Below are 72,089 nucleotides of genomic sequence, written 5' to 3' on the forward strand. Positions count from 1 at the left end.
GTTTATAAACAACACCAATTTATTTCTCACAGTTCTAGAGGCTGAGCATCTGAGATTAGGGTGCCAGGTTAGGTTTATAAACAACGTAAATTTATTTCTCATATTCTAGAGGCTGAGCATCTGAGATTAGGGTGCCAGGTTAGGTTTATAAACAACACCAATTTATTTCTCATATTCTAGAGGCTGAGCATCTGAGATTAGGGTGCCAGGTTAGGTTTATAAACAACACCAATTTATTTCTCATATTCTAGAGGCTGAGCATCTGAGATTAGGGTGCCAGGTTAGGTTTATAAACAACACCAATTTATTTCTCATATTCTAGAGGCTGAGCATCTGAGATTAGGGTGCCAGGTTAGGTTTATAAACAACGTAAATTTATTTCTCATATTCTAGAGGCTGAGCATCTGAGATTAGGGTGCCAGGTTAGGTTTATAAACAACACCAATTTATTTCTCATATTCTAGAGGCTGAACATCTGAGATTAGGGTGCCAGGTTAGGTTTATAAACAACGTAAATTTATTTCTCATATTCTAGAGGCTGAGCATCTGAGATTAGGGTGCCAGGTTAGGTTTATAAACAATGTAAATTTATTTCTCATATTCTAGAGGCTGAGCATCTGAGATTAGGGTGCCAGGTTAGGTTTATAAACAACGTAAATTTATTTCTCATATTCTAGAGGCTGAGCATCTGAGATTAGGGTGCCAGGTTAGGTTTATAAACAACACCAATTTATTTCTCATATTCTAGAGGCTGAGCATCTGAGATTAGGGTGCCAGGTTAGGTTTATAAACAACGTAAATTTATTTCTCATATTCTAGAGGCTGAGCATCTGAGATTAGGGTGCCAGGTTAGGTTTATAAACAACACCAATTTATTTCTCACAGTTCTAGAGGCTGAACATCTGAGATTAGGGTGCCAGGTTAGGTTTATAAACAACACCAATTTATTTCTCATATTCTAGAGGCTGAGCATCTGAGATTAGGGTGCCAGGTTAGGTTTATAAACAACGTAAATTTATTTCTCATATTCTAGAGGCTGAGCATCTGAGATTAGGGTGCCAGGTTAGGTTTATAAACAACACCAATTTATTTCTCATATTCTAGAGGCTGAACATCTGAGATTAGGGTGCCAGGTTAGGTTTATAAACAACACCAATTTATTTCTCATATTCTAGAGGCTGAGCATCTGAGATTAGGGTGCCAGGTTAGGTTTATAAACAACACCAATTTATTTCTCATATTCTAGAGGCTGAACATCTGAGATTAGGGTGCCAGGTTAGGTTTATAAACAACACCAATTTATTTCTCATATTCTAGAGGCTGAGCATCTGAGATTAGGGTGCCAGGTTAGGTTTATAAACAACACCAATTTATTTCTCATATTCTAGAGGCTGAACATCTGAGATTAGGGTGCCAGGTTAGGTTTATAAACAACACCAATTTATTTCTCATATTCTAGAGGCTGAGCATCTGAGATTAGGGTGCCAGGTTAGGTTTATAAACAACACCAATTTATTTCTCATATTCTAGAGGCTGAACATCTGAGATTAGGGTGCCAGGTTAGGTTTATAAACAACACCAATTTATTTCTCATATTCTAGAGGCTGAGCATCTGAGATTAGGGTGCCAGGTTAGGTTTATAAACAACGTAAATTTATTTCTCACAGTTCTAGAGGCTGAACATCTGAGATTAGGGTGCCAGGTTAGGTTTATAAACAACACCAATTTATTTCTCATATTCTAGAGGCTGAGCATCTGAGATTAGGGTGCCAGGTTAGGTTTATAAACAACGTAAATTTATTTCTCATATTCTAGAGGCTGAGCATCTGAGATTAGGGTGCCAGGTTAGGTTTATAAACAACACCAATTTATTTCTCATATTCTAGAGGCTGAGCATCTGAGATTAGGGTGCCAGGTTAGGTTTATAAACAACACCAATTTATTTCTCATATTCTAGAGGCTGAACATCTGAGATTAGGGTGCCAGGTTAGGTTTATAAACAACACCAATTTATTTCTCATATTCTAGAGGCTGAGCATCTGAGATTAGGGTGTCAGGTGAGGGCTTTCTTCTAGTTGCAGATTGCTAACCTCTCATTGTATCCTCACACAGTGGAAAAAGAGCAAGAGAAGTTTCTGGGGCCTCTTTGTAGAGGCATTAATCCCATGCTGATGACCTAATTCCCTCCCAAAGGCTTTACTTCCTGATGCTAACACATTGGAGGTTAGGATTTCACATATGAATTGATAGGGGGAGCATAAATAATCAGTCCATACAGTTTTAACAACTTTATACACCTGGGTAGCCACTACAAGGATCAAGATATAAAACATTTCCATCACTCTGACAAAATTTCCTACCAGCTTTTCTAAATATTTTTTTCATTCCAGCCCAAAGCCAAGACAACTCTTGCTGTTTACTGTCACTATAGATTATATTTGTCTTTCTAGAGATTCATATAAATGGAATTCTATAATATGTAGTCTTTTGTAAGAGGCTTTAAATAAACTTGGTATATTGATATTTGTTTGTATTGTTGCATGTATTAATAGTTCATTTCTTTCTTTTTATTGCTGAGAGATATTCCATTTTATGAATATACCACCTTTTAGGCCATTTGTCTATGATAGATACCGGGTTGTTTCCTGTTTTTAACAGTTATCAATAAAGATAATTTATGTACAAGTATTTCTGTGGGCTGCTCTATTCTTTGCACAGATTTCTGAACAATAAACATTTGACTTATTGTATGTAATCTTAATAAACTATAAATAATCTTAAATGGCTAATGCCTGTGGGGCTTTATACTTAGGTGATAGGTAGATAGGTGCAGCAATCCACCATGGCACATGTCACCTATGTAATAAACCTGCACAAGTATCCCAGAATTTAAAATAACATAAGAATAAATAAACTTTGTTAATAATAAACAATGATTGTTTACTCATTGTTTACAATGATAAACAATTATTGCTACTAAAGATCATTTACATGCAGGTATTTGAGTGGTCACATGTTTTTATTTCTCTGATAAATACCTAAGGATGTAATTACCAGGTTATAAAGTAAGTCCATCAAATTATATAAGAAATTGCCAAACTTCTTCCCGGTGGGTTTGTACATTTCTTTCAACAAAAACACTTGGTATGGTAAGTGTGATGGTTGTTGGTTTTATATGTTGAATTGACTGGGTTGCCAACATATTTGACCAAACATTATTCTGAGTGTGTCTGTGAGGGTGTTTTAGATGAGGTTAACATTTGAATCAGTAGATGGAGTAAAGCAGATTGCCCTGCTTAAAGTGGATGGTCCTTAACCAATCAGTTGAAGGCCTGAACCGACCAGGAAGGCTGACCTCTGTGTAGGAGAGAACTTCTGCCTGATTGCCTGAGATAAAACACTTGTCTTTTTATGCCTTTGGGTTCAAACTAAAATATCAGCTCTTCTTGGATTTCAAACCTGCTGCCTTTTGGACAAAAACTTATACAATTAGCTTTCCTGGTTCTCATTCCTTCAAACTCAGAATGAAACCATACCACTGGCTCTCCACGGTCTCCAGCTTGCCAACAAGAGATCTTGGAACTTCTCAGCTACCCTAATTGTGTGGGCCAATTCCTTATGGCAAATCCCTTTATGCTCTGGAGAACCCAAATACAGTAAGTCTTTTTAACTTTTATTTTATTACTGTGAAGTAATAAAATTACTGTTAAGTAAATCTGTTAAGTTTTCTTTTAGTCATTCTAATGTGTGTGTTTTGGCATTACGTTATGGTTTCACTTTGCATTTTGATTAACGATGTTAAATATCTTTTCATGTGCTTTTTGGCCATTGGTACACCTATTTTTTGCAAGGACCCATTGAAATCATTTGTGAGGTTTTTTCCCTTGTTGATTTGTAAGAGTTGTTTATATGTTTAATTTTAATCCTTTGTCAGATACATGTTTAGCAAATATTATTTTCCTACATGCGGATGAAAACTTGTTTATTTTTTTGGTATTTTTTTTTAGCAACAGAAATTTTGTATTTTGATTCTAATGTATCATTTTTGTCCTTTTATTTGGGTTTTTGGGGTCTCATCTAAGAAATATTAGATTCTGAAAATTTTCTCTATGCTTTCTTATATACATTTTAAAGTTTTTGTCTTTATGTGAATGTCTATGATTAATTTCAAGTCAATTTTTGTACAAAATATGAGATAATAGTTGAGGTTCATTGTTTTCCTAAGTGGATGTCTAGCTGTTCTAGCCTCTGTTGCAGAAAAGTACTTCTCCATTGAAGTAACTCACATCTTTGTCAAAAATCAGTTGGCTACATATGCATGTCTCAGTCTGTTCGTTTAAGCTGCATTTCTATTCATACAAAAAACAAAACATTGACTATACTATTGTAGTTTTACAGTAAATGATAGTATATTAGAAGGCAATTTATTTTTCTATTATCTTTATATGCTATGAACTTGCTAAACTAATTTTTAAAAACTCTTTGTAGTGGCCTTTTATAGACTTCTTAGGATTTCTACCTATTGGATAGTGAGTTTTTCTTCTTTTTTTTTTCAATCCGTATGCTTTTTATTTTATTTTATTTTTTGGCCTCGTTGCAGTGGCTAGAATCTCCAATACAATGTTAAATGGAAGTGGCGAAAGTAGCGGTAGATGAGGAGGTGATCATGTTTAACTGGTGATTTTTGTCTTGCTTCCAGTCATAAAGGGAAAGCGTTCAGTCTTTTGCTGTTTAGTGTGTTACCTGTAAATTTTTCTTAAGTGTCCTCTATCATATCAAAGAATATGTGTCTATTTATAATTTTCTGGGATATTTAAAAATAATCAGTTATGTTGAATTCCATCATGTATTTTTTTGCATCTACAAGAATATCATATGATTTTTTACTTTGTTGTTTCAATGCACTAAACTGCATTTGTTTATTTTGAATGCTAAATCAATCTTGCATGTCTGGGTAGACCCTAACTAGCAACTATACATTAAGATTTTCATGTTGCTGTATACCATGGAATACTATGCAGCCATAAAAAAGGATGAGTCCATGTCCTTTGCAGGGACATGGATAAAGCTGGAAACCATCATTCTAAGTAAACTAACACAAGAACAGAAAACCAAACACTGCATGTTCTCAAGTGAGAGTTGAACAATAAGAACACACGGACACAGGAAGGGGAACATCACACACCAGGGAACTGTGGGGGCGGGAGCTAGAAGAGGGATAGCATTAGGAGAAATACCTAATGTAGATGACGGGTTGATGGGTGCAGCAGACCACCATGGCATGTGTGTACCTATGTAACAAACCTGCATGTTCTGCACATGTATTCAGAACTTAAAAGTATAATAATAATAAAAAGATTTTCCTGTTGCTGGATCCTATTTTTAACAGCTTATTAAAGATTTGTATGTTTACATTTATGAGGGTTATTCATCTGTAGCTTTTTATTTTGTAATATCATTTTTTCTTTTTTTTCCATTTATTTTTCTTTTCTTTTACTTTTTTAGACAGGGTCTCACTGTGTTGTCCAGGCTGGAGTGCATTGGCACAAACATAGCTCACTGTAGCCTCAAATTCCTGGACTCAAGCAATCCTCCCACCTCAGCCTTCTGAATAACTGGGACCACAGGTGTGTACCATGACTCCAGCTAATTTTTGTGTTTTTTATAGAGACAAGGTCATGTTATGTTGCCCAGTCTGGTCTCAAACTCATGGGCTCAAGCAACCCTCCCACTTCAGCCTCCCAAAGTGTTGGAATTACAAACAAGAGCCACTGCACCTGGCCATCTTATTTTTTTAATGGTGGTAATGTTGGCCTCATACAATGAGTTGGGAAGTGTTTACTTCTCTTGTAGTTGCTGAAATAATTTACGTAAAACTAGTGAATATGCACAGTGGCTCACGTTTGTAATGTCAACACTTTGAAAGACCAAGACGAGGATTGCTTGAGACCAGCCTGAGAAACACAGTGACACTCTGTTTCTACAGCAATTTTAAGACATTAGCAGGGCATGGTAGTGTGCTCATGTAGTCCCAGCTACTCAGGAGGCTGAGACAAGAGTATCACTCAAGCCTAGAAGTTTGAGGCTGTGGTGAGCTATGATCATGCCACTGCATTCCAGCCTGGGCAATACAGCAAGCACTTGTCTCAAAATAAATAAACAAATCAGTAAATAAAATAAAATTTAAAAATAAAGTTGGTACCATTTCTTCCTTAAGTATTTGGTATAATTCACTGATGTATAATTTATCAGGACCAGAAGTTTTCTTTGCAGGAAATGTTTTGTCAATTATACATTTAATTTCCTCAATAAACATATAACTAGCCAGACTTTTCTGTTTTTCTTGAGTAGCTTGCAATTTTTGTCTTTAAAGGCATGTGTCAACATCATCTAAATTATCATGTTTTGACATTAAGCTTTCAAAATAGTCTTTTATTATTGCCTTATTATATGCGGCACCTGCAATTATGATATTTGTTTCATCTTGGCTTTAGTAATATTTTTTTGTTCAAATAATTTCAACTTTTATTTTAGTTTCAGGGGCTACATGTGCAGGTTTGTTACATAGGTATATTGTGTGATACTGAGGTTTGGAGTATGAACAACAGACACTGGTAGTACTAGAGGGAGGAAGGAAGAAGGGAAAAAGGGCTATAAGATATTTGAGTAACTATTAGGCACTATGCTCACTACCTGGGGGTGATGGGATTTTCATATCTACATTCATGAGGGATATTGTTCTGCGGTTTTTTATGTTGTAATATCATTGCTTTGGCCTCCCGAAGTGTTGGGATTACAGGCATGGGTCGCTGTGCCCAGCCACTAATTTTATATAAATTCTTTCACCAAGTACAAGAGAAGCAAACACCTCCCAACTCATTGTATGAGGCCAAGAGTACTTTGATTGAAAAAATAAAAAAAGAAAATAGAAACAATGATATTATCAAATAGAAAGTTACACATCAATATTCTTTATGAATGTAAATATAAGAATCCTATCACCTGTGTGATGATCATAATACCCAAGAGCTAGTTTTTCAAATATTTTTCAACATTTTTTCTCCCTCTCACCCTCCCCCTCTTGTAGTCTCCAGTGTTTATTACTGCTGCCTTTATGGCCCAAAGTATCAAAAACATAGCTCTCACTTATAAGCGAGACATGCAGTATTTTGTTTTCTGTTACTGGATTAATTTGCTTAGAATAATGGCCTTTAGCTGCATCCATGTTGCTTCAAAGAACATAATTTTGTTCTTTTTTATCGCTGTGTAGTATTCCAGAGCATATATGTACCACATTTTCTTTATCCAATCCACCATCGTTGATGGGCACCTAGGTTTATTCCATGTCTTTGCTATTGTGAATAATGCTGCTATGACCATATAAATGCATGTGTCTTTTTAGTGGAATGATTTATTTTCCTTTGGCTATATGCCCAGTCATGGGACTGCTGGGTCAAATGGTAGCTCTGTTTTAAGTTCTTCGAGACATCACACAAACTGATTTCCATAGTGGAAGAACTAATTTACATCTCCCCCAACAGTGTATAAGCATTCCCTTTTTACTATAGCCTCACCTGCATCTCTCATTTTGACTGGTGTAATTTTGATTTTGACTCACTGTGGTTTTGATTTGTATTTCTCTGATAAGTGATGTTAAGCATATTTTCATAGGTTTATTGGCCACTTGTAATGTATTCTTTTGAGAAGTGTTTGTTCATGTCTTTTGCCCCACTTTTTTCCCCCTCTTTTTCTTTTGGTAAAGTTGGGGTTGGTGATGTCATCATGGCTGGTCTTGAACTTCTGGTTTCAGGTGATTCTTCAATCTTGGCCTCCCAAAATATTGCGATTACAGGCATGAGCCACCATTCCTGGCCTCTTTTGTCCTCTTTTTAATAGAGTTATTCATTTTTTGCTTGTTGAATTATATAAGGTCCTTATAGATTCTTGGCGGTTGTCACATGCATAGTTTGTGAATATTTTCTCCAATATTTTCGTTGTCTTTTTTTCAGTAATATTTATTATCTCCTTGTGTTCTTGTAGCTAAAGGTGTATTGATTTCATTGATATAATTTATAAACTTCTTTTTATTTCATTGATTTTTTTCTATTTTTTTCTTCATTTTGTATTTCATATATTATGTCCTTACTTTTGCCTAATGTGGGTTTAATTTTTTTTATTTCACACTACTTGGAAAGAAGGTTATATCCCTAACTTTAGCCCTGTGTTCTTATTTGTCTCTATTGCTGTCTTGACTGCATCTTAAATTTTGATGTTTTATTTTTCTTTTCAGGCATTTAAAATTGTAATATGAGTTTTCCTATGACTTCGTCTTTGATCCATAGGTTTTTGGAAATGTGTTGTGTCATTTGTCAACATTGAATATTTGCCAGATAACTATCTATTGCTGATTTCTAATTTATTGCATTGTGATCAGAAATTTTTTTGTATTATTTTAATCCTTTAACTTTTTAAAGACTTGTTTTATGGTCCTGAGATTTGTCTTGATGGATATTTGACATGCACTTGAAAAGAATTCTGTATATCATTCTTTGTTTTCTATGGTCGTTGAGTGTTCCATAAATATCAACTAGATAGAGTTGGTTGATGATGTTGTTTGGGTCTATATTCTGTATTCCTACTGATTTTCTGTCTTCTTATTCTATACATTTCTGATACAAGAATATTGAAATCTTCAACTATAATTATGGATTTCTCTATTTCCTTTTTAGTTTTATCAGTTTGTACTTTACGTATTTTGACTCTCTGATATTGAATGCATATACATTTAGTTTGTTGCATCTTTTTGATGAATTAGGCGCTTTATCATTATAAAATGTTCTGACTACTTTGTCTGAGTTTGGAAGGACACATTAATTTATGCTTAGTTTTGTTTGATTTCCATATCTTGGTTATTTTGAATAGGCTCCCAATATTATTAGAAAAGAAACCACAATTTCTTCTTTTTGGGAGGCTGAAAAGCTTAAAATAAAAGTAACAATATGTGTCTGAGGGGGTTTTGTGTGTGTGTGGTGTGTTTGTAGTTGTGGATTGTGATCAGGGTTTTGACTGGGTGACACTTTTCCAGGAAGAAAAAATATGTAGATGTTTTCATTACACAGAAGTTTTACTCTTCATTCACAAAAAGGAATTTAGGCAACTTTAAAGTGATATTTATATATAATTATTATATTAATATATTTCCCTTTAAAAATAAAATATTATACCCCTGTAAAATATTGTATATATTCAATTTTTTACAAATAGTTTTGGGATCCTAATATAGGCACTTTGGGAAAATCTCCCATTGCTACATTCCAAGCATTCTTTCGGATTAAAATTTCCTAAAGTAATGCTTTGATTTGTCACCCTTCTCTTGATCTTTCATGAAAACTCATTGCTCAGAAGAGAAAATTGCCTCCATGTATCATAAATATCTCTTTATGGTGTGATTAATCTTTGCCTTTTCAGTTTTATCTCCCATTGCATGCTTTGCTTATTCTGTTGTGATGAAATCTGTAGCTTACTTTCCTATATTTCTTGTGATTTTCTGTATACAATTTTATTTGCCTAGAATGTTCATGCCTCTTCCTCTATAAAATTACTGTTATAAACTGAACGTTTGTGTCTCTCCAAAATTCATATGTTGAAATCCTAAGCCTCAATATAATGGTTTGGAGATGGGGCCTTTGGGAGGTAAATAGGTTTAAATGAGGTCATGAGAGTAGAGCTCCCATTATGGAATTATTATTCTTGTAAGAAAAAGAGAGAGATCAGGTTCCGTTTCCTCCCCCAACTAGGAAAACAATTGGCTTGTTCTTTGATCTTGGATTTCCCAGCCTCCAGAACTGTGCAAATTAATCCCTTGTTTAAGCCACACAGTCTATGGTATTTTGTTGTAACAGGCCTATCTGACTGAAAAAATTACATGTTCCCTTTGCTTAAATTTATGCCACATTTGATACTAACATATTTTGTTGGCTGGGCATGGTTGCTCACACCTGTAATCCCAGCAGTGTGAAAGGCTGAGCTGTGTAGATCACTTGAGGTCAGGAGTTCAAGATCAGCCTGGCCAAGATGACAAGACCCTATCTCTATTAAAAATACAAAAATGTGCCAGATTCCTTGGCACATGCCTGTAATTGCAGTTACTCAGGAGGCTGAGGCAGGAGAATTGCCAGAACCCAGGGAGTGGAGGTTGCAGTGGGCCGAGATTGCTCCACTTCCCTCCAGCCTGGGTGACAGAGTAAGACTCTGTCTCGAAAAAACAAAAAAGAATTTTGTTTATTTATGTTAAATTGTACTTTGAAAATAATTCATTTCTAAAAAATATTATAAAAATTTAAATAATTTAAAATATAAAATAGTCTAATTTGTCTTTTCCAAGGAAGATTTAAAAACTTGCCTTAATAAAATATGTTTAAAACACAGTGGCATTGAGTTCACACTTTCATATAAATCTAAGAGATGGATTATTAGGCCTAATTAACTCTTCTGTTTACATCTATTCTTTATAAGTTTGTGTCTCTTTAGGCAGCAAACATCTGTCATGTGATTAATATGTCTGGGAAAATGTAAGTTATGGTTTATTAATTATGGCTTGGAGGGTACTAAGGAAAACTTGCCCGATCAAAGAAAAGTCAATATATTTAATGCTGGGCAAGCTGGAAATAATCACCTGTCTTAAATTAATTTCTAATTTAATCATTCAAGCAAATTATGGAGGAAATGAGGCAGTCTCCATATCAGACAGCAATAAAAAGACTGATAGAGAGGCTCTCTTTCAAGGAATCCTTTTGAATTTACATTTAAATTAGTGTGTTAGAATTAGAACCAACCTCAGTGACTATTTAAAATAGGCTATTGGTTTCTGATAACTTACCTATCCAACAAAGAGATTGACAAGCTCAAGCTCAAAGCACTATTGTGCCTACAGTTTAGAAATAATACATTTTTTCCCAGTTTAGTAACTGGGTAGTGATAAAAATGGGAATTTTAAAAATAATTTCTTCACACTGTTTATAAGTTTTTAAAAATGTCAGACTTTTCTGAATTCTATTAGGTATTAACTGCATATAAATATTCGTAAATGTAATGCATTCACATTACTCTGTTCATATTATGGACAGAGGCAAACATGGGTTAATAAAAGTTAATGATGAAAATGTATTTTTACATATTAATGAGACAACAAAGAATAGTTAAATTCTTAGAAAATATAAATTGGAATACACATGATTTACTGATTAATCTATAAACCTTTTTAAAATTAGGTCTCTTTTATATGTAGCTCTAAGGGATTGGAGTTTAGAACCAGCTGGCATTCTAAACCAGGTATTGATGATAAGTAAAACTGTAATTCCTTAAGGAAAATTTTAACTTGCTATCTTATTTTGTGTGTGGGGGGTGGGCATCAATTTTTATTATTAAAGTATAAATTGCATAAGATATATAGATCTAAGATTAATTGTTAGGTAAAAATACTAGCATAAACATCAGTCAGCAGAAGATATAGAAAATTATCAGCATCACAGAAATTTCTATCATGTCTCTACCTGACATTATGTACTCTTTACCAAATCATCAATATTTTGATTTCTATCATCTTGAATTATTTATGCTAGGTTTAGCATTCATTTAAATGGTTAGCATAAATAAAGCTGTTATGAGTATACATACACTTACTTGGATATTTACTAAGATTAAAATTTCCACGTCATATGTTAGAGCTAGTATAAACCAAAACTAGTTTCCCAATATATTTTATCATTTTGGATTCCCAACAGCAATGTACAAGGTATTTAGTTGCTCCAAATACTTGTTCCAAATCCTTGACACTTTTGCTAGTGTTATGTGTGTATGTTTCATATTAGTATTTTCACAAGTACATGGTAGTATTTCATTGTGGTTTTGATTTGCATTTCCTTAATGGTTAAAGATAATGGGCACATTTACCCATTTGAATATACTCTTCTGTGAAGCAGCTTTTCATCATGTCTTTTGTCCAATTGCGTATTAGATGGTCTTTATATATGTTCTTTATAATTTTGAGATACATATGTATTGACACATACAAGTACATATTTATAAATTTATGTATGTAGATTCCTCTGTACCTTTTCATTCTTATAATGATGTCTTTTGGTGAACGTAAAGAATCATAATTTTAACAAAGTTGAATAGATTTTCTTTTTATGGTTAATAGTTGTGTTCAGTTTAAGAAATCTTTACAAGTCCCAAAGTCACAAAGGTATTCTCTTGTATTTTCTTCTAAAACTTTAGTGGTTTGCCTTGCATATTTAAAATTAAATTCACCTGGAATTGTGTTTTGAGAATATGACTCAAAATAGGGGTCAAGGTTACTTCCTTTTTGCCATTTAATATCCAACTTCTCCGGCACCATTTATTGAAGAAAAAAAAAAGGCAACCGGCCCGGCGCGGTGGCTCAAGCCTGTAATCCCAGCACTTTGGGAGGCCGAGGCAGGTGGATCACGAGGTCAAGAGATCGAGACCATCCTGGTCAACATGGTGAAACCCCGTCTCTACTAAAAATACAAAAAATTAGCTGGGCATGGTGGCGCGTGCCTGTAATCCCAGCTACTCAGGAGGCTGAGGCAGGAGAATTGCTTGAACCCAGGAGGCGGAGGTTGCGGTGAGCCGAGATCGCGCCATTGCACTCCAGCCTGGGTAACAAGAATGAAACTCCGTCTCAAAAAAAAAGGCAACCTTTTCTCACTGGCCTGCCGCACTACCTAGATGACAAGGCCAGGGGCCATATATGTGTGGATTTGTTACTGAACTCTGTTATTTTCCAGTAACACATTTCTCTCAAACCTTGTCCTAATAGCACATTGTCTTATTACTGTAGGTTTATGTCTCGATATCAGATAGGGAACTTCTCCAGCTTTGCTCTTCATGACTCACTTAGTCATTCTTGGTTATTTGACTTTCCATATAAGCTTTAAAATCTGCTTATCGCAGAATACATGTAAGGATTTTGATTAGAAATACATTGAATCAAAAGAACATTAGAAGGGAACTGACATTTTTAAATATTGAATCTCCTTAATCATTAATTTGGTTTAGCTCTCCATTGATTTAAGGCTTATAAAATTTTACTCAGTAATTGTTATAGTTTTCTGTGTAGTGAGTGGTCTTCCATATATTTTATTGAATTGGCCATGGCTTGTTCTTTATTTATGGTTTGAATTATTTTAATAAATTTAGCACAAATAAATGGTATTGTTTGCTGCCAGTTTTGGTAAAAGTTTTTCAAGAAATTTGACTATTTTATCTATATTTTCATGATTTCTTCTCATTATATGCTGTTTTTAAAAAAAATTACTAGTTTTTTAAATTAAGTTCTGGGGTACATGTGCAGGATGTGGAAGTTTGTTGCATAGGTAAACGTGTGCCATTTTAGAGTTTAAAGTCCACTGCAAAATTGTGTGGAAAGTACAGGGAGTTTCCATAGAGCCCCCCCTTCTACATAAATGCAAAACTTCCCACATCTCACACTTTAGTGGTACAATTATTCAAATCAGTGAACCTATATTAACACATCATTATCATTCAAAGTCCAAGTTTACATTAGGGTTCAGTATTGGTTCTTTACAATGTATGGGCTTTTACATATGTATAATGATCTACATCCATCATTGTAGTATCATACAAAATAGTTCCACTGCCCTGAAAATATTTTGTGTTCTGCCTGTTCATCCCTTTCTCCTGCTAATCCCTGGAAACCACTGATCTCTACCATCTCCACAGCTTCGCCTTTTCTACAATGTCATGCAAGTGGAATCATAGACTGAACTTAGGAGTTTAGATCTGGCTTCTTTAACTTAGTAATGAGCATTCAAAGTTTCTCCAGGTATTCTTGTGGGTTAAATAGCCCCCCTGTTTAATGCTTCCATGGCCTAGATGCACCACATCCATTCACTTATCAAGGGACATCTTATTTTCAAGGTTTGGCAATTATGAATAAAGCTGCTATAAACATCCACATATAGGTTTTGGACCTCTTTGTATTTTTAGCATCTCTAAGACTTATAGTGATGTCCTTTCTTCATTCTTGATATTGATGATTTTATTTCCTTTTTTCTTTTTTTGAGACGGAGTTTCATTCTCGTTACTCAGGCTGGAGTCCAATGGCACAATCTCGGCTCACCTCAACCTCCGCCTCCTGGGTTCAGGCAATTCTCCTGCCTCAGCCTCCCAAGTAGCTGGGATTACAGGCACGCACCTCTGTGCCCAGCTAATTTTTTGTATTTTTAGTAGAGACGGGGTTTCACCATGTTGACCAGGATGATCCCGATCTCTTGACCTCGTGATCCACCCGCCTCGGCCTCCCAAAGTGCTGGGATTACAGGCGTGAGCCACTGCGCCCGGCCTTTTCTATCATTTTTCTAGAAATTTATAGATTTTACTAGTTTTTACGAAGGACCAACTGTTAACTTTATTATCATTATTTTTTAACTTTATTTTAGTTTGATGGGTACATGCACACATTTGTTATATAGGTAAATAGGATGTTGGTATACAGATTATTTCATCATGCAGGTAATAAGCAAAATTCCCAGGAGTTTTTTCTTCTCCCACCCTCACCCTTCTCCCACCCTCCACTCTTAAGTAGGCCCCAGTGTCTGTTCTTCCCACCTTTGTGTCCACGTATACTCAAGGTTTAGCTCCCACTTATAAGTGAGAACATGTGGTATTTTGTTTTCTGTTTGAGCATTAGTTCACTTCGGATAATGGCCTCCAGCTGGATCCATGTTGCTGCAAAGGAAATAATTTTAGACTTTTTGTGGCTGTGTAGTATTCCATGGGTGTACAACATTTTTAAAATCCAGTCTACTCCTGATGGATATTTAGGTTGATTCCATGTCTTTGGTATTGTGAATAGTGCTCTGATAAACATGCATGTCATTTTGGTAGAACAATTTATATTCCTTTGGGTATATTGCCAGTAATGGGATTAACAGGTTAAATGGTTGTTCTTTTTGTTTGTTGTTTGTTTTGAGACTGAGTCTCACTCTGTCACCAGGCTGGAGTGCAGTGGTGTGATCTCGGCTCATTGCAACCTCCATCTCCCAGATTCAAGCAATTCTCCTGCTTCAGTCTCCTGAGTAACTGGGACTACAGGTGAGCACCACCACGCCAAGCTAATTTACTTTTAGTAGAGAGAGGGTTTCACCATGTTGGCCATGATGGTCCCAATCTCTTGACCTTGTGATCCACCCACTTGGACTCCCAAAGTGCTGGGATGCGTTAGCCACCATGCCCTGCCTGTTCTATGTCTTTGAGAAATCACCAAACTGCTTCCCACAATGGTTGAACTAATTTATACTCCCACCAGCATTATGTATGTGTTCTCTTACCTTTGCAACTGTGCCAGCATCTGTTACTTTTTGACTTTTTTATAATAGTCACTGTGACTTTTTTATAGTAGTCATTGTGGTTTTGATTTGCATTTCTCTGATCATTAGTGATATGGAATATTTTTTTCATGTGATTTTTGGCTGTGTTTGCTGCTTTGTTGTCATCTTCTTTTTTTTCTTTTTTTTTTTTTTGAGTTGGAGTCTCACCCTGCCACCCAGGCTGGAGTACAATGGTGTGCTCTTGGCTCCCTGCAGTCTCCACCTCCCGGGTTCAAGTGATTCTCCTGCCTCAGCCTCCAGAGTAGCTGACATTACAAGCATGTGCCACTATGCTCAGCAAATTTTGTATTTTTATAGTAGAGATGGGGTTTCACCATGTTGGTGAGGCTGGTCTCAAACTCCTGACCTCAGGTGATCCACCCTCCTCGGCTGTCCAAAGTGCTGGGATTATGGGCATGAGCCACTGCACCCGGCCTTGTCTTCTTTTGAAAAGTATCTGTTCGCTTCCTTTGTCCACTTATTAATGGGACGTTTGGTTTTTGCCTGTTAATTTGTTTCTTATAGATTCTAGACATTAGACCTTTGTGAGATGCACAGCTTTCAAACTTTTTCTCCTAATCTGTAGGTGGTCTATTTACTCTATTGATAGTTTCTTTTAATGTTCAGAGGCTCCTTAGCTGAATTACATCCTATTTGTCAATTTTTATTACAAATACTTTTGGCATCTTCATCCTGAAATATTTGCCAGTTCCTATGACTAAAATGGTATTTCCTAGGTTTTATTCCAGGGTATTTACAGTTTTAGATCTTACATTTAAGCCTTTAATCCATCTTGAGATAATTTTTGTACATGGTGAAAGGAAGGGGTCCACTTTCAGTCTTCTGTATATTGGCTAGTCAATTATCCCAGTACCATTCTTCAGGTAGGGGATCCTTTTTCCATTGCTTGTTTTTGCCAACTTTGTTGAAGATCATATGATCATATGGAAGATCATATGGTGTGTGAATTTACTTCTAGGCACTCTATTCTGTTCCATTGGTTTGTATGTCTGTTTTGCCATCAATACCATGCTGTTTTGGTTACTGTAGCCTTGTAGTATAAAGTTTGAAGTTGGGTTATGTGATGCCTATAGCTTTATTCTTCTAGCTTTGGATATTTATACTCTTTTTTGGTTCCATACTAATTTTAGATTTTTTTTTTAAATTATGTGAAGAACATCATGGTAGTTTGATAGGAATAGCATTGAATCTGTAAGTTGCTTTGTGCAGTAGGACCATTTTAACAGTATTGATTCTTCCTATCCATGATTCTGGAATGTTTTTCCATTTGTTTATGTCATCTCTGATTTTTTTCAACAGTGTTTTGTAATTGTTGTTGTAGAAATCTTTTGCCTTCCTGGTTAGCTGTGTTCCTAGGTATTTTATTCTTTTTGTGGCTATTGAAAATGAGATTGGTTCTTGATTTGGCAATTAACCTGGATATTCTTAGTGTATAGAAATGCACTGATTTTATATCCTAAAACTTTGCTTAAGTTGTTTATCAGATCCAGTTTTGAGGTACAGACTATGGAGTTTTCTAGCCATAAAATTGTATCATCCACAAATAAGGATAATTTTACTTCCTCTCTTCCTATTTGGATGCCTTTTATGTTTTTCATTTGCCTGATTGCTCTGGTTATTATTTCCAGAACTATATTGAATAGGAATGGTGAGAATCGGAATCCTTGTGTTGTTCCAGTTCTCAAGGGGAATGCTTCCAGCTTTTGCCCATTCAGTATGATGTTGACCATGGGTTTGTCATAGATGGCTCTTAATATTTTAAGATATATAAACTCGATGCCTAATTTGAGAGTTTTTAACATAAAGGGATGTTGAATTTTACTGAAAACCTTCTTTGTCTATTGAGATGATCATGTGGTTTTAGTTTTTAGTTCTGTTTATGTGATGAATCACATTAATTGATTTGCATATGTTGAACCAATCTTATATCCCAGAGATAAAGCCTCTTTGATTGTGGTGAATTAGCTTTTGTGTGTATGTACGTGTGTGTGTGTGTGTGTCTGTCTCTGTGTGTGTGTAGCTGGATTTGGTTTGTTAGTATGTGGTTGAAGATTTTGCATACATTAAGTATATTGGCCTGACGTTTTCTTTTCTTGTTGTGTCTCTGCCAGATTTTGGTATCACAATGATGCTGGCCTCATAGGATGAGTTAGGGAGGAATTCCTCCTTCTCTGTTTTTTGGAATAGTTTCAGTAGAAACCAGAAATGGAATCGGCTGTTTATACATCTGATAAAATTCCACTGTGAATTTGCTTGGTCTAGGTCTTTTTTCAGTTGGTAGGCTCGTTATTACTGATTCAGTTATAGAACTCATTATTGGTGTGTCTTCAGGGATACAGTTTCCTCCTAGTGCAGTCTTGGGAAGTGGTATGTTTCCATTTCTTTTGGGTTTTCTCATTTGTATCAATAGGGGTCTTTGTGATAGTCTCTGAGGGTTTTTTTTTGTATTCTGTGAGGTCAGCGGTAATGCCTTCTTTGTGATTTCTGATTGTGTTTATTTGGATAATCTCTCTTTTCTTTATTAGTCTAGTTGGCAGTTTATCAATCTTATTATTCTTTCAAAGAAACAACTGGTTTTATTGGTCTTTTGCATGGTTTTTCATGTCTCAATTTCTTTTGGTTCAGCTCTGATTGTGGTTATTTCTTCTGCTATCTTTGGGGTTGGTTTCTTCTTGTTTTTCTAGTTCCTCCAAGTGTGATTCTTTAAGAATGCTCACATAGATCTCCAGTCTCTTCTGGCTTGCGGCATTTCTACTGAAAGGTCTGCTGATGGTGTTCCTTCTGTAGGTGACCTGCCCCTTTTCACTAGCTGCCTTTAATTTCTTTCTTTTTCATGTCAACCTTAGAGAATCTGATGTTTATGTGTCTTGGGGATTCTTGGGGATTGTCATCTTGTATATATCTCACAGTTGTTTTCTGAATTACCCAAATTCAAACGTTGGCTTTTATAGCAAGGTTGGGTAAATTTTCATGAATGATACTCTTAAATATGTTTCCATGTTGTATACTTTTTTTCCCTCTTTCGCAGGGATGTCAATCAGTCACAGATTTGATCTTTTAACCTAATTGCATATTTCTTAGAGGTTTGGTTCTTTATTTTTTCTATTTGTTTCTTTATTTTTGTCTGACTGAGTTAATTCAAAGAACCAATCTTTGAGGCGAAAGATACTTCTTTCATTTTGGCCTGTTCTGCTATTAACACTTGTCATTGTGTTACAGAATTCTTGTAGTGAGTTTTTTAGCTCTCAGATCAGTTTGGTTTTGTCTTAAAATGGCTATTTCATCTTTCCACTGCTCTATTATTTTATTTTATTCCTTAAATCTCTTTGATTGAGTTTTGGCTTTCTTCTGAATTTCAATAATCTTTGTTCCTGGAGGTTGATTCAATATGGCATGGTAAGAACAACCCAGGATTGCAGCTGTCAGTGAACGTGCAGAGGGTGAGTCAAAACTGCATTTCCAGATGGATCTTTGTTGCCCACAGAATGGGGAAATTCCCAGGTGTAGGAGAGACACGGGACGCCAATGCAGCTGTTTTGGCTGGTGCGGCCACTTCGGCTGGCATTGCAGCACAGCGGCATTCCACAACACTCTACACAAAATGCACTGGTTTGGGTGCCCTGTTAAACTGGCAATCTGAGACTTGGGAAGGCAGATTAGCATATCCATCTGATTAAACGGGACTTGGACAGTGAGCCAGACCAGGAGATTCCTGGGAAGCAGCATTTGAGCCAGCTCAGTGGGTCACTGCACGGGAAATCATGCAGATCATGGTGCCCTAACAGCAGGTGACTAAAACATCTAGGAGAGAGTCAACCATTCAACTTAAAAAAAAAAAAGGTGCTCTGAGGCAGGGAGCCAGGTGAGCAGGCTCGGTGGGTTTCACCCCCACAGGGACAAACAAAATGGCAATTCAAAACGCTCTGGGTGGAGAGTTTCGCTGTGGGCACAGCTGAAGCCAGGATGGTGCAGCTCGTTGGGGGAGGGGTGTCCGCCATTACCACAGCAATCCGCCTCTACTGAGGTACACTCCCATTGCTGATGCAGCCTGCTGTTGCCAAGGCAACCCACCATAACAGAGAGACTCCGCTGCAGGGAGAAGACTGTGGCAGCAGGGTGGAGACTGCAGCAGCAGGGCAGAGGCTGCAGCAACAAGGTGGACCCCACGCCAGCAGGGCAGAGCCGTGGCAGGCAAGTAGTGACTAGACTGCCCCCTAGCTGGGCAGGACAGTGCCATGGACACTCATAAAGAAAGCTTCAACTCCCCGAGACAGAGCATCTGAGGAAAAAAAGGGGTTTTATGAGTTCTGCTGCAGCAGACTTAAACGTAGCAGCCTAAGCCCTGAATGAAAAATGGAGCTCACAGCTCAGCACTTGAGCTCCTATAAAGTACAGACTGTCTCCTCAAGCAGCTCCCTGACCCCTGTATATCCAAAGAGTCACCACAAAAAGGACTGATCAGACTGACATTTGGCGGGCATCATTCTGGAACAAAGATAGCAGAAGAAGAAACTGGTAGCATCTCCCACTGTTCCGCAGCTGCTACAGGTGTACCCCAGACAAGCAGGGCCTGGAGTGGACCTCAGCAGTTGTACAGTGGAGGGGCTAGACTGGTAGAAGGAAAGCCAAGTAACAGAAATACTTCATCATCAACAATCTGGGCGTCCACTCAGAGACCCAGTCGAAAAGTCAGCAACTACTCAGACAACAGGTGGATAAATCCACAAAGATGGGAAGAAACCAGCACAAAAAGGAGGAAAACACCCAAAACCGGAACACCTCGCCTCCTAGAAAGGACCAAAAGTCCTCACCAGCAAAGGAACAAAGCTGGATGGAGAATGACTGTGATAAAATGACGGAATTAGACTTCAGAAGGTGGGTAATGAGAAACTTCTGTGAGCTAAAAGAACATGTTCTAACGCAATGCAAAGAAACTAAGAACCTTGAAAAAAGATTTGAAAAAAGATTCGAGGAAATGATAACAAGAATGGATAACTTAGAGAGGAATATGAATGAATTGAGGGAGCTGAAAAACACAACACGAGAACTTTGCTAAGCATGCACAAGTTTCAACAGCCGAATTGACCAAGCAGAAGAAAGAATATCAGAAGTCGAAGATCAACTCAATGAAATAAAATGAGAAACCAAGATTAGAGAAAAAATGCAAAAAGGAATGAACAAAGTCTCCAAGAAATGTGGGACTATGTGAAGAGACCTAACCTACGTTTGATAAGTGTACCAGAATGTGACGAAGAGAACGAATCCAAGCTGGAAAATACTCTTCAGGATATTATCCAGGAAAATTTCCCCCACCTAGCAGGGCAGGCCAACACTCAAATCCAGGAAATACCGAGAACACCACAAAGATATTCCGCAAGAAGAGCAACCCCAAGGCACATAATCATCAGATTCACCAAGGTTGAAATGAAGGAGAAAATACTAAGGGCAGCCAGAGAGACAAGTCGGGTCACCCACAAAGGGAAGCCCATCAGACTCACAGCAGATCTCTTGGCAGAAACTCTATAAGCCAGAAGAGAGTGGGGGCCAATATTCAACATCCTTAAGAAAAAAACTTTCAACCCAGAATTTCATATCCTGCCAAACTGAGCTACATAAGTGAAGGAAAAATAAAATCCTTTGTGAACAAGCAAGTACTCAGAGATTTGGTCACACCAGGCCTGCTTTACAAGAGCTCCTGAAAGAGGCACTGCACATAGACGGGAACGAGTACCAGCCATTCCAAAAACACACTAAATGCTAAAGAGCATCAACAAAATGAAGAATCTACATCAACTAATGGGCAAAACAGCCAGCTAGCATCAAAATGGCAGTAACAAATTCACACATAACAATATTAACCCTAAATGTAAATGGGCTAAATGCACCAATCAAAGGACACAGACTGGCAAATTGGATAAAAATCCAAAACCCATCAGTGTACTGTATCCAGGAAACCCATCTCACATGCAAGGATACACAAAGGCTCAAAATAAAGGGATGGAGGAAGATTTACCAAGCGAATGGAGAGCAAAAAAAAGCAGGAGTTGCAATTCTCATCTCTGATAAAATAGACTTTAAAGCAACAAAGATCAAAAGAGACAAAGAAGGCCATTACATAATGGTAAAAGGATCGATACAACAAGAATAGCTAATGATCCTAAATATATATGGACCTAATACAGGAGCACCCAGATACATAAGGCAAGTTCTTAATGACTTACAAAGAGACTTAGACTCCCACACAATAATAGTGGGAGACTTTAACTCTCCACTGTCAATATTAGACAGATCAACCAGACAGAAAATCAACAAGGATATCCAGGGCTTGAACTCAGACCTGGAACAAGCAAACCTGATAGACATTTACAGAACTCTCCACCCCAAATCCACAGAATATACATTCTTCTCAGAACCGCATCACACCTACTCTAAAATTGACCACATAATTGGAAGTAAAGCACTGCTCAACAAATGCAAAACAACTGAAATAATAACAAACAGTCTCTCAGACCATAGTGCAATCAAGTTAGAACTCAGAATTCAGAAACTAACCCAGAACCACACAGCTTCATGGAAACTGAACAACTGGCTCTTGAATGTTGACTGGATAAACAATGAAATGAAGGCAAAAATAAAGAAGTTCTTCGAAACCAATGAGAACAAAGACACAACATGCCAGAATTTCTGGGACACATTTAAAGCAGTCTCTAGAGGAAAATATATAGCAATAAGTGCCCATATGAGAAGAGTGGAGAGATCCAAAATTGACACCCTATTGTCAAAATTGAAAGAGCTAGAGGAGCAAGATCAAAAAAACTCAAAACCTAGCAGAAGACAAGAAATAACTAAGATCAGAGCTGAACTGAAGGAGATAGAGACACAAAAAACCCTTCAAAAAATCAATAAATCCAAGAGCTGGTTTTTTGAAAAGATCAACAAAATAGACAGACCACTAGCCAGACTGATAAAAAAGAAAACAGAGAACAACCAAATAGATGGAATAAAAAATGATAAGGGGGAAATCACCACAGATTCCACAGAAATTCAAATCATCATCAGAGAATATTACAAACAACTCTTTGCACATAAACTAGTAAACCTGGAAGAAATGGATAAATTCCTGGATTCCTGTGTCCTCCCAAGCCTAAACCAGGAGGAAGCAGGAACTATGAATAGACCAATAACAAGGTCTGAAGTCGAGGCAGCAATTAAGAGCTTACCACACAAAAAAAGCCCAGGTCCAGAAGGGTTCACAGCCGAATTCTACCAGACACACAAAGAGGAGCTGGTACCATTTCTTCTGAAACTATTCCAAATAATCCAAAGAGACGGAATCCCTCCCAAATCATTTTATGAGACCAACATCATCCTGTTACCAAAACCCGGCAGAGACCCAACAAGAAAAGAAAACTTCAGGCCAATATCCGTGATGAACATAGATGCAAAAATCTTCAATAAAATATTGGCAAGCCGATTGCAACAGCAAATCAAAAAACTTATCCATCATGATCAAATAGGATTCATCCAGGGGATGCAAGGCTGGTCCAACATACGCAAGTCTATAAACGTAATTCACCACATAAACAGAACCAAAAACAAAAAACACATGATTATCTCAATTGATGCAGAGAAGGCCTTTGACAAAATTCAACAGCCCTTTATGCTAAAAACCCTCAATAAACTCGGTATCGATGGAATGTATCTCAAAGTAATAAAAGCTATTTATGACAAACCAACAGCTGATATCATACTGAATGGGTAAAAACTGGAAGCATTCCCTTTGAAATCCAGCACTAGACAAGGATGCCCTCTTTCACCACTCCTATTCAATATAGTACTGGAAGTTCTAGCCAGAGCAATCAGGCAAGAAAAAGAAATAAAGGGTATTCAAATAGGAAAGGTGGAAGCCAAATTGTCTCTATTTGCAGACAACATGATAGTATACTTAGAAGACCCCATCGCCTCAGCCCAAAAACTCCTGAAACTGATAAGCAACTTCAGCAAAGTCTCAGGATATAAAATCAATGTGCAAAAATCACAAGCATTCCTATACACCAATAACAGGCTTAAAGAGAGCCAAATCAAGAACAAACTGCCATTCACAATTGCTACAAAAAGAATAAAATACCTAGGAATACAACTCACAAGGAATGTAAGGGACGTCTTCAAGGAAAACTACAAACCTGCTCAACGAAATAAGAGAGGACACAAACAGATGGAGAAACATTCCATGTTCATGATTAGGAAGAATTAATATCATGAAAATGGCTATACTGCCCAAAGTAATTTACAGAATCAATGCTATCCCCATGAAGCTACCATTGACTTTCTTCACAGAAATGGAAAAAACCACCATGAACTTCATATGGAACCAAAAGAGAGCCCGCATAGCCAAGTCAATTCTAAGCAAAAAGAACACAGCGGGGGCATCACACTACCGGATTTCAAACTATAGTACAAGGCTACAGTAATCAAAACAGCATAGTACTGGTACCAAAACAGAGATATAGACCAATGGAAAAAAACAGAGGCATCAGAGGCAACAAACATATCTACAACCATACAATCTTTGATAAACCTGACAAAAACAAGCAATGGGGAAAGGATTCCCTGTTTAATAAATGGTCTTGGGAAAACTGGCTAGCCATGTGCAGAAAGCAGAAACTGGACCCCTTCCTGACACCTTACACTAAAATTAACTCCAGATGGATTAAAGACTTAAACATAAGACCTGGCACCATAAAAACCCTAGAAGAAAATCTAGGCACAACCATTCAGGACATAGGAGTAGGCAAGGACTTCATGACCAAATCACCAAAAGCACTGGCAACGAAAGCCAAAATAGACAAATGGGACCTAATCAAACTCCACAGCTTCTGCAAAGCAAAAGAAACAGTCACTAGAGTGAAGCGGCAACCAACAGAATGGGAAACAATTTTTGCAGTTTACCCATCTGACAAAGGGCTGATATCCAGAATTTACAAAGAACTCAAACAGATTTACAGGAAAAAAACAAACAAGCCCATTCAAAAATATGAAGAGACACTTTACAAAAGAAGACATACATGAGGCCAACAAACATATAAAAAAATGCTCATCATCACTGGTCATTAGAGAGATACAGATCAAAACCACATTGAGATACCATCTCATGCCAGTTAGAATGGTGATCATTAAAAAATCTGGAGACAACAGATGCTGGAGAGGATGTGGAGAAATAGGAACATTTTTACACTGCTGGTGGGAGTGTAAATTAGTTCAATCATTGTGGAAGACTGTGTGGCAATTCCTCAAGGCCTTAGAAATAGAAATTCCATTTGACCCAGCAATCCCATTACTGGGTATATATCCAAAGGACTATAAATCGTTCTACTATAAGGACACATGCACACGAATGTTCATTGCAGCACTGTTTACAATAGCAAAGACCTGGAACCAACCCAAATGCCCATCAATGATAGAGTGGACTGGAAAAATGTGGCACATATACACCATGGAATATTATGCAGCAATAAAAAATGATGAGTTCATGTCATTTGTAGGGACATGGATGAATCTGGAGAACATCATTCTCAGCAAACTGACACAAGAACAGAAAATAAAATACCGCATATTCTCACTCATAGGCGGGTGATGAAAAATGAGAACACATGGACACAGGGAAGTGAGTCCTACACACTGGGGTCTATTTGGGGCAATAAGGGAGGGACAGCAGTGGGGGAGAGCTGGGGAGGGATAGCCTGGGGAGAAATGCCAAACGTGGGTGAAGGGGAGGAAGGCAGCAAAACACACTGCCATGTGTGTACCTATGCAACTGTCTTGCATGTTCTGCACATGTACCCCAAAACCTAAAATGCAATAAAAAATAAAAACAAAAAAAATTCTTTGTTCCTATCAATCATGTGAATTCTATGTCTCTCATTTTAGCCATTTCAGCACAGTTAGGAACCATTAATGGGAAACTAGCATGATTGTTCGGATGCAAGAAGACACACCGGGCTTTTAAATTGCCAGGGTTATTGTACTGGTTCTTTCTCATGATGTTCCTTTAATCTTTAAGGGACGTCCTTTAGATTTTTTTTTCTTTTATCTTCTTTGATGCCCTTGAAGATTTGATTGTGGCATAAGTTGTATTCTGTTGACTGGCTTGTATTTTGGAAGATTTCAAAAGGCCATTGCTCACCTCAACATTCCTGGGCTGCATGCTTCAACCCTGTGGGGCTAGTATCAGATGCCTGGCTTTGTTATCTGATGGGCCAGATAACATCTGTGCCTTCACACTCTCATGCTGATGACAGTGGCATGGCAGGGTGTCCTTGTGTCAGCAGAGGCAGGGTGGCAGGATGTGTTTGCACCTGTAAGATGGGGCATCAGGCTGTTGAGCACTCATATGCCATTGCGGTAGGGGAGGGAAAATCTGCCCATGCATACACATCAGCAAAGTGGTAGGATGAGGGTGCATGGGTGAGTTCATGCTGGCAAAGTGATGGGGGAGCTGTTTGTAGTGGGTAGCTGTGGGTGGGTGTGTGCATTTTGGTAGGGACTGGTCTGCTCAATCTCTTTGACACTTAGGCGTGGTCTTCTGGTAAAGAAGCTATGAAGAGGGTCCCTCAGGAGAACCCTGGTTGGGCACCTAAGGCTTTTCTGCAAGTGAGTATTCTCAGGCTCATCTCCCAGAAGAGGCTAGCAGAAAGGGGGCTCTCAGATCCCATGGGCAAGACTGCTCTACTCTGTCCTAGTCCAATAGTTACCCAAAGACTAAAGCCACCTAGTGGAGCATGGGGAGCCTTGGGGATGAGGTGTCCATGGTGATGCTTTACTTCTGCCATTCCCATGCCAAACCCTCTGGGCTCCACACTGGCTGGAGTCCCGTCTCTGCTACCTCTGTAAGCACCTGTTTCTGCCAGCTCAAGTGGCCACAGAGGTCTTGTGATCTACTGCATCTAGGATCCCAGAAACCCATGGCCAGAGTATTCCAATCTTCACCTGTTCAACTAATCTCTTCCCCAGGAGCCACTGGTATCTAGAAACGAGTCCCAGTGCTCAGCAGCTTCCTCCTCCTTTATCCCAGTGTCTGCATTCCCTTACCATTAACTCTCAATCTTCTAAAAATCTACTTAGAATATGCCAGTCTTCCCAATTTATTTTCTCTCTCATGTATATCTGCTTTGGTGGGAGGTGTTCCTCCTGGCTGCATTTATTCAACCGTCTTGACTCTTAGTCCTATATAATTTATTTTGTCTCTTATGTATATCTGCTTTTTATTACTTTTCTTTCTCTTTTTTTTTTTGGCAGAGTCTCATTTTGTTGGCCAGGCTGGAGTGCAGTGGTGCAATCTTAGCTCACTGCAACCTCCATCTCCTGGGCTCAAGCAATTCTTCTGCCTCAGCCTCCTGAGTAGCTGGAATTACAGATGTGTGCCACCATGCTCAGCTAATTTTTGTATTTTTAGTAGAGACTAGGTTTCACCATGTTAGCCAGGCTGGTATTGAACTCCTGACCTCAGGCAATCTTCCTGCCTCAGCCTCCCAAAGTGCTGGGATTACAGGCATAAGCCACAGTGCTTGGCCCTGTTTCTTTTATTATTTTTTATATCTCCTTTTGTAAATATTCTTTGAGCTTAACTTGCCATTGTTTTCAAACTTCTTTAGAAGTAAGCTTAAATCGTGAATTTTTTATTTTTCTTCTTTTCTTAAATTGTGGCAAAATGCACATAATATTTTAAATTTACCATCATAATCATTTTTAAGTGTACATGTCAGCAGTCTTAAGTATATTGATTTTGTTGGGCAACTGATCTCTAGAAATTTTTTATCTTCCAACACTGAAATTCTAAATCTACTAAACACTGTTTTTTCCTCCGCCTTCTCCCCAGCCCTTGCCAAATGGATTTCTTACATGCTGGTTCCATTATTTTGACTACTTTGTATACTATGTATGAGTGGAATCATATAGAATTGATTTTTTTTTGTGACTGGCTTATTTTACTTAGCGGAAAGTCCTCAATTATCTATGTTGTAGCATGTATAATATATTTCCCTCTTTAAGACTTAATAATATTCCATTGTGTGTATTTACCACATTTTCTTTATTCATTCATCTATCTGTTAATGGACATTTGGGTTTCCTTCACCTCTTGGCTATTGTAAATAATACAGCAATGAACACGGGAGTTCTATAAGTAAGATTTCTTATAGATTATGCTTTGAATTCTTTTTGATGTGTATCTAGAAGTAGAATTGCTGGATCATGTGGTAATTACCTTTTTAATTTTTTGAAGAACCTCTATACTGTTTTCCATAATGGCTATAGAAATTTGCATTCCTACCAACAGTGTGCAGGGGTTCTAATTTGTATGTAAAGTCACCAACAATTGTTTTTGGTTCTTTTGATATAGCCATTATAGTGGGTTTGAGGTGATATCTCATTGTCATTTTGATTTGCATTTCTTTTATGATGTGTTATATCAAACTTTTTTTTCATATGCTTTATTGATCATTTGTATATCTTATTTAGAGAATTATTTTTTCAAGTCCTTTGCCCATCTTTTAATTGGGCTATTTGTTTTATGTTGTTGCTGTCGAGTTCTAGCAGTTCCTTATATATTCTGGTTATTAACTCCTTATCAGATATAAAATATGGAAATATTTTCTCCCATTTCATTGTCTTTTCACTTTGCTGACTGTTTTCTTTGAAGTGCAGTTTTAAAGTTCAGTGTAGTTCCATTTGTCTATTTTTTCTTTTGTTGTCATGCTTTTGGTGACATATCTGAAAACTATGACCTAATCTGATGTCCTGAAGCATTCCCCTATGTTTTCTCCTGGAAGTTTTAAAGTTTTAGGTCTTGAATCCTAAATAGTCTTTAATCCATTTTGAGTTAATTTCCATATAAATTACAAGGTATGGGTCCATATAAACTCCTCTGCATGTGGATATCTAGTTTTCCCAGCACCATTTTTTAGGGGAACTGTTTTTTCCCTTATTGTGTAATCTTGGCACCATTGTCAAACATTTTCTGGCCAGGCCGGGCATGGTGGCTCAAGCCTGTAATCCCAGCACTTTGGGAGGCCAAGGTGGGTGGATCACGAGGTCAAGAAATTGAGACCATCCTGGTCAACATGGTGAAACCCCGTCTCTACTAAAAAAAAAAAAAAAAAAAAAAAAATATATATATATATATATAAAGTTAGCTGGGCATTGTGGCACATGCCTGTAATCCCAGCTACTCAGGAGGCTGAGGCAGGAGAATTGCCTGAACCCAGGAGGCAGAGGTTGCGGTGAGCCAAGATTGCGCCATTGCACTCCAGCCTGGGTAACAAGAGCAAAACTCCGTCTCAAAAAAAAAAAAAAAATGTATATAATCACCAAACAAAAAACGATTTTACTTATTTTTTAATTTGGAAGTCTTTTATTTGTTATTCTTCTCTGATTTCTCTAGTTAGGAGATCCAGTAGTATGTTGAATAGTAGTGGTAGGAATGGGTATCTGTCTTTTTCCTGATCTTGGAGGAGAAAAACTTTCAGTCTTTCACCATTAATTATAATGTTAGCTGTGGCCTTTTATATATGGCTTTTTATTATGTTGATTTTTTTCCTGGAATTATTTTTTTTAAATCTAAAAGGATATTAAATTATGTTATATTCTGTTTCTGCATCAATTCAAATGATCATGTGGTTTTTCATGCTCATTTTGTTAATGTGTTGATTGATTTACATATATTCAACCATCTTTACATTCCTGGCATAAATCCTGCTTGGTGATGATGTATGATCCTTTTAATGTGCTGCTGAATTTTGACTGTCAGTATTTTGTTGAGAATTTTTACATCGATATTAATCAAGTATATTGATCTGTAATTTTTTTTTCCTGTGTCTTTGTCTGGTTTTGGTATCAGAGTAATGCTAGCCTCACAAAATGAGTTTGAAATTTTTTCTGTTCTTCAATGCTTTGGAAAAATTTGGGAGAATTACTGTTAATTCTTTTTTAAATAGTTGGCAGGATTCTAATTTGTGATTTCTTTTTGAAGGTTTTTGATTACTGTTTCACTCTCCTTACTAGTTATAGGTATCTCCATATTTTTAAATTACTTACTTAGATTCAGTTTTAGTAGGTCCTATGCTATTAGAAATTTATCCGTTTTTATCTAATTTATTTGATTTGTTGGCTTATAATTCTCATAATCTTTTATTTTCATGACATAATAGTATTCTCATAATCATTTTTATTTCTATGACTTTAGTTGCAATGTCTCTTTTTTTATTATGGTTTTATTTATTTGACTCTTGTTATTTTCACTTATGTCTAGCTAAGGATTTTGTTTATTTTTTCAAAAAAGCAACAATTGGTTTTATCTTAAAATTGCTTTCCTATCTTCTATTTCATTTATACTTGGTCTAATCATTATTTTAAACTTCCTTCTGCTGACTTTGAGTTTACCTGATTCTTCTTTTCTAGTTGCTTGAGTTAGAAGTTAGGTTGTTGATTTTAGACATTCTTTTATTTTTTAATGGAAGTAAATATTTTTATTGCTGTATTTTATTCAGTTTTTATTGCTGTAAACTCCCTTCTTACTATTGCTTGTGCTGCATGCCATCTATTTTCATTTGTCTCCACATAGTTTCTAAATTCTCGATTTTTTTCTTTGATCTATTTTCGTGGGAGGGTATATTGCTAAATTTGTACATATTTGCGAATTTTTCTGTTTTTCTTCTGCCATTGATTTCTGCTTTTATTTCATTATTGTCAGAGAAGATATTTTGTATAATTTAAATCTTCTCAACGTTTTAAAGACTTGTTTTGTCTGTAACATTGGCGTGTTGTGAATAATGTTCCACGGGTTCTTGAATGTGTGTTCTGCTGTTGTTTGTGGAGCATTCTCTTTATGTCTGTTAGGTACAAGTGCTCTGTAGTATTGTTGATATTCTCTGTGTCCCTCATGATGTTCTGTCTCCTTGTTCTATCCACAACTGAAAATGTATTGAAGTCACTAATTATTATTATGTTGCCGTTTCTCCCTTCAGTTTTGCCAATGTTTGCTTCACATATTTGGAAGCTCTAATGTTAGGTGTATATATATTTATCATTATTAATTATATCTTACTGATGAATTTAGCTCTTTTCATTATATTAAAATAATGTTTTTCTTTGGCTCCTGTGATAGTTTTTGTCTTAAAGTTTATTTTCTCTATTGTAAATATGGCTACCTCTGCTCTTTTTAGATTCCTGTTTGCATGAACTATGCTTTTTTATTCTTTCACTGTTAACCAATGTATGCATTCCTAGGTGTATACTGAGTTCCTTCTAGACAGTATATAGCCGGATCTTGGTTGAAGGATTTTTTATCCATTCATCCAATTCATGATTTTTAACTTGGGGCCTTTAATCATCTGCCTTTAAAGTAAATACTGATAGGAAAGAACTTACCACTGGCATTGGGCTTTTGTCTTGTAACTCTTTGTTCTTCCTTTTCTTCCTTGCTGCCTTAACTTGTGTTTTGTTTAGTTTTTGTGTTAACACACTTAATTTATTTTCTCATTTTTCTTTGTGAACATTCAGTAGATATTTTCTTTGTGGTTATCATTGCAATTGCATAAAGAATCTTGAAGTTGTAATGATCTATTTTAAATGGCTAATAACTTTAATCACATATAAAAACTTGACTCTTTTTATATCTTTGCCCCATCCACTTTATTTTATTGATGACTCAAATGACATTTTTTTGTATTGCATGTCTATTAGCATAGACTTATTACTTTTTATAATTTTGTTTTTTAAAATTCTACACTTGATTCAAAAGTTTACACGCTTACGTTATAATACTACAGGATTCTATATTTGCCTATATATATGCTCTCACCGGAGAATTTTATATTTTCATATGGTTTTGTGTTGCTGTTTATTATTCTCTCACTTGAACTTAAATGATTCCCTTCAGCATTTCTAATGGTGATGAACTACATTAGCTTTTACATGGGAAAATCTTAATTTCATCTTTGTTTTTGATGGATGGTTTTGCTGGATATACGATTTTTTCTTCTTTTAGTGCTTCGAATAAATCATCTCATTCTCTTCTCACCTCTAAGGTTTCTGCAGTGAAATCTGCAGATAATATAATAAAACCCCCATGTACACAAGGAGTCTCTTTTTAACTTGTTTCTTTGACTGGGACATGTTTTTCTGTACCATTGTATGTCTTGTTATCTTTTGTTGGGACTTTATCATTTAAATAATCAGCCACTTTTTCCGGACTTTGTGATCTGGATTTGTACAGAGAGGATTTTTTTTTTTTTCTTTTTAAATCAGCACATCTGGAGATTCTGGAGACTTCTCAAATCTTTTTTAGTGATAACGTCCTCTTTGGGGTTGTGCTTGTAATATCCTAGTTGAGGATGTTTGCCTGTTTCTACTTAGGAGTTTTCCCTGGAGTTTGTGATACATGCAGTGTCTCTGGTGCCATAGTAAGCCATAGCACTGGAGCTTCAACTAGTGTCTGCATTTATTTTAAGTAGCTGCAATCTGGAACACCTGCTACTGCCTGCTTCAGACTCTGGGGCAGGTTGGTTGCATTTGTTCTAAGTAGCTACAATCTGGCACACCTGCTACTGCTAGTAGTTGGATTCAGGCAAAACAGAAAACAATTCTCAGGAAGCCTGCCAAATCACAATGTTGTATACACATTCTACTGTTTTCCTTTCCTGGAGAGAAAGTGGGAGTTGGAAGTTTTCTCTGAATCATGCCATAGACTCTGGTAAGAGAATGCTACAAAATTTCCTACTGGGTTTTGATGCAGGTTGCTTCCTCTTATCTCAGTTGCGAGAACCTCTTACTCGTTTTTGAATTTCTCAGAAAGGCAATTGGCTCAGTATATTGTTGTTAGTTATATGTCTCTGTGGGAGAAGGAGGATCTGGGGCTTTCTGTAACAAACAATTTTTGTAAAATAATTATAAAAAGTAATTATGAGTATGAGTCTATGCTAACAGATATGCAATATAAAAAGAATGTCATTTGAATCATAAAAATAAAGTAGATTGGGGAAAGATTTTTAAAAAGTAAAATTTTTTATATTTTAACATCTTGCTGATGTCATTCTCCCCTTTCTTTTTACTTTGCATATGCACTTAAACTACAAATTTCTGTTAAACTACATCCTTAGATTTCTCCCACAATCTTTTATACTGTCTTTCTGGTATAATTAATTTTAAAGCATTTTCTAATTTACATTGTGAGTTTTTCTTTGACCCATTGATTATTTCTGTTTCATAATTTCAAACAACTTGGAAAATTTTTAATAATTGTTCTAGTCTTGATTTTTAGTTTAATAATGCCTTAGTCAAAAAATTTGCTCTATAATTTTTTTTTTTTTTAAGTTTGATGAGACTTGAGTTAGGGGCCTGCATATTGTGTAATTTTGTAGTTGTTTTGTGTATATTTGTAAAGAATATGCAATCTGGATTAGGCATGCAGTGTTCTCCATATGCTGATTAGATCAGATTGTTTCATCATGAAGTTCAATTCTATATATCTTAATAATTGTATACTCTGCTTCATTTTTAAGTAAGATATATTAAAATCTCAGCTCTTATTTGTATTAGGCTTAACCTGAAAATTTTAATGTCTTTGAATAAACAAAACAATCCTATTGCTATTTGATATTTAGTATCCAAATCAGGTATAATTTAAACATTACATAAGTCCTTATGTATGTGACTATTCCTTATGAAAGAATGTAATAAAAATAGAAAAATTTATCGTTTTTAAATTAGAGGAATATTGATGTTAGAGCTTAAGGGGAAAATTCCCCCTACCAATATTAACAGCACTTAAATAAACTATTAAAATAAGTATTAAAATGAATGTAACAATTATCTTGCTTATATTAATCAAATTGAAATTAAACATGTTTTGAATTAACTTAATTCCAGTCCTCTGTCCCATTTTATTGGCAGATAGGATGTGAAATACTTATGCTATTCTGCCAGACTCAAGTGCAGCTTTGATAGCGATATAAAGCACAGTCACATAGTGACCTGTGTACTTCTACTTTAAGATTATAAGACTGAGACTAAAAGATCATTTTCAGCATGGGAAACTTTGAGTTTATAGGTTCTTGTGATACTCTGTGAACTCTGCTCTAAATATGATACTTCACAAAACACTGAATCTATTCATCTTTTATTCATACATCTCACTCAGTCCTAAATAAAGAGCAGATTTTCACGTTTCCTAATGAAACACTGGTTATCACCTGCAGGGTCTCTTGGTTTGCTCCCAGGAACTTGACAGTAGCAACTCTTAGGAAATATTTTTTAGCTATAAATATTTCATTTTGATTTATATAAACCCTGATAATAACCTTTAAAAATTAAAAAGCCCTATTCTCTAAGGGGGGTGCCAATTGAGGGGCAATTGTGTTCTTTATTAAATATGACTTTTCCTTAAGTTTGATTTCCCTTATCTTTATCTTTCACCATACATCAAAATAAATATGAGAAAAATAGACTTGTATCTCTAGTCAGAATGATATTAAGTATAATTTGATTACTTGATAATATATAAATAGAAATTATTTTAATATATATTTCATATTCTAATTGAAATTTTTTATAAATGCCAAATACTTTTTATGAAAAAAGTGTTAGTTTCTTCTACAAATAATTCATGTTTAATATAGTTTTCCACATGTTTATTGAGTGTCTTCTGTTAAAGTGATGCTAAAAAAATGTAATACTCGACATCTATGTACTTTACAGTTATCAGTTACTTTAATATACTATGTGTATCAGTCTGTTTTGTCTTGCTATCAAGAAGTATTTGAGATTGGGTAATTTATTAAGAAAAGAGGTTTATTTGGCTCATGACTTTGCTGGCTGTACAGACATAGCATGAGGATTTTCTTGGCCTCTGGTGAGGCCTCAGGAAGCTTTTGCTCATGGCAAAAAGGGAAGGGGGAAGAAAAGAGAGTGGAGCAGGTGCCAGGCTTCTTTTAACAACCAGTTCTCACATGACCTAGTGGAGTGAAAACTTACTCATTACCTTGGGGAGGATGCTAACGTATTCATGAGGTATCTGCCTCCATGACACAGACACCTCCTATCAGGCCCCACCTCCAACACTGGGGATTACTTTCAACATTGGGAATTACATTTCAACATCAGATTGAAAACAAACACCACAACTTTGCCACAAAGCTACAATTTATGAGTCCTGATGATCCTTGTAATCTAAGTATTATTATACACATTTTTGGTTATAAAATATTGGGAGATGGGATATAACAGTCCTTATTTGCAGATGTTATGATTGTTTATCTAGGAAATTAAATAGAATCAACTGAAAAACAATAGACTTTAAAAAGCTTTAGAAGATAACATAGAGATTCTATAATTGTGAAGTAAACTCTTTCTTTCTAATTCAAATTCCAGAATTTGTAAATAAAAACATTAACAAAGGTAATTGGGGCTGGGCACGGTGGCTCATGCCTGTAATCCCAGCACTTTGGGAGGCCGAGGCGGGTGGATCACGAGGTCACGAGACCGAGACCATCTTGGTCAACATGGTGAAACCCCGTCTCTACTAAAAATACAAAAAAGTAGCTGGGCATGGTGGTGCGTGCCTGTAATCCCAGCTACTCCGGAGGCTGAGGCAGGAGAATTGCCTGAACCCAGGAGGCGGAGGTTGCGGTGAGCCGAGATCGTGCAATGCATTGCACTCCAGCCTGGGTAACAAGAGCGAAACTCCGTCTCAAAAAAACAAAAAACAAACAAAAAACAAAGATAATTGGGACAAAATTAAAAATAGAAACACTATAAATTATTGGTTAAAGTGAGAGAAAATGTATGTTTCTATATTTTATTTCTGTTGGGACTATACATTTGTGAGGCAGGTTTTTGTCTGTGAAAGTAAAAATAAATGGTCTCGACTTATATTCCAGATATAACCCTTTTACAGAAATGATTACAAAATAATCAAGACTGTATGCTCAAGGGCAGTTATTAAAATATTTATTATGATAAAAAATACAAAATAACAGACTATGCTCTGGGGCATTATTAAAGTATTTATTATGATGGAAAAAGTGGAGATAAGAAAAATATTCAACAATTGGGCAATATTTAAATTATGGCTTGTTTATACCATGGGATACCATTCAACCTTTTAAAAAAGTAGCAATATCTATAATTAAATACATTTCCTCCCTCTTATTCCTACCTCCAAACTTCGTATCCCTTATAGTTATAAAAGATATTCCATATTCCATATTTATATTTATTTTTTCTTCTCACCTTTATTGGGGTATAATTTACAAATAGAAATTGTATATATTTAAGGAGTACAATTTGTTGCTTTGACATAGCTATACATTGTTAAACGATTACCAAAATCAGGCTATTTAACATATTCATTCTTTGACATAGTTACCTTTTTCTCTGTCTGTGGTTAAGAACTCACTTTTTAAAATTTTATTTATTTATTTTTTGAGACAAAGTTTCACTCTTTTCCAGGCTGGAGGGCAGTGGGCTATCTCTGCTCACTGCAACTGCTGCCTCCTGGGCTGAAATCATTTTTGTGCCTCAGCCTCCCTAGTAGCTGGGATTACAGGCGCACACCACCATGCTTGGCTAATTTTTGTGTTTTTTTTTAAGTAGAGACAGGGTTTTTTCATGTTGGCCAGGCTGGTCCCAGACTCCTGGCCTCAAGCGATCAGCCCACCGTGGACTTCCGAAGTACTAGGATTACAGGCCTGAGACAACATGCTGGCCAAGAACTCTTAAGATCCACTCTCTTAATAGATTTCAAGTATACAATACGATATGGTTGACCATAGTTGCTATGCTATACATTTGATTTTCAGACTTTATTCATCTTGCATAACTGATATTTTGTGTTCTTTGACACTTCCTTATTTTCCCTACCCCCTAATGCCTAGCAACCACCATTTGACTCTGTGCTTCTATGAGTTCTAATATTTTATATTCTGAATACATGTGAGTTCACGCACTATTTGTCTTTCTGTTTCTGGATTACTTCACTCAGCATAATGTTCTCAAGTTTCATCCATGTTGTTACATAGGATGTTCTTTTTTTAAATCGATGAATAATATTCCATTGTGTGTGTGTGTGTGTGTGTGTGTGTATACATGTGTGAATTGTGTCCACTCATCTGTCATTGAAAATGTAGGTTGTTTTTATATATTTTCTATTATGAATAATGCTTCAATGAACATGGTGATATAGATATTTCTGTACAGTACTGATTTAATATTTTTAAATCAAGACACTGATTTAATACTCAGAAGAAGAGTTGCTGAATCATACATTAATTCTGTTTATTTAGGAATTTTCATAGTGTTTTCCATAATGGCTATAAAAATTTACATTCTTACCAATAGTGTATAAAGATTCCCTGTTCATATCCTCTCCAAAATGTGACATCTTTTATTTTTCTGATAATAGCCTTTCTAATAGGTGTGAGGTGATATCTGTTAATGATTTTGATTTGAATTTCACTACTGATTAGTCATTTTGAGCATCTTTCCATATTCCTGTTGGCCATTGTTTTTCAAAAGAACTGCTTTTTCTATATTCCATAAGTTTTGGTATGCTGTGTTTTTATTTTCATTTGTCTCAAAATGTTTTTGGAATTCTGTTTTGGTTTTCTCTTTGGCCCAGTGATTGTTCAAGAGTGTGTTATTCAGATTCTATGTATTTGTGAAATTTTCTATTTTTTCATTGTTACTGATTTAGGCTTTATTTTTTGTGGTTGGAAAAGATACTTGGAGTAATATTAATATACTTAAATATGTTAAGACTTGTTTTATAACTAACATTTGATCTACACTGGGGAATGTGCCGTGTGTATATTAGAAGAATGTGTATCCTGCTGCAAGGTAGAAGTTTTGTATGTCTGTTAACTATATTTGGTCTATAGTGTTCCTTGTTCTGCAGTTTTCTTTCCTTTTTTTTTTTTTAACATTATAAAAGGATTTTTTAAAAAATTTTACCTTAAGTTATGGGGTATAAAAGCAGATCCTGCAGGATTGTTACATAGGTATACACATGCCCTTGTGGTTTGCTGCCTCCATCCCCCTATCACCTATATTAGGTATTTCTTCTACTTATCCATCCCCAGTCTCCCCACCCCCTGCTAACTCTCCCCTAGCCCACCCCCCAACAGACCCAAGTGTGTAATGTTCCCCTCCCTGTGTCAATGTAGTCTAATTTTTCAACACCACTTATGAATGAGAATATGTAGTATTTGGTTTTCTGTTCTTGTGTCATTTTGCTGAGAATGATGTTTTTCAGCTTTGTCCACATTCCTGCAAAGGACATGAACTCACCCTTTTGTATGGCTACATAATATTCCATGGTGTATATGCTACATTTTCTTTATCCAGTCTATCTTTGATGGGCATTTAGGTTGGTTCCAAGTCCTTGCTATTGTAAACAGTGCTGCAGAGAACATACATGGGCATGGGTCTTTATAATAGAGCAATTTATAATCCTTTGTGTATATACCCAGTAATGGGATTGCTGGGTCAAAGTGTATTTCTATTTCTAGATCCTTGGGGAATCATCACTCTGTCTTCCACAGTGGTTGAACTAATTTAATTTACACTCCCACCAACAGTGTAAAAGGGTTCCTGTTTTTCCACATCCTCTCCAGTATCTGTTGTCTCTAGATTTTTTTAATGATCACCATTTTAACTGGCGTGAGATGATATCTTAATGTGGTTTTGATTTGCATTTCTCTAATGACCAGTGATGATGAGTATTTTTTATGTTTGTTGGCCAAATAAATGTCTTCTTTTGAAAAGTGTTTGTTTATATCTTTTGCCCACTTTTGGATGGGGTCATTTGTTTTTTTTTCTTGTATATTTGTTTTAGTTCTTTGTAGATTCTGGATATTAGCCTTTTGTCAGATGGGTAGATTGCAAAAATTTTTACCCATCCTGTTGGTTGCTGGTTCACTCTAATGATAGTTTCTTTTGCTGTGCAGAAGCTCTTTAGTTTAATTAGATCCCACTTGTGTATTTTGGCTTTTGTTGCCATTGCTTTTGGTGTTTTAGTCATGAAGTCCTTTCCTATGCCTATGTTCTGAATGGTTTTGCCTAGGTTTTCTTCTAGGGTTTTTATGGTGTTAGGTCTTATGTTGAAATCTTTAATCCATCTGGAGTTAATTTTTGTATAAGGTGTAAGGAAGGGGTCCAGTTTCAGCTTTCTGCACATGGCTAGCCCATTTTCCCAATACCACTGATTAAACAGGGAATCCTTTCCCCATTGCTTGTTTTATCAGGTTTGTCAAAGATCAGATGGTTGTAGATGTGTGGCATTACTTCTGAGGCCTCTGTTCTTTTCCATTTGTCTATATTTCTGCTTTTATAATAAAGATAATAAAAATACATCTTTATTTCTGCTTTCATTTAATTATTTATCCAGTAGTCATTCAGGAGCAGGTTGTTCAGTTTCCATGTAGTTGTGTGGTTGTGAGTGAATTTCTTAATCCTGTATTCTAATTTGATTGCACTGTGGTCTAAGAGACTGGTTATTTTGATTTCTGTTCTTTTGAATTTGCTGAGGAGTGATTTATTTCCAATTATGTGATCAATTTTAGAGTAAGTGTGATGCGGTGCTGAGAAGAATGTGTATTCTGTGGATTTAGGGTGGAGAGTTCTGCAGATGTCTATTAGGACTGCTTGGTCCAGATCTGAGTTCAAGTCCTGGACATCCTTGTTAATTTTCTGTCTTGTTGATCTGTCTAATATCTACAGTGAAGTATTAAAGTCTCCCACTTGCTGTGTGGGTGTCTAAGTTTCTTTGTATGTCATTAAGAACTTGCTTTATGTATCTGGGTGCTCCTGTATTGGGTGCATATATATTAGGATCATTAAATCTTCTCGTTGCATTGATCCTTTTACCATTATTTAATTTTCTTTTTTGTCTCTTTTGATCTTTGTTGGTTTAAAGTCTGTTTTATCAGAGACTAGGATTGCAACCCCTGCTTTTTTTTGCTCTCCATTTGCTTGGTAAATCTTCCTTCATCCCTTTATTTTGAGTCTATGTGTGTCTTTGCACATGAGATGGTTCTCCTGAATACAGCACACTGATGGGTCTTGAGTTTTTATCCAGTTTGTCAGTCTGTGTCTTTTGATTTGGGCATTTAGCCCATTTCCATTTAAGGTTAATATTGTTATGTGTGAATTTAATCCTGTCATTTTGATACTAGCTGGTTGTTTTGCCTGATAGGTGACATTGTTTCTTCATTGCGTCATTGGTCTGTACCATTTGGTACGTTTTTGCAGTGGCTGGTACTGGTTGTTCCTTTCCATTTTTAGTGTTTCCTTCAGGAGCTCTTGCAAGGCAGGCCTGGTGGTGACTAAATCTCTCAGCAATTGCTTGTCCATAAAGGATTTTATTTCTTCTTCATTTATGAAACTTAGTTTTTCTGGATATGAAATTCTGGGGTTGAAAGATATTTTCTGTAAGGATGTTGAATGTTGGTCCCCACTGTCTTCTGGCTTGTAAGGTTTCTGCTGAGAGATCTGCCATGAGTCTGGTGGGCTTCCCTTTGTGGGTAACCTGACCTTTCTCTCTGGCTGCCCTTAGCATTTTTTCCTTCCTTTCAACCCTGGTGAATCTGACAATTATGTACCTTGGGGTTGCTCTTCTTAAGGAATATCTTTGTGGTGTTCTCTATATTTCCTGGATTTGAATATTGACCTGCCTTGCTAGAAGGTCTCCTGCATAATACCCTGAAGAGTGTTGTCCAGCTTGGATTTAAACTTCCTGTCATATTCAGGTACACCAATCAAACATAGATTAGGGCTTTTCACATAATCTCATATTTCTTGGAGGCTTTGTTCATTTCTTTTACTCTTTTTTTCTCTAATCTTGCCTTCTCGTTTTATATCATTGAGCTGGTTTTCAATCTCTGATATTCTTTCTTCGGCTTGATCAATTTGGCTATTGAAACTTGTGTATGCTTCACAAAGTTCTCATGCTGTGTTTTTCAGCTCCATCAAATCATTTATATTCTTCTCTAAGCTAGTTATTCTAGTTAGCATTTGGTCTAACCTTTTTTTTCAAGGTTCTTAGTTTCTTTGCATTGGGTTAGAACATGTTCCTTTACCTCAGAGAATTTTGGTACTACCTACCTTCTGAAGCCTGCTTCTGTCAATTTGTCAAACTCATTCTCCATCCAGTTTTGTTCCCTTGCTGGTGAGAAGTTGTGATCCCTTGGAGGAGGAGAAGCATTCTGGCTTTTGGTGATTTCTTCCTTTTTTCACTAGTTTCTTCCTATCTTTGTGTATTTATCTACCTTTCGTCTTTGAAGTTGGTGATTTCATATGGGGTCTCTGAGTGGACTTCCTTTTTGTTGATGTTGAAGCTATTTATTTCTGTTTTTTAGTTTTTCTACTATCAGTCAGTCCTCTGCTGCAGGACTGCTGGAGGTCCACTCTAGACCCTGCTTTCCTGGGAATCACCCATGGGGGCTGCAGAACAGTAAGGATTGCTACCTGTTCCTTCTTCTGGTATCTTCATTCCAGAAGGGTACCCGCCAGATGTCAGCCAGAGCTGTCCTTTATGAGGAGCCTTTTTGGATATATGGTGGTCAGGGAGCTGCTTGAGGAAGCAGTCTGTCCTGTATCAGAGTTCAAGTGCTGTGCTGTGAGCTCTGTTGTTCTGTTCAGAGCTGCTGGGCAGGGATGTTTAAGTCTGCTGCAGCAGAACTCACAACCACCTCTTTTCCCAGGTGCTGTTACCTGGGAAGTTGAGGCTTTATTTATAAGTTCCTGATGTGCTGCTGCCTTTTTTCAGAGATGACCTGCCCAGCAAAGAAGGAGTCTAGTCACAGTCTCCTTGCAGGTGTGTTGCTGAGCAGCTGTAGCTCTGTCTAGCTGCTGTGTAAACGTTCTTGGGGTTTTGTTTACACAGGTAAGTTTAGACTGCCTCAGCAATGGCAGACTGCCTTGGTAATGGCTGATTGCCTTGTTAATGGTAGACTACCTTGGTAATGGCAGACTGCCTCGGTAATGGTGGACTGCCTCGGAAATGGAGAACACCCTTCCCCCCAGGGAGCTTGACAGTCCTGGGTCAAGCTTAAACTGCTGCACTGGCTACAAAACTCTCAAGCCATTGTGTTTCAGGTTACTGTCTTTGTGTGGGTGGGACTGGCTGAGCCACATCACCTGGCTCCCTGCCTTCAGCCTCCTCTCTTTCAGGGGAATGTGTGGCTTTGTCTCGCAGTAGTTCCAGGCACAGGTTGAAATGGCTGCCCAAATTTGTGTGGGTTTTTGTGCTGGAAACCCATGGTGCTTGTTGACCAGGGGGAATCTCCTGGTGTCTAGGTCTTAAAGACCAGGGGAGAAGTACAGTATCTGAACTGGAGTGCTGAAGTGGCTGGAAAAGCCCCTGATGGCATCTGTTGGGTGTGGGGTGGTGTCCTCCGGTTCATTGCACTTCCCAGGTGAGGCAGCATCCCAGGGCAAGTGATCACCGCATTTCCAACTGAGGTACCAGGTGCATCTCAATGGGACTGGTTAGAGAGTGGGTGTATTTCCCACTGCTCTCTCTGGGAACTGTGCTCCCGAGCTGTTTGTATTCAGCCATCTTGATTTTATCCCCCTGTTCTGAGGTTTTCTTAAAGATTTTCTGTTTAGTTGATCCATCTATTATAAGGGTCTTCTACGCTTATTTTGGTAATTTATTTATACCTTTAGATCTACCAATGTTTGCTTTATATATTTTGGTGCTTTTATCTTAGGTGCATACATGTTTATAATTATTATATCTTTTTTAATTGATAATTTTATAATTATTTAATTACCTTCTTTGTCTCTTGTGGTAGGTTTCGACTTAAAGTCTATTTTGCCTGATATGAGTATAGCCACCTTGCTCTGTTTTGGTTACCAATTGCATAGAATATCTTTTTTCATCTCTTCAATTTTGGTCTGATCATACAGACTTAGTGTCCTTAATATAAAATGAGTTTCTGGAAGACAGTATGTATTTGGGTCTTTTTTATTCTTAAATCCATTTAGCCACTCTGTGCCTTTTGATTGGAGAATATAGCTCATTTATATTTCCAGTAATTTGGGGATGGTAAGAATGGCCTTTTGCCATTTTGTTAATTGTTTTTTGTTTGTTTTATATTTTTTTTGTTCCTGTCTTCTTCTCTTGTGTTTTCTGTGGTTTGATAATTTCTTGTATTGGTGTGCTTTGATTCTTTTCCCTTATCTTTTGTCTACCTGATGTATATTTTTTGTATGTTGTTACCTTGGGCTCACATTGAACATTTTCTTTATATAACCATGTCTTAAGCTGAAACAACTTCACTTCAATCGTGTAAAGAAGCACTAGACTTCACTCCTTGCAACAAACTTTATGTAATTAATGCCAGTAATCATTTCTTTCCATATTGTATTGTCATTAACATATTTCTGCATTTGCATTTATTCTGACTACATTTTTCCTTTAATTTAGGTTATAGTAATCTGTGTTTGTGATTACAGTTGCCTTTACCAGTGAGATTTATACTTTCATATGCTTTCATATTGTTGTTCAGCATCTTTTTGCTTAAACTTGTAGAAATTTGTTCAGCATTTCTTGTGAGGCAGGTCTAGTAGTGACGAACCTCTTCAGTTTTTGTTTCTCTCAGAAAGTCTTTATCTCTCTTTTATTCTAAAAAGATAGCTTTGCTGAATAAAGTATTCTTGTTTTTATGTTCGTTTGTTTTGACTGTGTCACCTAACTCCCTCTTGCTTTGCAAGGTTACTCTTAAGAAGTTCATGGGCACTATTATGTGAGTTCCCTTGTATATTATATAATGAACCTTTTTTTAAATGGCTTTCACTATTCTTTTTCTGTGTTTAGTTATTATCAATTTAACTATAATATGTCGCTGAGTATTTGTCACTGGGTTAATCAACCTGGTATCCTTTATGCTTCATAAATCTGGATGTTCATATCCTTTTCAAGATTTGGGAAATTTTCAACCACTACTTCTTCAAGTGTTCTGTTTTCCTTTCTCTTTTTCTTCTCAAAAATCTCATAATTTGTATATTTGTACACTTGATGGTGTTTCACAAGTTCAGAATGCTTTTCTTTACTCTTTCATTCTCTTTTCATTTTATTTCTCTAACTGGCTAATTTTAAGTAAACTGTCTTCGAGATCCCCAGTATTTTTTTTCTTTCCTGCATTTTTATGTCAACTGTTGTACCTCTCTATCACTTTTTCAGTTAATTAATCATATTCTTCAGTTCTGGATTGTTGTTTAATTCTTTCTAATGGTATCTATTTTTTAATTTAACTTTTCATTTTGTTCATGTATTATTTTTTCTGATTTTGTTTATGTGTCCATTTTTGTTCTCTTGTAACTAATTGAGCTTTTTTAAGATACTTATTTAAAATTCTTTGTCAAGCAGTTAATGAATCTGGATATTTTAATGGGTCATTTCTTTTGTTGGTGTTGTGTTTGCCTGTTTCTTCATGATCCATGTGTCTATGTATCTGGGGGAGCAAAATGGCTCTTCTAGTCTTTATAGCCTTCTCTTTCTGGGTTTTTGGGTTGATGGAATGCCCCCCAGACTGCAGTAGAGTGGTGCTGGAGCTTAATCACAGAGCTGCTTTGGTATCTGCAATCTGGTCTCAGGTGAGCAGGCCTGTTACTGGAGGCATGGAAATATATGTCCCTTGCTGGGCCTCTTAAGTAGGCAAGATTGCTCGCATTTTCTGCTAGAGGAGAAATGTAGCTGAGTAACAGGTCTGCTTCAGAGTTCATAGTTGGATTTCAGATCAGTGGGCCTGTTAGCAGGGGAATGTATGGGCATTGTCCATGCGTTGGTGGGGCTGGTGGCAGGACCCAGTGTTTAACCTTTAAAAATAAGATTACCTGTAGGTTTTTGGGGGGGGTAATTTTATTCAGCAATAAACAGAAATGAAATACTGATACATGCTACAACATAGATGAAATTGAAATATATTATTTTATGTATTATAATTCTTCCATTTATATGAAATGTCCAGAATAGGCAAAGCTTTATAGTCAGAAAGATTTATGATTGCCTGAGACTGAGCAGATTGGGGAATGAACAGATAGTAGTTATGGGGTTTCTTTTTAAGGTTATTGATATGTTCTAAATTTAAATTTTTGTGATGGCTACAAAACTATGAATATGCTAAAAACCATGAATTGTACACTTTAAAAGAATGGAATCTATGACATGTGAAATTATGTCTCAATAAAGATGCTAAAAATTTTAATTAGACAAAATTAGACTTTACAAATCATGTAAGACTTTGCTCATTTTGTCTAGGTTTCTGAGATAACAGAGTTAAAATATACTACCAAAATTGTGGAATTGTCTCAATTTCCTATTCCTTCATGTATTTTAAAATTTGTTTTTGGGTACCTCTAAGATTACAACATGCTTCTTTTTATCTCAGGTGATAATCTTATCTTGAAGTCCACTTTATCTCATGAAAATTGCCACTCAAGCTTACTTTTTATATTATATGCTTTTCCCATACATTTACTTTAAATCCATTCAAATGTTTATATTTGACAACTCCTAAAATTCATAGTGAGATATATCATTTTCTTATTTGGCAAAGTAATTGAAAAATAATATAGAAAGGAATCACTGAAGACATATTTCTGTATCACACACTCTTAAAAAAAGGAGTTTTTTTTCTTATTTTCTTGACATATTCTATAAACTTCATGATTAATGGCAAACTAACCGGCAATAGCAAGATAGGTTTAAAACATATTTAACAGTTCATGCCAGTTATTTTGGCTAAAGATGAACTTTTTTGCTAGGATGAAACTTTATTTTTGCTATCTTTTGAAAGGAAAGGAAATTTAACCTAGTGCAAAGCAGTAAGGCAATTAACATCAGGGCATTTATTCTAAAAGAAAAAAGAAACAAAGCTCCAGTGTTTTAAATTAATAATAGTTATTACAAATCAATGGCCTATGGTCTATGGATGAGAGGTCACACAAGGTACCTGGTAGCAGCAGTGCAACAAACAGAGGTGATTCTACTGTTACTATTTATGCCACTTTAATTAGATATTAGCCAACTAGCTCTTTTTCCATTACTCATTTGTAACAGTAAAGATACAGAATGAGATGCATGTATTAAAATAATTATGAGTAGATTTGGATGTTTATTCTGTGTCTCCTGTTATATGAGGGCAAAAATTTAGGGATTATGATGACCTATAAATTGGAAACATAGAAAACAAGGCAGTATAGGTGTTAAGTTAATAAAACAAATAGCTTTTCAGCAAACACATATGGTTTCAGCATGTATTTTTAATTTAGAAAAAATAGGCAGGGCACTGTGGCTCATGCCTGTAATCCCGGAACTTTGTGAGGCTGTGTTTGCAGAGTCCTGTGATGTGATCCATCTGCAGGTCTCCCAGCCATGGACACTGGCACCTGCTTTGGTGGAGGTAGCAGGACAGTGAAGTAGACTCTGTGAAGGTCCTTGGTTGTGTTTTTGTTTAGTGCATTGGTTTCATGTTGGTTGGCCTCCAGCCAGGAGGAGGTGCTTTCAAGAGTACGTCATCTGTGGTCCTATAGGGAGGATGCAAACTTGCCGTAGGGATACCTGGTTAAGTATTCTGGTTTCTCACGTGGTGGATAGAGACGTAGAACTTCCAAGAGATCATGACCTTTGTCTTTGGCTACCAGGGTGGGTAGAAAAAGATCACCAGGTGAGGGCAGGGTTAGGTGAGTCTGAGCTCAACTTCTCCTTAGATGGAACTTGTTGCAGCTGCTGTGGGCACGAAGGTGTGGTTCCCAGTCCAATGGAGTTATTTTCAGGAGTATTATGGCTGCCTCCTCTGAGTCATACAGGTTACCAGGGAAGTGGGGGAAAGCTGGCAGTCACAGATCTCACCCTGCTCCCATGCAGCTGGCAGTCCTAAAGGATATTCTCACTCCCTCCACGCCACTTCAACAGCACCAAGTCTCTTTTCAGGAAACGGGTGTCCAGGGCTGAGAACTTTCCCTGTACCACGAGCCTCCCCACTGAGAAAGCTGGCAGACTCACAGTTTTTTTATGTCTCAAGGAGCCTGCAGTGGTGATCTAGTTCTTTCAAAGGGTCTATGGATTATCTCAGCTTTCCTGGTAATGTTCCTGCAGCACTTCTTGAAGCAGAATTCCACTATATGGGTCTCTATACTCTGCTCTGTCCATCAAAGTGGAATCTGCAAGCTAGTCTTGCCTCCTATCTGCTGTCTTAGCTCTGGTATCCCATCTAAACCTATACAATTGATAAGTTTGCAACTTCTATCTGATTATAGCTATTTAAATAATAGTATAAGGTCTCTGGTGCATAATTTAATGAAAATAGCATTAGTTAACTGCTTTTCTATGGTGCTTCTGTCAAAGGGTTTTAACTTGGTAGGGAACTTTTCAAGACAAGAAAATTACGGTTGTCTCAGTGAAAAGGAGTTTACCTCACACAGGAAACATAATACATAGTATTACATTTAATTTCAATATTATATATAATTTTATCTAAATTTATTTATTTATTTTTTTATGAGACAGGACCTTGCTCTGTCACCTAGGCTGGAGTGCAGTCATGTGAACTTGGCTCACTGCAACCTATGCCTCAGGCTCAAGCAATCCTTCCACCTCAGTCTCCCCACGAGTCAGGCCCACAGGTGCAAGTTGCCATGCTTGGCTAATTTTTGTATGTTTTGTAAAGGTGGGGTTTCACCATGTTGACCAGGCTAGCCTCAAACTCCTGTGCTGAAGCGATCCACCTTCCTTGGCATCCCAAAATCACGGGATTATAGGTGTAAGCCATTGTGCCTGGTCAAAAGTATCTTACTAATTATATTTTATGTCATATTTTGACTAATTTTATTTTAATTGCCATATACCTTACCCATGACCTCCTCTCCAGGTTTTCTGCTGCCAATTACCTGTATAATCAAGAAATTCTGTCTCATTTATATTGCTTTCCAGGAGTAGGGTAAAAAAATAAAAGAAATTCTATGTCATTTAGAAAAAGTTAAGGGAAATGCTTGTAATATTTTTGATTCCGATTTAGAAATTCATTTAATGAGACTATTAATTGCACTTTAAATGTGACTATCTTGTTTTTCTTATTTGAGTTTAAGTTATGGGATACGTGCAGAACCTGCAGATTTATTACATAGGTATATGTGCACTATAGTGGTTTGCTACATCTCTTGACCCATCATCTAGGTTTCTTCCCCATGATCCACTGATTATGGCTTCTAGCTTCATCCATGTCCCATAAAGGAAATGATCTTTTTTTTATGGCTGCAGGTTCCATGGTATATATGTACCACATTTTCTTCATCCAGTCCATCATTTTTGGGCATTTGGGTTGTTTCCAAGTCTTTGCTGTTGTAAATAGTGCTGTGGTAAACATATACGTGCATGTTTCTTTATAATAGAATGATTTATGTTCCTTTGACATATACCCAGTAATGGGGTTGCTGGGTGAAATGGTATCTCTGGTTCTAGATCCTTGAAGAATTGCCATACTCTCTTCCACAATGGTTGAACTAATTTACATTCCCACCAACAGTGTAAAAGTGTTCCTATTTTCCACTCACCAGCATCTATTGTTTCTTAACTTTGTAATAATCACCATTCTGACTGGTGTGAGATGGTATCTCATCGTCATTTTAATTTGCATTTCTCTAAGGACCAGTGATGTTGAGCTTTTTTTCATATGTTTCTTGGCCACATAAATGTCTTCTTTGGCCGGGCATGGTGGCTCATGCCTGTAATCCCAGCACTTTGGGAGGTCAAGGCGGGTGGATCACCTGAGGTCAGGAGTTCGAGACCAGCCTGGTCAACATGGTGAAACTCCGTGTCTACTAAAAACAAAAAAAATAGCCTGGGTGTGGTGGTGCATGCCTGTAATCTCAGCTACTTAACAGACTGAGGCAGGAGAATTGCTTGAACCTGGGGGAGGCAGAGGTTGCAGTGAGCCGAGATCATGCCATTGCACTCCAGCCTGGGCAAAGAACGAGACTTAATTTCAAAACAAAAAACAAAAAAAAAGTCTTCTTTTGAAAAGTGTCTGTTCATAACCTTTGCCCACTTTTTGATGTTTTTTTCCTTGCAAATCTATTTAAGTTTGTGGATTCTGGATATGAGACCTTTGTCAGACAGGTAGATTACAAAAATTTTCTCCCATTCTGTAGTTTGCATGTTCACTCTGATGATAGGATTTTTTTCTGTCCTGAAGCTCTTTTAGTTTAATTAGATCCCATTTGTCAATTTTGGCTTTTTTTTTTGCAATTGCTTTTGGCATTTTTGTCATGAAATCTTTGCCCATGCCTATGTCCTGAATAGTATTGCCTAGGTTTTCTTCTAGGGTTTTTATGGTTTTCAGTTTTATATTTAAGTCTTTAATCCCTCTTGAGTTAATTTTTGTATAAGATGTAAGGAAGGGATAGTTTCAGTTTTCTGCATATGACTAGCCAGTTTTCCCAGCACCATTTATTGAATAGGAATTTCTTTTCCCATTGGTTGTTTTTGTCAGGTTTGACAAAGATTAGATGGCTATAGATATGTGGTGTTATGTGTGAGGTCTCTGTTCTGTTCCTAAAATGTGACTATTATTAGACTTTAATAAGATTATTAACAGCCTTAAAATTAGCACTTAAAATGATAAATAATATTAATCTTTGAATTATTTCTAATCATATGTGTTCAAATGCCATTGACAAAAATAAATGGATATCTGGCATATGCAGATATTTTATGAGCTACAACTTTCAAAGACACAAGAAATGTTTTTTTGATTCCATCTTCTTTTCAAAAGAATTGGTTTTTTTTTCAGATTCAATTTTTAAATTAAAATACTTTTATCCCAAAATATAATTAGAAACACTTGGATTGGTACTGTGCAAATGATACCAATCTTCAAAGACCCATGGAGGTATCATGCATGCGTACCTTCTTTCTGGCTAAGGTTACATCAATATTTTCACCTAGGAACATCAAGAGAATATAACAAATTGTGTGCTGTTTGTAAGCAGTCTTCTTAGAAACCTAAGTGAGTTCTTACAAAATTATATATGAAAAGATCTTAAAATAATGACAACATTGTAAAGTGGAAGTATGGTTATTAAATTCCTATAAGATTTTTCTCTTTAGTTGGAAAATTTCTTAAGAAGTTTAAAGATATCTGTACATTAATATAACAGATGACTTAAGTAAAATATATTTCTTTGATCATTAAAGTGTAACTACTACTAATGTTTTCTATTTCAGCAGTCTCTCCTGTAACTGCTCCCAGAAGGTTAAATTGGCTTGACTTTTTCTATATTTATTGCTTTGTTCAATCTTTCTTACTTTATGTGTTAGTGTAAACTTATTTATAATAAGGATCATATTATCTACCCCTGGCACCTCTAATGTGGTAATCGAATTTTATATCTTTCGGGATTTACTTGTAAGTCTGCTTGAAGATGATGAAAAATACTAGATGGTTTCTCATTATTTTAAATCAGCTGGCTTTTGACAGTTTCCCAACTTGTATCACCATCAACACTTACTTTCTATCTTACAACACCGATTTCATTTTTTTTAAATGGCATGGACATATTCTAATATACTTACCAAAAAATTAAAATATAAAACATGGTATACATTTAGCTTTTAGGTAAAACTAGATAAATGACCTTACAGAAATGGTTGAAAAACTTTTCTTCCATAAAATAGGAATTATACTTACACCAAATATCACAGCTTAGAATCGTACTCTTGCTTTTTACACATGAGTGGTCAGCCACTGGAGACACTGCCTGATTTTTTCTGATATTCAGGCTGGTGGCTTTTATTTCACCTTCTTCCTCTCCACTTTCTTCTTTCTTTTCTATCTTTTCACCATCACTTACCCAAGAGTTAAATCTTTTCATTCTTAATTTATATAAATAATAAATTAGCATAAAAAACTTTAAAATGCAGATTTGATATAATAAGGGAAATGAAAGGCAAGCTCTGATGAAGACTTCCCAGAGAGAAATAATAAGAGGTGGTGTACGGGGGACAAAGGATGATGGGGTACAGAATGACAAAGGATAAGCCCCTGATACAGCCAGCAATGGGGACCCAAGAAGGCTGGTAGAGCTAGAAACTTGAAGCTGGCCTGGAGGGAGAGGTGAATGTACCCATATAGGCCCTGAGGAGAAAGGTTTCTCTGAGTCTGATGTTGTCAACGTCAAATCGTAAACCCTCCACACATCAAGTCTTTCTGTGGTTTCCTTCTCTCCACTCTGTAAATATTGTTTCTATCTCTTAAAACCAATGTCTCCTCTACCTCGAAAATGGTGATGACGATGATGACAGCCACAATAAACTCCATGAACCATATCAATCCACCCACTTATTTCTCCGTATTTCTTCTTATGTAAGGCCTGGGCAGAGTTACTCACCTTGTTCAACCTCTCAACTCACGGGAATCAGGTTTCTCCCCGACAGCCTTAGGAAAAGACTGTTTCTTCCACCCTGAATACAATTCTCTTCCTTTCACAAGGCTGATTTCTGCTCATTATTCAGGACCTATTTTCAAAGGTCCTTCCTGGCTGCCTGTATGAGAGTGGCTATCCCCACTATTCCCTCCTTCGGCATCCTTTTTATTCCTCTTGTAGCATTTATCAAAGTTTGTGATTAATTGTTTTTTGATGTATTTTTAATTCTCCCCTCGCTTCACAAAATTTAAAATTTTATGGGAATAAGAATCTTCATTTTGTTCATTACTACATATTTAATATATTTAATGCCTGGCACATTGTAAGTTTCTGGAACAATGAGCAGAATGATCTGAGAGCGATCCTGAGTCCTTGCTCTCCATTGCTACCCACATGTCTCCTAGTGGATTCTCATGGAACCAGTGGTTTCTGTTCTCTGACAGGGAAGACTGAAAGATGTTATGGGCCCTCAAAAACCCAGAAGCATCTAGCTTTGGTCTTCTCAGATAACACCTGTCATCTGCTGGCCCCAATTCCCAAAAACCCTCCATTTTGCAAACTTTGATTAAATTACTTTAAATAGGTCTTTTTAAAATTGAATTTTTAATCGAATTTAAATGTAACAAAAGTGCTACTATTCAGAATAACAAATCTGGTAGAAGTGTGTATATTAACAATGATGATGATGTCCTACCTTTCAGTATCTCTCAGTGTCGTATTTCCTTTGACCTCATATTATTCTCTCAGTAGAATCCATTTCACCCACAACCTTCCTCTCAGAAAACTTACCTCATGGACTTGAAAATACATATAAACTCATTGTGATCGACTCCATTCAGATTTCTTTATTCTGTAATGAACTGGGGACCTTTTCCACAGCCCTATCTTATTTACTTTTGTATATGTAGTATTCAGCCACTTTTATTGTCAACTGATTTTTTTTTTCTTAAAAATATTTTAAGATTAGAACAAAGGAAAACTAAGTGCAGGGAGAGGGATCAAGATGGCTGATCAGATGTAAGTGGCATGTGCCTCCCCTGTGGAGAGGAACCAGAATAATAAATAGATACAGTTTAAACAAATTGCCTAGAAGATAATACTAGGATTCACTAGAGAAGAGAAAGGAAGCCCAAAAATAAGAAAGAAGAGTCTCTGCCTGGCCAGTGACTTACTGAGAGCTTGGAAATGGTGGAGACAGGGAAACTAAGACAGAAATGCCCATGGTTCCACAGTCTTGGCTACAGGAGAAACCCTCAACCATGAGGTCCTTGTCTGACTCTCAGTGTCGTATTTCCTTTGACCTCATATTATTCTCTCAGTAGAATCCATTTCACCCACAGCCTTCCTCTCAGAAAACTTACCTCACGGACTTGAAAATACATATAAACTCCATATGTCTGACATATGGAGCTAGCTAAAAGTTGTTCAGAGACATTGCTCCACAAAGGGAACATACATGGAATCTCACAGCTATTTGAACCTTTGTTCTAGCAGCCAAGAATTGTATATTCCAGCAGAATAAGTTTCATAAATGAAGGAGAGATAAAGTCCTTCCCAGAAAAGGGAGTGCTAAGGGAATTTGTCATCACTAGACTGGTTCTACAGGAAATGCTTGAAGGAGTTTTAACATGGAAACGAAAGGTTGATATTTATCATTACAAAAACACATAGAGATACAGAAAGGTAGTGAGATCAGTTAGGAAGACTTAATCGAGTATGAAAAATATGTAAACTAGTAGGAATGGAGATCATGATACTATTTTGAGATGTGTAACAGAAGTAGAATGATCAGCCTTGGCAACCAGATGTAGATTGTCAGAGGAAGGTTGAAGTAAAACTTATGAGGTATCCTAACTGCAGTAGAATGTAGTAAAAAATGTAGAGGATTGTTTTCCTGAAAAAAAAAAAATCAATGCTTGCTATTTGTTTGTGGTTGTAGGTAGAAAAGACACAATTGAATTAAGTCATTCATTATGCCAGTATATTTTGTTAGGGTCTTTCAGGTTGCCAGGAAGAGAAGCTCAGGTCAGCTTGGATAATAGAATTTTATTCTAAGGATGAGATTATAGTTTAGGAAAATGGGCTCTATTATTTTTTTCCCAATTTGGAGGCACATTAGCAACCAGTTTTTAATTCTCTCACAGCAGGTCTATCCTCTTACCTTTAACACTGTTGCACTTTTGTGATGAGTCACTTGTTCTTTCCCTTTGGTTTCAGTGTTCTTTTCATCACTGAATACATTTCTCTTCTGTCTATTGTTTCTGCTTAATTCTACGGCTACGGATACTAATGGCTTTTGCTATTGATTCTAAAATCTCAAGACACCTTCTTATGACCTCCACTCTTTGGATCTTTTGCTTGACTCTGGTCCCAACTACTGATTCATCTTTTTGTACATTCAGTATGACTTTCTAGCTTTCTTTTGTTCCACAGCTATTAAACATCAGTCATTAGATAGTGAATCTTGTAAAAACACTGTTCTTCATATGTTTTTTTTCCAGAAATACCTTTAATTACATGTGAGACTACAATTTTTGAAATCTAATTGTATACTTGAATTTGTTCAATTACATAAAATGGCAGAAATACCTTTAATTATATGGTAGATTATAGTGTTTGAAATCCAGCTGTACGCTTGTATTTGTCCTATGACATAAATGGTTTTACTGAGGAAATAAAATGCCTCCTTTAACAAACATCATTGAGAATCTGCTATATGGCAGCATGTAATGTACTGAGACACAATGGACAAGAAACTGCTAATTTAAAATTGATCAGATGGGTCAGATATGTAAGTAATTGTAATACAGCAATGTAAATGTTAAAATCAATGTACAAATTAACATCTGAGGAAGTATAAAAGAAGAATTGACTATTGTATAGGGGGAAAAGAAGGCAGTTACAAAAGTGTTGATATTTGAGCTTTTGATAGTGACTAGAAAAAAAAATAGACATCACAGGCAGTGCAACATCTGTTCCAGAAGAGTGTGAGCCATTCTCTTTTATTATTATCTTTGTTGATATAAATCATTACTTCTCTATGGGACCGATTATCCTTCCACATATGAAGAAACAAACTATTTTGATAATAAATAATATGAGAAAATGACAGATAAATGTTATAACTTTGTAGTCCACTATATAAAGTATTCCTCTTTATATTCTTGAGTCTATAGTTATCTTGGTTATAAAATTATACAGTGCCTCTAGATGGAAATGTCAATTAAGTCTATAATTTTAGCATCCTCATAAGCAGTTGATAATGTAAGCTGCTTGGCTGTTCCCTAGTTTTCCACTAGCAAATATGGAGAGAAATAATTCAGATATTTCTATTCTAGACATGAATTTATAACTTCTTAAAAGAATATTCACTTGTTTGAAACCCTCTGAGACTCCATATAAATTAGAGTTTAAATGCATTATTTTTGGAGTCTACAGAATCTCCTTTTACAAAATTTAAGATTTGTCAACTTTTTGTCTTGTTAAAGTTTACAAAAGTAAAAAAAAAAATCACTATTGAGAACTTTTTAATGTAATAGACTTACATAATGGTTAGAATATTAAAATCTAGAGGCTGAGATTAGGTAAGAAATTGTTTGCTAAAAACAAAATCTGATTCAAGAATGTATTTTACAAGGAACAAAGAGTCTTAAAAATAGTCCCATAATGGTGCAATGAAAACTTTTTCAATTCACTAGTGAGCTTCCTGTCCAGCTACTCTCCCTCCTATCACAAAAATGTCAGGTGAGTTCTCAGGAAAAGAGGAGGGCTATTAGAAGTATTATTGAAGCATTTGCCATATGTGATCTTGCACTACAAGGAAAAACTTCTTTTGTATCTTCTGGGATCCCAGACTTCCACCTAAATTCTGCAAGTTTAACCATGCTTCAATTTCAGTCTGTGGAAGAAAATATTTTTTTCTATTTAACATAGAGAGAACGTTCTTATATTACTTAAGGTCATACTAGCTACCATAATACATGAACCACACATTCTCAGTAACTTAAAGCAAGAGATGTATACTTGCTGTTGATATAAAGTCCAAATGGGTATTCATGATGGCAGGCAACTCTCTCTAAGCAGGATTCAGGCTTCTTTTATCGTGTGGTGCCTCGGTATTCAACATGTATTTTCCTGAATTATCATGCTCATTTCTATCAAGACAGGAAATGAGATAGAGCACGGAGAAGCACAAGTGAGGGATTTTTAAAGAACTACGTTTAGAAGGTATACATATCAGTGTCTTCCACATTCCATTGGCTGGGATTTAGTCACATGGCCACACCTAACTGTAAAAGAAGATGGATAAATATTGTCAAGCTATGTCCTCAGAAAAAGAGAGGTAATGGATTTGGTGAGCGATCTGCCAGTATCTTCCACAATCTCTTTCTAGGTTTGTTCTTGTCTTAAAAGTTTTTGCTCATGCACAATCTAAAAAAACTGGGAAAGTCTTTATGTTTCTGTACTCTGGACTGACTTCTAAAGTTTTTCCTTTTAGTTTTGCTAAACATAGTGAATTTTAAGAACGTAAATTTCAATAGATAATCGTCTGATTGAGAGTCATTCTTCTCAACATCTATACCAATATTTTGAGTAAGATTTACTGTAAGTGAGTGATTCACTCATTCATTCACTCATTGTTTTAGCAGATCTTTATTAAATAATGCCCACTCTTCATCATGAATTATTCTGGAAAGTTGAGTGAATTAAAGATATAAAGACCCTTTTCTCACAGAGCTTACATTAAGCTGAATAAGATAGAAAGTTAAAAAAACAGATCTAATAAATATGATAATTATGTAATATAGAATAAAATGGTAAATAAAATAGAAATAGGAAAAAATATAGAAAAGCAAGGTGGGGGAGTCAAAAATCTTCTGTCAGTGAGGATAATTATATTTTTAAAAGAGCCTTAAACTTTATTGAATATATGACATTTGAACAGTTGGAGATGCTTCCTGGGGAAGAGTTTCAAGTAGAGAAAGCAGCCCATGGATAGACTCTAAGGTGTAGTCATGTCTAGAATATTGGAAAAGCAACACGAGGGACAATGTGAGAGCAGTGAGAAAAATGAAGATAATACAAGAAGTGGGAGGTCAGAGAGTCAGTAACAGAGAGTTCACAAGCATAAACATTTTGAAAGAGGTTAAGAAACTGGAATGCAAATGGATTTCTTTAAAACTACTTCAAAATACTATGTACCATAGGGATAATTTGAATAAAATTGAATAATATGTTTAAACTGTTCAGCATGTGTTACAAATAACAAACATTTTAGTGTATTATTTGATTTCTTTTTTTGATAGATTCATGACATTTACAGGAAAAATGACTAGTGTTTACGATTTCTGAATGTTCTAGTTGAGAGTTAATGAACAGAGCTTGGGATGCAAAAATGTGGAAAATTGATCTCACTTCCCTGGTTCTAACCTAGACTTTACCAGTCCCCTGTTCCCCTTGTACCGGGGGTGGGTAGGCATCTGCTCTCCTGACCTTTCCCCCATGGTAGGCGTCCTCTGCCTGGAAATTGTGAAGAATCTAAGTGTACAATTTGCTGATAACAGTGCACCTAAGATAAGTTTATTCTTATTCTTCCTTATCCATTTGAAGAAATCATCCTCAGAGATTCTCCTCTTGACTCAGTTCTGTTTCATTCTATCCTGTGCAGATTGCCATGAATCATTTTTACTCAAAAATGGAGAGGAAAGAGAGGGAGGGAGCAGGAGAAAGAAACAAGGTAGGGGAAGAGAAAGTGAGAGAGAGGGAAACAGAGAGAGAGAGAGAAGAGAGGGAGAGGGGGAGAGAAGACGGAGAGAGAGGAGAGGAAGAAAAAAGACCAGATCCAAAGGGATCTATCAGTTCTTTCATCTTTCTTTGGTGCACAGCAAATCAGTTTGTATATACAAATCTTCCCAGTATCCTTATAATACCCTAAACAGACAAGCGAAAACCTGAATAAACATGGTGTAGCTAAACCAGAAAATTCCCAAGTTAAACATTCCTTGAGAAACGACAAATTGGGCTAAGCACATAGAACGAAAATTGAATGACATATAGAGATATTTTGAGCTTTAGACTATTTTATATATGAATAAATTAAAACTCTCACACTTACTTGCAAAGTATGTGAAAGAGAAGTGAACTTGGATTTGTTTACACAGTTCAACATAAAGAGAAAAACTATTAATTTGATGGATATGGGTGGTGTAAAGGTCAGAGAAATTACACAAGTTCTTCAGTTATATCTGTATTTTCTTCATTAATCAGATAACCAGGTATCTAGCAATTTAAATGTAGTAACAGATTACTGCTCATTTTTATCTTTCCATATTTGCCTTCAATATGGCAAACTTTATGTGGATTTAGACTTCCAGGTAATATTGTGTCATTTAAATTTCAACATTTTCTATTTTCTTTTGATTTGTAACAGGAAGTTTATAATAGAAATAATTGAACTGTTTTACTGCTACAAAGCATCATTTAAAAATATTATATATATATACCATTTTCCTGTATTTAATTCACTCCTTTTTGATAGTGGTATATCCATTTTAATAGTGATGATTAGCCAAAACCTTTCTGTGAGGTATTGTGCTCCACTCGGTCTTCATTTATTTTCATTAGAATGGTTTTTGGTTTCCCATTCTTCTATATTTTTTTTTCTTCATGACTATATCTGTTTTCATGGTTTAGCTAACTCTATTCTCGTTGTTGAAAGATTTTTACCCATTCAGGTAAGATATATTTTCAAGGTTTGATTTTTCTTGAGTATAATAATATTTCAGGGTAGTCAAATTACCTCCAAGGGCATCAATATTTAGGGGCAACAGGAGTTCCAAAACAACCCTAGAGACGATATATCACTCCAAATATTTAAAATTAGTTTCATTTATCTTTACTGACAAGACACATTTCAGAAAAGAAATGTAAAAGAGCAAACAGTATTTTGAGATGACTGTGTTGGAACTTCCCTATCGTGAACTGAAGTTGTTGTCATTATGAGTAATGTATGGAGTTCTATTTAGTGCACTGGGATTGTCCCAAAGAAAAGTAACATTTTCAGTGATATTCTGACAATTTAAAAAATGATGTCATATGAGAAAGGTTAAGGGGGCTTTAGAGATTTAATTTTTCTGGAATTTGATTTTGGTTTTGACAGGGAGTTAAATATAGAACTAATTGTAGAGTCAGTTTCCTTCAAATAAGATTTTGACATGTTAGAGTTATCATTAGTAATTTATCTTGTTTTCTTCCCTGAACGACTAGCTTGATTATGTGTTGAATGCTGGCATGCTATTTGAGTGTACTTTTCAAATAAGGTTTTTGATTGAAATAATTAGCCTGATAAAAGTTTTGCTTTGTATTTCTTAATATTAATGAACTATATTTTCTCTGTAGGCTACATTAATTCACGTTAATTTTCATATGTGTATGTACATATATTATGTATTAATTCACATGTATGTAGAATATATCAATGTAATGGAAAAATAATTTTAAAATCTTTTTGTTATGCTATTCAAATTTATTGTAAAAATATACTACCTTTTAAATTGAGGTTTTATTGAAGCAATTTTGAAAAGAAGCAAGTTGGCTAGTATTGTTACAAAAATTGGTTTCAGAAGCTTTTCTTTTTCTTTTTCTTTTTTTTTTTTTTATAGCTCACTCCTGTAATCCCAGCACTTTGAGAGGATGAGGACAGAAGCTTTTCTATATTAACTCATGTACTGAAAAAGTGGATGTTCTATGCTGAAAGATATTGGTAAACAGAGTATTCACCCCCCAAAAAGAGTTAAAAGTTAGAAAAAAAGAAATATTTTTATTGCAGATAAAGGCACTAAGCATCAAAAAGAATGTAATTTGTATAAAGAAATGGTCCAGAGAGAAATAGGTCATTGTGAAAGATACTGAATCATGAACGAAGAAGTCAACAGCTGACAAAAGGAAAAGTGAGCATTTATGAGTCGCTACACAGAGACAAAGTTTAATAAGAAGTTGCTATAGTGTGCCCTCTTTCTGATTTTTCTAATTAAATTCTTATTCTGAAATGAAGATTTCAAACAAGAAGTTTTAAGGATGGTACAGAGAAGCTCTCCCCTCTTCAGCCTGTTTTTCCCAATGGCTACATCTTAAGTAACTACAGCACAATAGAAAACCCAGGAGACTGATGTTGGTATAATGTGTGTACCCAGTTTTGTTCCATTTTATCATACGTAGATTTATGTAATTTCCACCTCAATAAAGATACACAATGATTTCATCACAAAAATACCTCCCCTGCAACCTCACCATAGTTACACTTCTTCCCTTCCTCCTTCCTATCAGCGTCCCTAATGCCCTGGAAACTATTAATGTATTTTTCATCTCTAAAACTTTATTATATTGAAAATATTATTGAATCATATTGTATATGATCTCTGGAAAGTTGCTTTTTCCCTCTGCTCAGCAAAATGCCCTGGACAGCCATCCCATTTGTTGCACATATCAATACTTCATTTCTTTTTAACTGCTGTGTAATATTCCAAGATATGAAGGTACTACAGTGTGTTTAACCATTCACCTATTGTAGGGCATTCTTGATGGTTCTGTTTGTGGCGATTACAACTAAGGCTGGCATGAACATTGGTATAAAAATTTTTACATGGACATAAATTTTTATTTCTCTAGAATAAATATACAGGAGTGTGATTGCTATGTAATATGCTATGTATGTTTAGTGTTTTAAGAAACTGCCAAATTATGTCTCAGAGTGGCTGTACCAGTTTGAGTGAAGTGTGAAAATCTTACCACCCTTTACAAAATCATTTTACCCTCTATTTTTAGTATAAATGTCTTAAATATTTTTTATACCTCATTGACACTGACCCGTACCAGGAAGTATTATAATTGTTGTTTCAACCATCAAACATATGTTAAAAACTCGACAGGAAAAGGAAAATCTACTGTATTAAACTTTACTTTTAATTTTTCTATTATTTTCTTTATTTTTGATTTTCAAAGGTTGTTTTCTTTATAATTTGTTTTCTATTTCAAAAAACACCCTAGCCATTCTTTTAGGGTTGGTCTGCTGGCAAAAAAATTCTGTTTGATTTCCCACAATTGAGAATGTCTTGATTTCTCCTTCATTACTGAAAGATATTTTTGCTGGTTATAGAATTCTGGGTTTGTACTCCTTTTCTTTCGGCATTTGAAAAATGTCATACTACTTTCTTTTTGACTCAGTAGTTTCTGATGAGAACTCAACTGCCATTCAAATACTTTACATACAGATTTTCTTTCAGGGAGAGGCCGGAGAAAGGATAAGTTATACCAGAGAAAAAGTGTTGGGTCCTGGGAAGAGTGCAATGGAGAAGGAGGGTACAATTCCAGGGTACATTTGGATTTGTTCTCCCTTGTGGATAAGTGAATTTCACTCTTGGATTTCTCTTTCTTTTTCCCTCCCTCCCTCCCTCCTTCCCTCCTTCCCTCCTTCCTCACTCTGTTACCTAGGCTGGAGTGCAGGGGCCTGATGTTGGTTTACTGCAAACTTTGCCTCCCGGGTTCAAGCAATTCTGCCACAGTCTCCCAAGTAGCTGAGATTACAGGTACATCCCACCATGTCCAGCTAATTTTTGTATTTTTAGTAGAGACAGGGTTTCACTATGCTGGCCAGGCTGGTCTCAAACACCTGACCTCAAGTGATCTGACCACCTTGGCCTCCCAAAGTTCTGGGATTACAGGCATAAGCTACTACCCCCAGCTGGATTTCTGAGGAGTTATGTAAAATGTGCATTAGAATTATCAACTTGAGATATAAAAGATGGATCTTTTATCCACTGATTTCTGTCTTCTGTTTCTCAAATATTGCCCCATCATTTCTTCACTCTCATACTTTTAGACTTATACATGCATGAGTGCCAACAGGTTTCATGTCCCAGTGCCGATAAGAAGATAGCAGGAGATACCCAATGTGACCAAAGTGAAGTGGTAGTTTGCTATTAGCAATGATTGGAGTAAAGTACAGACTTGGAAGATGCATGGCTGGCTGAACACAAGATAGCCTTGGCCTTGACCTTCTGTTAGTGCAAGGAAGGATATGATTTCCAATTCCTTCATGTTAACTTGACCACTGGGAATTTTCCAAGAGTTATAATACTATGGCAATAATTCCTCAGATCTCAGTCAGCATTGCTGCACTATCTTTTCTGATCATGGCCAGATCAGAGGGCAATTGAGTTCAAGAACGCTTGGAGGATCCAGTCACTTTCCTCTCCTTCAGTCTCTGAGGATTCATTCCCTTTCTGAGTCAGGAAACTTCCAATTCTTCACAAAATAAAGATCTTTTTCATTCCCTTCCTGGACAATTTCAGCTTCCTTGTTGTAGGAATACTGAAAAGTCACTTTTGTATGTATCCAAGCCGTCTATACAAGTTACCAAATTTCAAATTGGTAACTCAATACTTTTGAAGAATTGCTCAAGAATACTTGTTCTCTTAAAATATCAAGTGTAAATAAGTTTTCAATTCTGTGGAGGTAATACTTCCCCTTTTGATATATGGAGTTCACACAATAGAAATTATAGTTGTGATCATTCATTTGTCAAGAATTTGGTTCTACCACATAAGGAAGGCATTGTCCAAATAATCTGTTGGAAAATGATTTTCTCTTGAGGCCATTTTCAGAATTGGACAATTGGCCAACATTTATAATAGATAATTTTTTTGGATCATAGCTAGGCTAAGTATTGGAATGTGTTATTTTTAGAGGTAACATCATAAAAATGCAATCATGACTAAATTCATTTGTCAGGCATGATATTTTTTTCATGGATTTATTTAGCCAGGGGAACATCTCTCAATTCTCCTTTCATCATTTTTAGTGTGACTGCACCATCTGATTCATCAGAGATTGTTCTGAATTATGTTATTCCTAGTGTCATAATTAATAGTTATTCCTTTCATACTTAAAAAATTATCCTTATTAGATTAACAAATTATATGGTCATCCATATCATCATCCTTAAGTATTAAATTTGAAATGTTATATTGGAATTTTAAGTTTTGTAAGTGTGTGTGTGTGTGTGTGTGTGTGTATGAAAAGACCAAGTTGTTTATAAAACAATGTTGGAATATAACATGTCTTTGTAGATTTTTCTGAGTTCCATTTGAGGTATGTTCTTTACTTGCCAGGATGTTCTCTGGCTCCTTAAAAGTCTTTATCACACCAGGAGTCCAGATGGTCAGCTCTTTGGTTGCCCAGAGACAGGGGAGTCAAAGCTTGTTTCTGCATAACTACAATCTGTTGAAACTTAACTGGGGCAGGAACCTTTCCCAAAAGATTGCACAAACAGAATGTTACCAATTCTTAAACTCTCCAAAGATTACGCATGAACTAAGGGAAGGGAATCCTGTTCTATTTAAATCTAATTTCCCCTGTAACAGCACTGTTCTAGTTATGCATGGCTGACTTGGTAATGCGGTGAAAAAACTTAAAAAGGATCACTTTTAACTTAAAGAATTTATCTAAAATATTAAAAAATGCTGGTTTATATCTAATCAAGAAAGCTGGCTCCTTGCTTAGAGGTATTATAATTTTTCTAAAGTTTAATTATCTAAAAGTATATTTTATGACAAAACTTATCTGTATTATATAAAAGGAGATTAAATAGAAAATTGGCTAAACATACAATCAGAGGGGTTTGGAGTTGGAAGAAATGGACTAAAGTTGTTGGGTTTGAAATATCTTAAACCCATTATTTCCTTTATATTATTAAAAATATATTTTTGAAGTATTCAGTAAATACCTCCCAGTGGTTTTTGAATGCAAGAAACACTTATATTGAAATTCTGAAGGCAGGTAAGATGAGAACATTTTGTAGTCCCAATGTTTAGATAATTTGCATTTTAGTTAGGATTTAATTGAAAAGGGACATTTGGGGTTTTATTTTTAAATGTTGGCATTTCACACAAAAACAGACTCTCTATTCTAGAAAGCGACTCAAATCCAACCTACTTTAATCTTAGTTTTCTTGATAAAGAAAATACATTTGAGCTTACCGCTATGTTCTATTTAAAGTTCTGCCTTGAAGGAAAGTGTATTTTAATTAAAGTAACATAGCAGCAAGCTGAAGTTTCTAATAGTTCTTAAATATTTAGAACCATTATCTATAAAATTAAATCTAGAATTAAATCTAAAGAACTGCCATTTAAAGAAATACTTTAGAAATTTTTTTCTTCCTGTAGCATAGATTCTTTTTTGAGACTTATCTGATATTAGAACATAGGTTAGATTGGATACTATAGATTTTAACTCATGGTTTTTGTTTTGTTTTGTTTTTGAGACGGAGTTTCGCTGTTGTTACCCAGGCTGGAGTGCAATGGCACGATCTCGGCTCACTGCAACCTCTGCCTCCTGGGTTCAAGCAGTTCTCCTGCCTCAGCCTCCCAGTAGCTGGGACTACAGGCACACGCCACCATGCCCTGCTAATTTATGTATTTTTAGTAGATACAGGGTTTCACCTTGTTGACCAGGATGGTCTCGATCTCTTGACCTTGTGATCCACCCGCCTCGGCCTCCCAAAGTGCTGGGATTATAGGCGTGACCCACCACGCCCGGCCTTAACTCATGTTAAAGAGAGAATTTAGTAAACACAGATGAAGTAAAACATTTTCACCCTGTATGTCTCCTGAACTAATTTGGGGACTTGGAAATCTGTCAATTTAGAAGAAATTCAGACATTTAGTTTCTGGAGCAGTGATTATATTTTGGATTATCAGTTGCCACAGAGTATGAATGAAAAGCGTGTATTTGTTTTAGAATAGCCAGGGGCCAACGAATGAGTTGAGAAAGAAAGCAGCCATCTAGCCTCTGGTGCTCTCATTATAGTGCTACACACAGTAGTCTCACTTGCTGGGCATTACAACCATTTCAAACTGCCCTGTCAGGCATTAGAATCTCTCTTTTCTTGTGGTAATGACCATAGCAGTTCACTGCCATTATCTGGGTCTTGCTTGTGCCAATTTGTATAATGGTGCAAAGTAAAATGGAAAGGGGTCAGCAGGGATGGAGGATGGAGAACTACTTTTTTCTTTTTGTCTGTGATACAAACCAGTATTATTTATATCCCATTGTTTTAATAATTTTAAAAAATCTGAATTTTAAAATTCTTTCTCTTTTTCTCCCTCCCTCTCTCTTCACTTCTACCTGTACCTCTACCTGTCTACCTCTTTGAAACACACTTGCATCCATCCAGAGGACTTGTTTTCCTGCTGGTTAAAGTAGTTGCCAAGACACAGAACTACTGCCCTCCCTATGTCTACTTTGTTGCTAGGCTAGACTCATGAAGCTTCATTCCTTCTTTCTTTAGGCTAGTGATCATAACTAACATCTATTGAATGCTTATTATGTGTCACGAAATCTTTGAATAATTTTATGTTAATTAATTTCTTATACTGTCATAATCATTGTCAGGTAAGAACTCATATTATTATGGTTTTAAAGGGGATCAAATTGAGATGAAGAAAGATTAAGTGCTTGCTCAAGATCACACAGTTGTAAAGGGAAAGAGCTAGAATATAATCTCAAAGAAACACTCAGCTGCTTTGAATAGAAGAAAGCTCCCTATGCACAGCCTCATACAAACATGTCAGAGCATCTTTTAATCTCTCTGATTCCAATGAGAACTTAAAAATATATATAGTTATAAATTAAATCATACCTAAAGGAGTTTAATTCCTTACTACGAAAATCCCAGGTATCATCATAGTTGTTAACATAATAGACATAACATATATTTTAGCAATACTAAAACTGAATATTTTAATGCACTACGAAATAATTGCTTTTTAAAATTTTTTTCGCAAATTTGACCCTGGGTCTCAGTCTGACATTTAAAGTACAATTAATTATCTTTACTCAGAATGTTTGCTCAAATTTGTTGATACCATGAAAATATTTTAAACACAAGTTGTTATAAATTATTTCAAGAATTTTATGCAATTATTAAAAAATCCCAAGAATGAGTTTATGTGGTCATTTGACGCTCATGTACTTTCGAAAACATCTGATTCCCTGATAGGGAAAAGAAGGATATAACTCATTTCATACCACTGTACTTTCCCTACCCCTCCCTGCAGGTGAACACATTAGATAGTTATGCTATTATTTTACTTTTCTTTATTATATATTGTAATTTTTGAAAATACATTAAAACCTCTACATTTTTATTCCAATTTATTTAGATCCTATTTCCATATTTCCCTGTTCTAGCCACAGCCTGCTAGGCTTCTCTCTTCCTGCGAAACACCTCCTAGATTACGTCAGTTATTCCTTATAACTGGCTTCATGCCTTATCTATAGGTTAATGTTAAGTGTAAAACCAGGAAGACAGCATTTAAATGACTGTGCCGATGTAAATGTTGCTCTCTTCAGATACAAGTTGAGTGAATGGATATACACACAAAATGGTTTTCTTGTGCTCTTGCCAATAGCAATAAATATAGCAGATCTCTGTGACCAAATATGTGGGGATTTCTCCCCACCAATAAGCAGGCAAGCAATCATTTCTACCACAGACACGAGCTGGGTGCCCTTCCATTCGATTATGACACTGTCTACCTAGAAGAGCATCAGATCCCACAGGGTGAGGGCTCAGTCCCTCAAGACTGTCCCCATTTTCTGTGCCAATTGTAAGTCCTAGGTTGGGACATGTGCTTCTGATCAATCAGCTGTAAACTGGGGTTCCCATGATCCCCTTTTTGGGTATGATTAATTTGCTAGAGCAGCTCATGGAACTCAGGGAACCACATTTATTATAAAAGATATTACAAATGATACAGATGATTAGGTGCCTAGAGCAAGGGATGGGAGAAGAGGCATGGAGTTTATATGCTGTCTCTGAGTATACCACTCTCCAGAAACCTCCATGTGTTCAGCTATCTGGAAGCTCTTCGTACCTTGGATATGCTTTGGCTGTGTCCTCACCCAAATCTTATCTTGAATAGTAACTGCGGCAATTCCCACATGTCTTAGGAGGAACCCAGTGGGAAGTAATTGAATTATGGGTGTGGGTCTTTCCTACACTGTTCTCATGATAGTTAATGAGTCTTACGAATCTGATGGTTTTAAAAAAAATCGGAGTCTTCCTGCACAAGCTCTCTCTTTGCCTGCCGCCATCAATAAGATATGACTTGCTCCTCCTTGCCTTCCGCCATGATTGTGAGGCTTCCGCAGACACATGGAACTGTGAGTTACCCATCACTCCTCTTTCTTTTGTAAATTGCGCAGTTTCAGGTATGTCTTTATCAGCAGTGAGAAAATGGACTTTTATGGAGACTTCATTAAATAGGTGAGATTGAAGCATGGGCAACCACGTAGAAATGTGGTTAGACAAAAAAAGATAGGCTCTAACACTAATAGACTGGGTGGGGTAATCCAGCAAGGCCTGTCTGTTTAGATCCTTCCTGTTCTCTCCATGTGGCATTTCTTCCTCCAGGATACGTACAGGACCTTTTCTGAAATGTAGGTCTTATGACCCACAGTCAGATAAAGTAGGTCAGAGCATTTCTGTATGGCCAGCTCTGACACAGACAGGTAGGTAAATATTAGGTTATATTTTCAGTTTCTATGGCCTGCCCAGGCGAGAAAGAACAAGGGCTATGGAAGTTACCAGCCAGGAGCTTTAGACACGTAAGTAATGTGCTGGGATTCTATTTTCTTCATTTAAAGTCCGACGCCATAAGTGCTGTGTTGCCTAGATCAAACTCAAAACCATTCTCTTTTCTTACATTCCTTCAAATTATCGTTCTTACGGTTATATCATGTTTTAATTCACTTTATATTTGTACCATGATGTTCGTATATGGCTTTTGGTTTTCCTGGAGTTCTTAATTATGTCTTTCTTATATCTTTGGATTACACCATTTCTTAGTGTGACAAATGTCATCTCCTATAGCTTCCTTTGACATACACTTATTTTAGTTCCTTGGAACTCCTACTTCCAAACCATGGGAAAACAAGATTCCTCCCTTTATATTCTATGATTGCCATCCTGGAACTTTTCATCACTGTACACTTCTTTCATTAATACAATGGCTTTAAAAAAAAAAAACTTGGTTTCCTCTGACATTTTGCTAGAGTATTCTGTAAAGTAAGTTATTTATAATGGGAAGTTAAATTTTATGACTTCTGTGTTCGAAAAAGCATTTATTTTGCTTTCACATTCCACTGAGATTTTGGCAGAGTCTCAGATGCTCAGTTAAAATTAATTTCCCTTAGAACTCTGAAGTTGTAAGGTCATGGCTCAGTATTGCCGATGACAAGTTTAATGGCAGCTGGAGCCTTGAGTCTGCAAGTGAGTGGTTCCATCTAGAGGCTTGTAGACCTAAAAAATTGTAGGTTCTAAAATTTCTTGCTGTCTTCTTACCAATATTCAACTTAGAATCTATAGGATCAATCTTCCAAAACAAAGTCAGGCCTGATAATTTTTTCTTATTCTCCAAAATAATTTCTTCTTATAATTTTTCTCTTATTCAAATGTTAGCACTCCTGAATTTTTTCTTTGACATTTGTTTTCTAAGATGTCTTATCCCTTTTGTTGTCTGTGCTTTACATCACAGGCAATTTTCTCCTTTATTTTCTAACCTCCTTCTGATCCTATTTTTTTTTTTTTTTAGTTTTGTAGTTATGTTTTTAATTTCCAAAAGCATTATTAATTTCTTTTATAAATTAAGATTATGAGATCCTGAGGCAGGAGGTTTGCTTGAGACCAGAATATGAGACCAGCCTGGCAACACAGCAAGATTTAATCTCTACAAAAATAAAAAAATTAGCCAGGTGTGGTAGAGTACCTGTAGTCTCAGCTACAGTCTCATCGTTAAGTTTCATTGTTATTACATGTTTCATCGTTATTAGTCTTCTAATAACATGAGAAGCTGAGGCAAGAAGATCACCTGAGGCCAGGAGCTTAAGGCTGTAGAAAGCCATGATTGCATGACTGCACTCTAGCCTGGATGACAGAATGAGACTCTGTCTCTTTAAAAACTAAAAAGGATTATATCAACTTATGTTTACTATTAGGTTGGTGCAAAAGTAATTGCATTTTTTGCCATTGAAAGTGATATTATTACTCACCAAATGTATCGTATACAGGACAAGTTTATTTTTTTTTTACACATACCTAAATCTGAGGATGCTTGCAGCTCTGCAGTCATTAGGGAACCAAGCTCTGTCTTATGGCTTGCCATTTTTAACACAGGCCTCTTGGTTCAGGATGCCTACAGGAGTTTCAGACATGGTGATGGTATTCACACCAAAATGAATAGGAGAGGAAAGAAGACTTATTTTACTTATTTAAAAGACTTTTGGGAAGTTCTATATGAAACTTTTGGTTACATCTGTGATATGGTTTGGCTCTGTGCCCCCACCCTAAGCTCATCTTGTAGCTCTCATAATTCCCACATGTTGTGGTAGGGATGTGGTGCGAGATAATTGAATCATAGAGGCAGAGACTGGTGACATTTTGCCCCTGTAATAGAGATTTGTGGAACTTTGAACTTGTGAGAGATGATTTAGGGTATCTGGTGGAAGAAATTTCTAAGCCAAGCATTCAAGAGGTGACATGGGTGCTGTTAAAGGCATTCAATTTTATAAGGGAAGCAGAGCATAAAAGTTCAAAAAATTTGCAGCCTGACAGTGTGATAGAAAAGAAAATCCCATTTTCTGAGGAGAAATTCAAGCTGGCTGAAGAAATTTGCATAAGTAACGAGGAGCCAAATGTTAATTCCTATGACAATGGGAAAAATATCTCCAGAGCATGTCAGAGGTCTTCATGGCAACCCCTTCCATCACACGCCCAGAGGCCTAAGAGGAAAATGTGATTTTGTGAGCCTGGCCTAGGGTCCCCATGCTGTGTACAGCCAAGGGACTTCATGCCCTGCATCCCAGCTGCTCCAGCCATGGCTGAAAGGGCCCAACATAGAGCTCAGGCCATGGCATCAAAGGATGCAAGCCCCAAACCTTGGCACCTTCCATGTGGTGTTGAGTATGCCACTGAACAGAAATCAAGAAATGGGGTTTGGAAACCTCTGCCTAGATTTCAGAGGTTATATGGAAATACCTGGACGCCCAGGGCACTCAGTGCCCACCTGTGAAAGCAGCCAGGAGGGAGGCTGTACCCTGCAAAGCCACAGGGGTGGAGCTGCCCAAGGCCATGGGAACCCACCTCTTGAGTCAGTGTGACCTGGATATGAGACTTGGTGTCAAAGGAGATCGTTTTGGAACTTTAAAAGTTCATTGCCCTGATGGATTTCAAACTTACATGGGGCCTGTAGCCCCTTTGTTTTGGCCAATGTCTCCCATTTGGAATGTCTGTATGTATCCAATACCTGTAATTCTGCTGTTATCTAGAAAGTAACTAACTTGCTTTTGATTTTACAGGCTTGTAGGCAGAAGGGTCTTGTCCTGTCTCAGATGAGACTTCAGACTGTGAACTTTTGAGTTAATCCTGAAATGAGTTAAGACTTTGGGGCATTGTTGGGAAGGCATGATTGGTTTTGAAATGTGACAATATGAGATTTGGGAGGGTTCAGGTGCAGATTGATTTGGCTTGGCTCTGTCCTCAAATTTCACCTTTTAGCTCCCATAATTCCCACGTATTATGAGAGGGATTTGTGGGAGATAATTGAATCATGGGGTTGGGTCTTTCCCATGTTGTTCTCATGATAGTGAATGGGAGTTTCTCTGCAACATACCAGTCTCAGGTATGTCTTTATCAGCAGTATGAAAACAGACTAATACAATCTTACTGGTCAGAATTTAGTAACATAATTTCCCATTAGTTTTGTGGAATGCTGAGAAGTGTAACATTTTAGCTGCAAAGAAATGTGTTAATCTAAAAATCAGATTTTTGGTACTAAAGAAATGGAAGATAGACATTGAAAGTCATAATTATCAGATAGTCATGGTGGCTCACTCCTGTAATCCCAGCACTGGGAGGATGAGGCAGGTGGATCACCTGAGGTCAGGAGTTGGAGACCAGGTTGGCCAACATGGGGAAACCCTGTCTCTACTAAAAATACAAAAATTAGCCAGGCATGGTGTCATGTGCCTGGAATCTCAGCTACTTGGGAGGCTGAGGCAGGAGACTTGCTTGAACCCAAAAGGCGGAGGTTGCAATGAGCTGAGATTGTCACCACTGCACTGCAGCCTGGGTGACAGAGGAAGACTCTGTCTCGAAACAAAACAAAAGAAAAAAGAAAGTCATAATTATCTATCACATTCTCTGTCTACTATGTTCTCTGATGCTCTGTTTTCATAGCATTCTGGGAATTCAATATTTTCTCCAAACTTTCTGAAGATACTGGTAAGATTATTTTATGTATTTTATATTTTCATGAATCTTTATTATTTTCTTTAGGGCTAGTGTTATTTATTTATATTGGTCTTCTTATTGTAGTTGAATTTCTTCATATGACTGGTGAGAATGTGTCTTATCTGTAATATTTAAGAATGAAGAAGTTTTTTGATTATTAAGAGGACCTGACTTTGTCTCTCTTATTTCATAGGTAGACCTATTTCCCCAATAGACACCTGCAGGGACTGGGAAGCCTAAATAGAACGTCTCTGTATGGCCACTGTAAAGTATCAGATTTCATTTTAAGGCCAATGTTTTAAGAAAAAAACATTCTTACCAATCATATGAAGAAATCCAACTACAAGAAGAGCAATATAAATAAATAGTACTAACTAGCCCTAAAGAAAACAACAAAGATTCATGAAGCATCTAAAATATATAAAATAAACTTCCCGCTATCTTCAGAAAGTTTGGAGAAAATATTGAATTCCCAGGATGCTGTGAATTCAAGCATCCCTCAGGCAGAAAGTTTCTAAATACCAGAATTGGGAGGACGGCAAGCCGTGCGCATAGCTAGAAGTCATGGGTTTCTCCAGATATTTTTAAAAGAAGCAATGATCCCTTTTTAAAAGAAATTATTTCTATTTTTTAGGGGTCAGACTGATAAATTAGAGGAGCTATTATAGGAGTAGCAACCCCTGCATTTTTTTAGTTACCGAGAGTGACAGTAATCGCTGCCATTCCCTCTGACATGTTATTCTACGTTGTTTTGCTTTGTTTGTTTTTTACTCTCTTGGCTCAAGACGGAGGTAGTTTCAATCTTCAATTGAAAACTGAATTTGAAAACTGAAACTACCTCTGTCTAATAGGTCAACAACTTTAGATGAAGGTTCCATCAACTGCTGTGTATGTTTATGCTAATTATGCATTAGGATATTAGGGAAATGTTCATCAGGTGGAATAATGGACTTAACACCTTCAGTTACCTGGATTTAGGTGAGGACTTCGTTTTCTAGTCCCCATGTTCCAAATATTATCACTTTGGAACCCTGGGTATCTGTGCCAGCTCAGATCTGTGTCCAAGTATCCTCAAAAAACCTAGATCTTTCCCCTTTTCCAGTTCACTATTACTAAAAAAATGGCTGTATGTTCCTTTGAGATTGGACTAGGTAGTTTACTACTGAATACACTTGCTTTGGCATTTCAGGGTCTTTATAGGAACCAAACTGTCCCTTCCGTTGTTGGGTTTCAGGTCTGAGAGCTAGCTTAGGAAATTGGGGATGGGATCGTGATGTTTATTGGAGTGACTGTCCACACCCTCTTGTTTATCCATTTGGAATTTCTTCAGATTCTTTAAAGTGAAAACACTCATTGGTTTTCATCTCTCTTGCCTGTATGAACACTCTGTTCTATTAACTGTTTCCATGGCCCTCTGAGAGTTGGGTCACCTGCCTGCCATTCAGGTTTTTCTGCTGTCATGAAGATCGCATTAGTCTTGCCACTGATGGGTAAGTGTTGGACCTTCATTATTGAAGTGTCATATAATCTCCTCTGTTTTTTACAATTCAGTTCTGTTATAGCACCTCCTTTGGTCAGCTTTAGCCTGCAGAAGACAGCTTCACTGAGCTTCTGAACAATGCTAGCACCCCTTTCACCAGGGCACTCTGTGTTCTTTGGTGAATGGAGTGTCTTTCATGTCCTGTAAGAAACAGATGGCTGGTGAGTTTTCCAGGTTTGTATGGTTTACCAGTGTGCCTACTTGAGCCTTTTGATCCCTTTCAATTACACCTTTCCTGTCCATGTTGGCATTTTTATTTTATTTTTTTTTGTAACTTTTTTTCAAG

The sequence above is a fragment of the Callithrix jacchus genome, chromosome 3, assembly GCF_049354715.1.
Source record: "Callithrix jacchus isolate 240 chromosome 3, calJac240_pri, whole genome shotgun sequence".
Taxonomy (NCBI): Eukaryota; Metazoa; Chordata; class Mammalia; order Primates; family Cebidae; genus Callithrix; species Callithrix jacchus.